Source organism: Acomys russatus, chromosome 27 (assembly GCF_903995435.1).
Source record: "Acomys russatus chromosome 27, mAcoRus1.1, whole genome shotgun sequence".
Taxonomy (NCBI): Eukaryota; Metazoa; Chordata; class Mammalia; order Rodentia; family Muridae; genus Acomys; species Acomys russatus.
In genome coordinates this window covers 47,141,677-47,213,765 of record NC_067163.1, presented here as the reverse complement: position 1 = coordinate 47,213,765, position 72,089 = coordinate 47,141,677, and the positions used below count along the sequence as shown (strand labels likewise).

The 72,089-nt window shown below is 44.4% G+C and overlaps 1 protein-coding gene across 1 annotated transcript; it reads right to left on the bottom strand.

The window, feature by feature from the left end:
- Positions 1-24,457: 24,457 nt before the first annotated feature.
- Positions 24,458-63,723, bottom strand: Mfap3l (microfibril associated protein 3 like). Its single transcript, XM_051169955.1, has 3 exons — positions 63,476-63,723; positions 39,871-40,298; positions 24,458-26,955 (listed from the first exon to the last, which is right to left on the bottom strand). The coding sequence occupies exons 2-3, from the start codon at positions 40,166-40,168 to the stop codon at positions 26,015-26,017; spliced, it is 1,239 nt and encodes a 412-aa protein (XP_051025912.1). The 5' UTR covers positions 40,169-40,298; positions 63,476-63,723; the 3' UTR covers positions 24,458-26,014.
- Between the last annotated feature and the right edge of the window lie 8,366 nt (positions 63,724-72,089).

Sequence of the window (72,089 nt, the reverse complement as noted above, 5' to 3'; positions counted from 1 at the left end):
TGAGTCAGTAAGCTAGAGATAAAGAATCTCTGAAGGGAGAGGTAGAGCATCCCCCAGTGAAGCTGAGACAAGGAGAAGGAAGGAGACTGCAGGTCTCTGACATCACAGGAACAGGAAGAACTGTTTCAAGAAGAGAGTAATCTGCTTAGATTAGTTGAACCTGTCGATCTTGCTGTGAGCCAGCGAAGCAAGTTGGAGAAGAAATATGAGAGGGACAAACCAGGAGGCAGTGAAGTGAAGGGGCACGCCTGGGGAATACCTCTATAGGAGAGTCTGGGGTTCATGCCAGCCAGAAGAGGTAGAACCTAGGAACATATATTCTGGGTGATCCAAGCCTGCAGAGATGCTCTTAGAGGTACTGGCTGTCCTGCAGCATGTGCTTTAATAAAGGTACCCGAATTGTATAGCTTGGCTGCCAAGTATTTGATGTAATGTACTTCTTCTCTTCAAGAGGTGGAGTCGGTGTCCTCACCTCTGGAATGTGTTGAGCTTGTGACCCCTCTGAATAACAGAATATGGGAGAGGTGATGCTCTGTGGCTTCCTAGCTGAGGTCTCATGCCCTAGGAGACCTGAATCGCCATGACTTTGGCCCACAGGTGTACTGAGGCATCTAACGGAGAGAGCTGTGACTACAGACTAAAGAGGTTCTGCTATCACCAAGTTCACAGTTCCAGATGTGAATGAAGCCCCCACCAGACTATTCTACTGCCCATATCACCCTCACCTGACAGTCTAGAATCCCACCCAAGAGGCCAGATACTATGGAACAATCGAAGCCTGCTATTATTGTGTCTTGCCTGAATTCCTGACTTGTAGAAACTGTAAGTATGTTAATAGAACTGTGCAGAGAAAGAAAATTGGGGCACTGGAAATGTTGTTCAGTTGGTAGAATGCTTGATAACATGCATTAAGTCCTGAGCTTGATCTGCAGTACCACATAACCCAGGCATGGAGTTTCATGCCTGTAAGCTCTTCATATGGGAGTGGGGTGGAAGCAGCAGGATCAGAAGTTCAAGGTCATCCTCTACTACACAGCAAGTTCAAGGCCAATCTGGGATACATGAGACATTGTCTTAAAGAAGAAAGAGAGAAGAAGAAGAAGGAGAAGAAGAAGAAGAAGAAGAAAAAGAAGAAGAAGCAAAGAGAGAGAGAGAGAGAGAGAGAGAGAGAGAGAGAGAGAGAGAATGAGAGAGAGAGAGAGAGAGAGAGAGAGAGAGAGAGAGAGAGAGAGAGAGAGAGAGAGAGAGAGAGTGTGCCTGGGTATAAGTCCCAGAACACATACCAATATTGCCACAGCTGACAATTTCCTCAGTGGCTCAGATTGGGGCACAGTCTTTGCCAGCTGCAGATAGTTTAATTCTAGGACCCAGAGAGAGGAAGAGGATGTTTCAACAAGATGTTTGGAAAACACTCTGAAAAAGGATGCTCACGGGGGGGGGGGGGGGGGGAGGGAAGGAAGAGGGAGAGAGAGAGGTGGGGGGAAGGAACACATTTTGAGGAGGAACACAGTTGAAGGAAGAAGAAGGTTGAACAAAGAAGAAGGCTGCTTGTCCATTTGCTGGTCAACTGGGCTGCTGGATATTCAGACTGAGATTGTTATTGCCCCAAAGAACCTAAAGACCCTAACTAGCCAGAAATAGCTAAAAAGAACTCTGCTCTGCATCCCCACTAACAATTCTCTCCTTACTATTGTTAGGAGGGGGACAGGTTAGAAAGTATTAGAAAGGATAATGGGAGGGGAAGGAAGAAAGGAAGAGGCATAAGAAACCAAAACAGAACTCCAGCAGGCCAGGCTCTAAGGTCAACAATTAATAAATGGGACCTCATGAGGCTGAGAAGCTTCTGTAAGGCAGGAGACACTGTCAACAGAACAAAGTGACAGCCTACAGATTGGGAAAATGTCTTCACCAACCCTACATCTGACAAAGGTCTAATATCCAAAATATATAAAGAGCTCAAGAAATTAAACACCACCAAACCAAATAACCCAATTAAGAAATGGGGCTCGAAACTAATCAGAGAATTCTGAACAGAGGAATATTGAATGGATGAGAAACACTTAAAGAAATGCTCTTCATCCTTAGTCATCAGAGAAATGCAAATCAAAATGACTCTGAGATTCTATCTTACACCCATCAGAATGGCTAAGACAAAAAACTCAAGTGACACCACATGCTGGTGAGGATGTGGAGAAAGGGGAACACTCCTTCATTGCTGGTGGGAATGCAAACTTGTACAACTACTTTGTAAATCAATCTGGCGCTTTCTCAGAAAACTAGGAATAGGGCTTCCTCAAGACCCAGCTATTCCACTCCTTGGAATATACCCAAAAGATGCTCCACCACACAGCAAGGACATATGCTCAACCATGTTCATAACAGCCTTATTTGTAATAGCCAGAAGGTGGAAACAACCTAGATGTCCCTCAGTTGAAGATTCTATAAAGAAACTGTGGTACATTTACACTATGCAATACAACTCAGCTATTAAAAACAAGGAAATCCTGAAATTTGCAGGCAAATGGATGGAAATAGAAATGATCATCCTGAGTGAGTTAACCCAGGCCCAGAAAGATACACATGGTATATACTCACTTATAATTGGACACTAGTCTGACAGACATATCCCCTGAAAGTCTTCACTTAGCAGGAGACTGGGATAGATACTTCCTATTGGGACTATAGGTGAGAGAGGTAAGGAAGAATGGGGAAATAGAAAGATCCACAGGGTCCTAGAAACCTGCAAGAAGACAATTAAGGCTGGAAGATCTGGACCCAGGCAGGTTAGCTCAAGCTACTGTACCAACCAAGGACAATGCATGCGGTAAACCTAGAACCCCTATCCAGATCTAGCCAATGTACAGCACATTCTCCACAATTGTGTCAAGAGCAGGGACTGACTTGGACATGAACTCTGGTGCCCTCTATTTGACCACTTCCCCGTGGTGGGGAGGCCTGGTGACACTCAGAGGAAAAGTAAGCAGGCTACCAGGAAGAGACCAGATAGGCTGTGATCTTATAGTGGGAGATGAGGCTCCCTTCTGTCACAGACCTAGGGGAGGGGAATAGGATAAAAGAGGGAGGGAGGGGGTAACTAGAAGATACAAGTGAAGGGATAACAATTGAGATGTAATCTGAATAAGTTACTTAAATAAAAATAAAAAACGAAACCAAAATAAAATAGATTTTAAAAAGGCGCTCACACTTTCCCACTTTACAGATCTCCTAGATCATGCGTCACAGATGACCAACACCTGCCCATGGTGTTCCATCTCACATCAGTGTAACAGTTTTTTATCAAGGTCCTATAACATCTGCCCCACCCCCACCCCTCCTGCCTTATCGCCAGATATTCTTTCAGCTGGCTCACTCTGGATTCTTGGTGTTCCCAGAAACCCCTTTTATCCTCCCTTCCAGTGTATTTGTGTATTTCTATTATGCAGGCCCCAGATGAAACAGAAATTGGCCTCACCTCCCTTCTTTTTCTCTTTATTCAGCACCCGTGTCTGCCATAGCACTTACCACATCCAATGTAAATATCTATCTTCTTGTCTGTTGTCTGGCAGTCCCTGTAGAATGTTATCTGCTTGAGAAAAGGAATTTTGTTTTGTCAGACACTTTATCTCTAGTTCCTGGAATCAAGCTCTTTTGGGACACAGCAGGTGTTCAGTAAACACTTGCTGAGTGCACAGAGGACTTGTTAGATTTGGTTCCTTTGTTTTGAAGCAACTTGTTATCATTATAAACCAAAGTCCCTGATGTGTTACAGCTCTGAGGGAAAGGTATCCTAAGAAGTCCAGAGCTAAGGAATATCACAAAGTCACACCATTAAGAACAAACAAACCACCACCACCACCACCACCATCACCACCACCATCCCCATCACCCCCACCACCATCACCACCACCATCACCACCACCACCATCACCACCACCACCACCACCATCACCACCATCACCTCACACAACCACCACCACCACCATCACCACCACCACCATCACCACCACCATCACCACCATCACCACCACCACCACCATCACCACCATCACCACCACCACCACCACCACCATCACCACCATCACCTCACACAACCACCACCACCACCATCACCACCACCATCACCACCATCACCACCATCACCACCACCACACCACCATCACCACCACCACCACCACCATCACCACCACCATCACCATCACCACCATCACCACCACCACCACCACCATCACCACCACCATCACCACCACCACCATCACACCACCACCACCATCACCACCACCATCACCATCACCACCATCACCACCACCATCACCACCATCACCACCACCACCACCACTACCACCATCACCACCACCACCACCACCACCATCACCACTATCACCCACCATCACCACCACCATCACCATCACCACCACCACCATCACCACCACCACCACCATCACCACCACCACCACCACCACCACCACCACCACCACCACCACCACCACCACCACCACCATCACCACCACCATCACCACCACCACCATCACCACCAACCACCACCACCACCATCACCACCACCATCACCACCATCACCACCACCACCACCACCATCACCACCACCATCACCATCACCACCACCACCACCATCACCATCACCACCACCACCATCACCACCACCACCACCACCACCACCACCACCATCACCATCACCACCACCACCATCACCACCACCATCACCATCACCACCACCACCATCACCACCACCACCACCATCACCACCACCACCATCACCATCACCATCACCACCACCACCATCACCACCACCATCACCACCATCACCACCACCACCACCACCATCACCACCACCATCACCACCACCACCACCACCACCACCACCACCACCACCACCACCACCACCACCACCACCACCATCACCACCACCACCATCACCACCACCACCACCATCACCTCCACCACCACCACCACCATCACCACCATCACCTCACACAACCACCACCTCACACAAGAGATTTATTAGGAGGTAAGAACCCAGGAGGGTGCTGCCTCTGCCTGAGAGAGAACCAGCAGAGAACTGGGCAGAAGATAGGGTTTATATAGTGTTTCTTTGGGGGAGTCAAGCAGAGCTTTCGAGAATGGGGATTGGTGGGCGTACAAGTTTAGAGCTTCGGGCAAGCTCAGGGATTGGTGGGATTTCAAGTCCTGAGCTCGAGCTTTTTTCTCCTTAGGGCCGGGACTGTTTCCAGGCACTAGGGCAGTTAAAGTGTTCTATGGGTAGTAGTTGGCCATTGGAGGTCTTCGGGGGTGGGGCCTGGCCACATGTGTGCCTCGAGGGGCTCACACCTGATCCAGAGGGGTTTTGGTGTGGATGTGTTCTCATCTACACCTTTCCTGAATTCCCCATTGGCCCTAACTTGCTATCTCCAGCCTATGGGCTGCAGAGCCATCCGGGTCCCACCCTACAAGAAAACAAAATCCCACCAATCCCTGAGTTCGCCCCAAAGATCAGACCACATAATCCCTCCAATCCCAGGGCATCCTGGAAATCCCAACTCCCCGACCTTAATAAACCTTATATAAACCATACGTTCTGCCCAGTTTCTTTGCTGCTACTTTCCAGAGCGATGTCAGCCACTCTCCTCAGTTTTCCCCCTCCCAATAGATCTCTTGTGTGAGGTTTGTTGTGCAGTGTGACCTTTCAGAGCTGTAACACGTTTGCTGGGGAAATCAGCCTGCCCCCCCCCCCCACTCCACCCAAGAAGAGCTTCTAACACTTGCAGGGGCGGGGGGAGTTCCTGGCAGCTGGAGCAGAACTTCTATAGGGAAAGCCGTTCCCCTCAGAGGGGCAACACTTACCATACGCCTTAACTTGACGATACCAGGATTTCAGCTGTGTGTGTATCTATTACAGACCTTAGATATGTTATCGTAATGCTTAGCTTGGAAAGATACGTCCTGGAGGCAAGACAAAAGTGAAAACCGGATCCATGAGCCTGTGCGAGTGGCACAGTAAAGAAATGAGTGAAATGCTTGTTCCACGCTTAGTTGGGAGGTTTTTTATTATAGATAAGAGAAAAAAACAACATTCAGAGGAACATCTGGAAGCATCCAGAACAAAGAGAAGAAGAACAGACTAGACATGGCTAGGGCTATCTGTGAGAGAAAGGAGAGTAGTGGAGATGGAAGGGAGGGGTAGGCAGGAAAAACCTTGAGGGAGAATCTACAACAGCCGGGGGTTAGCATAGAGCAGGGGGTGGGTGAAGGGAGAAAGGCTAGGAGGGTACTTGTGGGTGCTTTGAAATATATAATAGGTACTTGTGATTAGGCTCTGAGGGATCCTGGGGGACAGCGTGAGCTTTGATGTGTAATCATAGGTGCATGTCAGTCGGGAGCCATATGTCTCTTCTGCCAGAAGGGACAGGGACAATGCCTCTGTTTGGTGCATGGGGACTGGTTCATAAGTTCTTGGGGGATGCTGACTTTTATCTTACTGGAGAAATTCTTCCATAGTGCAGCTTAAGTCAAGGCAAGTCTGTCACTTCTGGGCATATGCACTGCCTGAGACCTACCAATGGATAAATACTTCATGCTTCTGAGATGGAAAGTTTTGAGCAAGTTGAAGACAGTCACCCTAATGGTTATTGGGAGGCAATGACTCATCTAGGGTTGGGCTTTTCACTTAGGTTAGACATGAGTTATGAGGGAAGTCGGCTAGATGTACTTATGAGAAAGATTCCCTTTCCTTAAAAGAAGACACATAACAAGAATAAGAAGAAATGGCTCTTCTGTGTTTCCAAATGGCAGTATGAAGAGATGACATAGAAAAGGTGTTTCTGCCATCTGGAGGTCGTGAGGAACCTGTTGAACCAGGGTCTTAATGGAACCACTGACTTCCGTAGAAAAACTTGGCACTTAGTTACACTGGCAATTTAACCAGTCTGGAAACTTTTATATCTCCCAAATTCTTATGCATGCTTAGAAACATTTAAGTTATATTGAGTCAGATTTTCTCCTATTGACCCCAGAGCTTCTTAATAAGCCATTTCTTCCCTACTCATTTGCTTGATTTATGACTCCATAATTTACCTCTTTATTGGCTAGGGACGTCTGAACAATCAGACTTTCTGGTAATTATTACATCATGATAAAAGACAGTAAGTGTTTCCAACAGAAGGCCAATTGTTAATTCTGTTTTTGTATTTTAATTTTAATATACAAAATGTTATTGAATGAGGCATTTAAGAACGGCATCCTGAGGAAAAGTACTTCATAATTTCGAATGTATCATGAGGGAAAATGCATTTCTGTCAAAGTCCATGCTCATATGCACAAAAATAACAGTTGCAAGGAGTGAGATGGATTTCTCAGGATCACACTAAGAACTTAAATTGACTCCAAATGTCTTCATTCTAATTTTGCTAACAGAGCTAATATTTGGTTAGCCATAGCAGCTTAAAAAATCTCCAATTGTATTTTGTTTCTTCCCCATTTTACTCTAGATGCTATTGGTTGTTGGGCCCCTGATGACGACACCGTCCAAGAAGTATTTCCTACATCCTTCCCTTACTCTCCACTCTCAGGGCCACAAATCTAGGTCAGGACCCTGTCAATAAACTGTCACTCTCATAGTCCTTCCAGCCACCAGAGAAAAACTTTCCCTGAACTGTTCTCTGGGCCTCGACTTTTCGTTTATCTTTCTCTAGCAGGTACCTGCCATGTTTGCCCTCCTGTAAGGGAGGCCGTGTTGCCCGAAAATAAAGGAAAAGTTCCTCACTGAATTCCAGGTCTCCTGAGCTGGCTCCAAAGGCTGCTGGGCTTCTGGCCTGGCTGATGACCGTGTGTTACATTTTAGCCTTCCAGAGACCTTTGCCTGGTCTCCTTATCTCCCAGAGACCTTTGCCTGGTCTCCTTATCTCCCTTTGTTGAGATCTTTTCAACCCTCTACCTTTATCTTATCCTTTTCTTCCCAAAGTTTTCCAAGTTTGTCCCAATTAAAGTTCAGTTTCCCCCTGGAATTTCATGAAGGTTTTTATCTCTTAATCATGGAGACATTTATTATTACGTATTGATTTTTCTATTGTCATCATTGCCTACCCTTCTTATAAATTCTACCAGAAGGTAGAGTCTCTGAGAACAACAGCCATTTTTTTTTGGTTGGTTTTTCTGTTCTCTTTGGTGTCTGTTAGGTCCGTGGCTGTTGCAGACACCCAGTAAATAAAGCTCAATTATTGAAGAGAAACAGGCTTTCTGCCAAAATTTCCACATACCCAAACCTTATCGCCATCTGATTGCAACTAAATGTACTCAAATATTGCTTTTCTTCTTTCTTTCTTTCTTTCTTTCTTTCTTTCTTTCTTTCTTTCTTTCTTTCTTTCTAAATGAATTCAAGACAAGGCTTTTCTGTGTAGCCCTGGCTGTCCTGGAACATATTCTCTAAACCAGGCTGGCCTTGAATTCAGACACATGCCTGCCTATGCCTCCTGAGTGCTGGAATTAAATGCATGTTCCACCATGTGCCTGGCTCAAATATTTCTTAAAAGGAAAATAACTTATTTATTGAGGAGGTGATGAACTCAGAGTCACATCAATTTCAACTGTGTATCCATATCTTAGTTTTCTGTTTTAGGGACATTCTGTATGAAAAAGAGCTTGAAAACCAGACAAATGCTTTGGGAATATACTATAAATTGATAGGTATTTTCAGACTCTCCATATAAACATTATTACTTGAGCTTTATAAAATACATGCAGACAGACCACTACTTCCTGATGAGCCAAAGTGCATCAGCATACAGGTGATGGATATTTATAAGAATGAGTGCTTGTTTCCCCGCTGGCAGACATTACTTATCAAGGTTAGTGCATGGCTGTTCATTGTAGGCTTTCTGGTGTGGATACCTAATTACGTTGTTACCAGCCAGATCCAGGAGAATCCTATTTAATCTCATGACCCCCAAATCAACCAAAAGCCAGTTGAACAAATACCCATGTATGAGGGATTCCAAGAAAGGCCTACAAATATGCTTCACATTTTATCGTTATGCTTTAGAGCTATTTTTATTACATTTAATTCAGAGTGCAAAACAGAAGCAGACCTACAGGCTATTAGATCAGAAAAGCTAAACAGTAAATACACTCTATTCATTTTCAGGAACATTTTTCTTTACTGAATAAGAAGATCAACTCTGTAGCAAAGGAGGATTTGTTCTGATTCAATTAGTCTAAGGGCAGATTACAAGATAAGCGCCTTTATAATTGGCAAAATTAAGTTCCTAAGTGTCTAGCAAGAACAAGTCATATTTTATTTGTATAATATTCATCTTCTGCCCATAACTTTATTTAACAGTTCCTTTGTCAAGTGGAGATCACAGAGGCCCACAGGTACTCTGAGACATGGCCAGGAGGAATGGATTGACAAAGAGTTTCTGTCATTTAGTTAAATAATACTAACAATCCAGTTCCTTGTGATTCTGCAAATGCTGGAAGAGAGGTTTTCAGGGAAGTTTGGCAGGCAAGAAGGCAGTTGCTGAGCCCCACCCCTCAAGTATCAGGTCATGGAGAACTCTGAGGCTCAAGGCCCTTCTCAGGGTAAGAACAGTGCTTATAGAGTTCAGCCTTTCAGGTCAGTGTGACAGAGGCCATAAACTTAAGCAAAAAGTTTAGAATCTGGCTCTACATCCCATCCTCACCCCTATCTGCAGAATTACTTGTACCTTTAAGATTGTAGTGCTAGAGTCAAAGTGTGCTGATTTGGATGCAATAGTGTTTGTTCAGTGTCCTGAACAATAGTGAGAGAGATAGTGGATTTCACTCTTGGCATTCTAAGACCTCTACGTGCCATATGATGGAATGATTCTGCCAGTATAGACTCATCACTCTTGACTTTTCCAGAGCTCCTATTTTTTTTTGAGAGTTATCAGAATGGATTGCAACCTTGGTGGGATGTGTTTTTTTCTTTCCAGTTGTCAGTAGTGTGCTGGAATGTGTTTAATATATGTATGTAAGAAGCATAGGATATGGGCTATGTAGATGTGCTCACAGTTTGCCATATGGGGAGACAGTTCAGGGTCAAATAGCTTGAGGCTTCTTGGATGAGTTCTTTCCATGTTTTGATGGTGGTGATAGGGCAGGGTGCATGCCTGTAGAGGGGAACCTCAGAAAGTGGGGAATAAGATGTACTCCCGAGATCTTTGGAACAGGACAGTAAGGAGGTGAGTAGAAATAAATCAGGCCCCACCCTTTTTGAGTTTGTGGAGGAGTTAGGAGGTATCCAGCTTTAAAAATTTTTGCCTGTGTATATGTTTGGCATTTGTATATATGCATGTTCTTATGTGTGTGGATCCGCTGGTGTGTGCACATGCATGTGGAGGCCTGAAGTTGATGGCAGATGTGTTTACCAATTCTTCTATACTTCACTTATTAAGTCGGGGTCTCTCTTTGAACCTGCAGCTTGCCAATTCTAGCTAGTCTAGCTGGCCAGCTTGCTCTTGGGATGCCAGCCTCTGTTGTGCTGGGAACACCAATAGCCATCAAGCCTGTGGGGTCTGAGGCCCCAAAGTCCTTCTGTTTGCGTTGCAAACACTCTACCCACTGAGCCATCTTTCCAGCCCATGGAAGATCCAACATTGACTTGCAAAGGCTTTTGTAAAATAAGCCGGAGGGAGATAGGTTTTAAAATAACATTTTGGACATTTTATGCATGTTAGTGGGTGCGCATGGTGACTAAGGATGTCAGGGGTTGATGAGAGGTATTTACTATGAGGGTCATTGCCAATTTGAGATGTCAACTTGACTTGATTGAGAGACACCTAAAATAAATGTGTAAAGCACAGTTGTAGGCGTGTCTGTGCGTGTGTTTCTAGAGACCATGAACTCTGAATATAGCCAATCCACTACCAATAGATTTGAACAGACAAAGAGCAACAGCAGTGGTGAACCTCCTGGGCGTGTGGGCTCCATTTCCTCAAGTGGATGCACTTTTCTTTTCTTTTTGCTTCTGCTGTCAGCTGGCACAGACATCACACTTCAGATTCTACAGCCTCTGAACTCAGACTTGCACCAGAGTCTGCAGGGGGCTTCGGGGCTTTAGTCTCACACTGTGCTTACATCACTGGTGTCTGTTCCGAGGCATCCAGATCCCTGGGCTGAGTGGCTAATAGATTACTGCCTTAGCTTGCAGTCAGCTGCCACAGTGAGACTTTCCAGCCTCTGACCACGTAAGTCAGCATTAGGAATCCCATCTTGTAATTATATTCATATCTATTAGGTCTCTTTAATTAGCTGCCCTAGAGAAACCTGTCTCATAAAATGGCAAAAGATGAGAATCAGGAAAGGTCAGTGTTTTTCCAGGTAAGAAGTTGCCTACATAAATCCAAATACTGGCCAACCTTACAAGTATTGGGCTAGCTCTCAGACAGGAAGAAAGTGGAGATGTTTATTTCCAGGAAGCCTGATAACTGGTCCCATAATAGACCAAGATGGAGGGGCACAGAAAGTGAAGGGGAGACCTGACATCTCTAAGAAGAGAACACAGTGACTTCTTGGTAAAAAAAGAAGTGGCAGCAAGCTGCAGACGTCCTCCCTCCCTTCATGGATGCTGTGAATGGTGTCCCTCCTCACTCATGGGCTTTGGCAGAATAAACGTGAACGCAAGGGACGAGCACCAGACTATCAAGCTCTACCATGCTCTCCCACATTGATTATGGACTCAATGTGCTTTCCAAGCTATTTGTTGTGTCTGTGTCCTTTCCCTCCTCAGTCTGGAATCATTTGCCTCAAGTCCTGAGCATGACTCAAGTTTTTCTTTTCTTTTTCTTCTCTTGTTACAAAGACACTTAATGGGTAGAGGCATAGAGACAAATCAGGGGAGATAAACACGCTTCTCAATGAGGAAAGAGATGTTTACACCCTTTGCTGTTGCCCGGTTCATCTTTTCGTGGGAAGATATTTACCTTGGTGATGATGGAGAAGGTAGAACAGGCTGCAGGGAGTGGGGTCTCCAATTTTGTTTCTCACCAGAACACTAGAATTTTGTTAGAAAAGAAACCTGAGATAAATCCAGGTATTTATAAACAGGTAAGTTTTTTAACCTATGGCTGGGCACCAATATACCTGGGTGCCCATATGGCTGGGTGCCCAAATAGCTGGGTTCACAAATGGCTGGATGCCCATATAGCTGGGTGCCCATTTAGCTGGGTGCCTATATGACTGGGTACCCATATAGCTGGGTGTACATATCACTGGGTATCCATGTAGCTATGTGCACATGTGACTGGGTACTTATATAGCTTCGAGATCATACTGCCCTTAGAATATTTGCTCTATGAAAAGTAGGTGATTTTGTTTTGCCTTGTTCTTGAGTGACTGTAAAGTACTGGCATGGGATATGACACACAATGACATGGTAATAAGTTCAATGTCACAATTTTACATGTCTTCAATTCAGCAGAAATTTCTAGTTGTAAAAACTTATTCTGACAGAAATGAGTGGACTTAGACTTTTTAAAAAAAATTAGGCTAAAGTAAAAGAAAAGAAAATGGAGAAAATTAAAAATCGTCATGTTTACTCATCTGAAATTTGATACAGGGCTTTTCATACTGTAACCCAGGCTGAGATGGAACTCACAGCAACCCTGTCATGCCTCTTGGGTCGCAGGATTGTGTCACCAGGCCTGGCTATTATTCTTGCAAAGAAGAAATATACTGAGAAAAAGCATTGTCTTAGTTTATTTGGATGCTGTAACAAGAAGACCATAGACTGGCTAATAATATAAACCTCAAAAAGTTACCACTCCACAGGTCTGGAGTCTAGGAAGCCTGGGGTGAGGTGACAGCTCTCTCTTAAGTGACACCTTCTTCATGGGACCCCTCTTGGTAGAAGGGGCAACTGATCTCGCTTGGGTGCCTTTGTAAGGCCTTGGCCCTGTTCTTGAATACTCCATTGTCATTAACTATTTACCTCATGGAGGCCTCATTTCCTAACACTACGACATGGTGAGTTAGGTTTTGACATGTAAACTTTAGGAGTGCAGAAACATCTAGATTGTAGAAACCATCTTGGGTACTGAAGTCTGTACAAGTAAAGTTTAAACTTGAAAGAGAGTCTTCAGAATGTACTTTTGGAGCCGGGCATGGTGGCGGATGCCTTTAATCCCAGCACTTGGGAGGCTGAGACAGGCAGATAGCTGTGAATTCAAGGCCAGCCTTGTCTACAAAGTGAGTCCAGGACAACCAAAATAACATAGAGAAACCGTGTCTTGAAAAAACACCACTACCACCACCACCACCACCACCAACAACAACAACAAAAAAACCTTAACAAAACAACGTGTACTTTTGAGGCTTAGGGGTACGGTACACCTCAGTTGTGGAGGGCTAATGCATGGGGCTCTGGACTTGACCCCTAATACTGTCCTTTATTTGGGCTATTGGTTTAATATGATTTTAATAAATCCTAATTAGATACTATTTTCATTTAATCCACATTTAGTAAATCCAGTAGTCTCTAGGATTTCTGGCAGGGTGGGTGGGTGTGGCGGGTAACATATGCAGATGTGGGTGTGTTATTCTTATCTTTGCAGAGTCCATATGCAAGTTGCTATAGTTTTATTTCTTGCGTGTGTGTGTGTGTGTGTGTGTGTGTGTGTGCATGCAATCATGTGCACACATATACATGTTTGTGTGTGAGAGTATACATGTACCTATGAAGGCCAGAGGTCAAGCTCAGTTGTTATTTCTCAGAATGGCTGTCCACTTTGCTTTTTTTTTGGGATAAAGCTCACTGGGTTCTGAGGTTCTCTGATTAGGCTAACTGGCCAGAGAGCCTCATGTATCTTTCTGCTCTGCCTCCCATGTCCACCATGGCTGGCCCTTTACATAGTGTTAGAGCTCAAAGTTAGGTCCTCTGCAGGCACTTTATGGGTTGAGCTAACTCCCAATCTCCGCAGTCATTTCTTTCTTACTGTGTATAAGACAGGGCAAAATGAGGATGCATATTGTCATGGACACAAACTAAAGAGAAGACTCACAGGTTTGCCTATCTGTAGCGAAATATTGTAATACCAAGAAAGTGATAGGAAATGTCAAATCTTGCCATTGAGAAGTTGAGTATAAACAAAAATTTAAAACTGTGAAATGTATCATGTGAAGAAGAAAAAACAGAGTACAACTTCGAATAATTTTGAACCTCATAGTTGGAGTATATATACAGATTTTTATTCTTAACCTCGCATTTGAGCAGAATCCACTGAATAGCGATGTTACTGACGAGGCAATTAGAAGGCACGTTTTTGAAGCTGATGAACCAAAGTATTCCAATGAATTCCTCACACTCTGAATAAATGAGCACTTGAAAGATGCCTTGGTGTTGTTACTTGAATCAAAGTCTGACGTCCACTATTGGTGGAGATAATTTCTTGAAAAAGAGCGGACAACTTGATTTTTTAAAAACAGTACATCAATTAACTTATTACCAAATGCTTTAAGCACGGAGATTATGCCTGTTAAAGAAATAACAATTGAAGAGATTTCCCGACTGAAAATTGGGTAGTGAATGTAATTTTTTATGATTTTACTGACCAATTTACATATGCTAATAAAGATATGATAGGCCTTGTGTTACAAATTGGTACCTAGCCATGGCTATCCATGGTTGACCGTATGAAGGAGCTGCTGTTTAATAGTCTCGGTCTTCTTAGGCAGCGCTGGTTTTCATTTTCCAAGAGGCTGAATTCAGGATGCTTCATTTTGCCGACGAACATCATCTCCACCAACCCTCTTGACGTCTCCCTGGACGTCCCTGCTCTTATCTCCTTTAACACGCTTGCCATTTCAGTGGGCCAGGTAGACGAGTGCCGCCTCCACACCGTCCCGCGCCCCCCGACTCGCCACGAGTACTTGTGAAATGGGAAGGCTGGGAAAGACTTAAATGTGAAATATTTCTCAACACCACATGTGTGAAGCTGCTTTAGGAGTTTTTAAAGGCCAACCGTGGTTCCGTCCCCAACCTTTTGCTTTTTAAACTGCCAAAATTACATACAGTCTTTTTCTCTGCTCCCGCTGCCACGGCCATAGGCCACTCCTATTGCTATGCCTTGCCTGCCACGGTGAACTGTGCTTCCAAACCATGAGTTAAGTCAACCCTTCCCGGCTTAGGTTGGCTCGTGTCGCACTTTAGTCATAGCAATGAGAAAAGTAACTTAGAGCTGGGTAACTGTACTCAGGCCAGTGGACGGGCAGTGGTACCATCTAACAAGGAATCCGCCATGAGAGAAATCAGCAACGGAGGCACTGGACACCACTTTCTTGAGTCAATTTGAGTCTACAGTTATACCAAAATAAAAACATCTTGATGTAATACGTGGGAATATTCAGAAAGATAGTATTCACCCACACAGCATACAAGCAAACACCCATGCAAACAACAGTAGTCAAAAAAAAAAAATTCTTTTTTTTTTTTTTTGCTACTAAATTCACATTTGGGTAACAGACTGACTCTAAAGTAAGTGTCATAAAGCATAGCTATTATACTCATGGTTTCTTTTAATGTGGAAAAACTGCTGAAATATTGCCATAAGAGTCCTTCAGTTAACAGGAAACGATAGAAATGTTTATCCTGTGATCAAATCTGAGTTCTTGAGAAACTGGACTCTATAAGGCGGTTGGTCTTCACAGTCCCTCCTAGGACTAGAGTTGCAAGAGATTGTTCAATCATTTCTCTCTACTGAAAGATTGAAAGCTAAGTACAGCCGTAAGGAACTTCTCTGTAGAGCTTCCTAGTACTCTCAAGTAACAATGCCAATGGGGACTTTTTACAGTCTTTCTTTTGCTTCGGTGTCCCCAGACCCTTGGTGTCTTTGTCCTGATGTCTACGTTTGTCAGTGGTCCATCCCAATGTTAAAGTGGCTTGTACTTCCTATCACCAGTGTTCATGTCACCTGTGCTGCATACCCCCTGGTCACTGTGCAGAGCTCGAGTCCCTCTTTTTAGCCTTGTAGATATATACCATAGTGTCTTGCTAAAGAATATAATGCCAACACCATCACATCCCTCACTCCTAGACCCTCTTCTAAAAGCAATCTCTTCCTGCTTCATGAATGGTACTGTTGTCTATCAACCAACTCAGGCTAAAACCAAGAATGGTATTCCTCCCAAGCTCTGGGATTGCAGGTGTGAACCACCAACATCTGGCCTGTATAAGGATGTGAAATGAAGCTCTGTTGGACAGTTCAATAAAACAGAATTGAGTACTCTAGTGTAGACATAGGTTTGAATGCATTCAGCTCTTGTAAAACTACTAACTAGCTGTTTTTGTAGTTTAGTGCCGTCTTCTGCAGTTAGAAAGGAGTGAGAAATTATTTGGTTTTTCTGAACGGGGCTTTGAGGAGCAGCAACATAAATCACAAGATTCCCAAAGCAAAGCAGTTAGGATCACACAACCGACTATAACTAGAGAAAAGTGGCAAGTGTGTCATGTTCAATAACAAACAAGAGTCACCAAATGACGTCATCTGTCCCTTCCCATTAGTCTCCTCTCCAATTCTCCGGCTGCTGCTAAATCTGAATGGTCAGACTTAGCTTGGTTGAAAACTGACCTTAGGAAGGAAACATGGGTCAAAGATGCTGGTTATAATTCCAAAAGGGGGACAAAAATTCAGAACATTTTAAATTAAAGACAAACAAACAAACAAAAGAAGCAAAAACTTAATTTTTGAAAAACTCCAAATAATCACATAACTTCCCTAATGGGAGCCTGATCCTCCCATTCAAACAGATCTCTTCTTTGCAGAAAGATGTTTAAGAGACTATCAGTGGCTCCTCAGTCTGTGATTACCTGGGGATTCAGATGAGATTTGTGTCACTTATCTCAGGACTTGCCATTGAAGCTGGTGAGTGATAGAGACAGGTGAATGACTCTCATTCCTTTGCCTTGCTTGGGGAAAGGGGGGAGGGTAGTTTGGTTTGTTTTCTTAGAGTGATAAAGACCATGACACAAAGCAACTTGGGGAGGAGAGGGTTTATTTGGCTTCCATGTCCCAAACACAGGCTATTGCCAAAGGAAGCCAAGGTAGGAACTCAAGGAAAGCAAGAGCCTGGAGGCAGGAACTTCAGCAGAGACCATGGAGGAACACTGATTACAGTTGCTCTTCACAGTTTGCTCAGTTGCTTCCTGAGGACCACTTGCCCGGGGATGGCAGCTCCCACATCAGTCATTAACAAGGATGACCACAGGCAACGTACTGGATGTAACCTCTCTTCTCAGATGACTTCAGCTTCTGCCAGCGTAGTGGGGAAGACCTTCTGGACAACGGGTTCCGCCTCCGGCTCCTCTAGTAGCAGAGAAATCAATTCCCAGAGTGGGACGGGACCCTGAACATGGCATCCTAGCTTGTCTGGCACAGCTCAAATATTTATGCTTGGGAGCTGGTTTGGGTTATGGGGGGGGGGTTGGGGAGGTAGAGAATGCAGACAAGGAAAAGGAAGCTGATTGGTTTCTGACACCAGAGCTCCCTGCCACCCCCATAGAAGATTTAAAGTCCAAGAGGGAGGGGCATAAGTCTTCCTCTTGGAGAGGGAGAAGCAACAGGAAGTTGGTTACGTTAAATGATAATCTACCTATAACCTTTTCCCCTGCCCCTATGTATCTGCCTGACTCCTAGTCTTTTGAGTATTCTGTAAAGTCTTTTTAAAATGCAGAAGGCAAAACCTAAGTCCATCCATAAAGGCTTGGAGGAAATGTGAGAAAATTCATGGTCTGTGTTTTCCATGGTATCTCTTTGTGAGGATGTGTTCTTCATGTGCTGTCTCAGGGCGCCTTCCCCTATTAGCTGCAGCTGCTCTGTTTTTATAGTCATACTGTAAATCCCTCATTGATTCAGTGTGTCTGGGTGTGGGATGTTTGATTAATGTGGTTTGGCGATTGAGAGCCTGTGTGCTTGTGTGAAACACAGCAATTAGCAATTTCAAAAGACTCGTAGAAGTAAAACATACTTAATTCCTTCAAATTCGGTAGGGAGTGAGAGAAGGTATCATAAAATACTCAACAGATTACAAAAATACACGTAATTTTCCATTTGCATTCTTTTCAGGAGCTGGCAGCATTCAGAGACATCACTAACGCATCTCAGTCACCGAGAAGACATAAATTGGGATGAGCTGATGACATGGAAAGCTGCACTTTGCACATTATAAAAATCCAGCCATCACAAAACCCTTCTTTTTTTTCCTACAAAATAATATAGAACACGAAATTATATTATCTGAGGCCTCAAAACTTTCAATTTTTTGCCTTAGATGACAACATCTGTACCAACACAAATCCATCTAATGAGGGCAGTGTGTAGAGCATTGACCCACTTCTTCAGACAGACTTTGTTTGGTTCATGTAAGAAGCTTGGTGGTTGGGATTCTGAAGCCTTTTGAGGCTCCAGGACTCTGTTCACTTGTCCACCTTAGAAGTCAGCAGTAGCACCAGGCAGTCCAGCCAGACTTAAATAGAAAGAGACTGACCACTTTAAATGTCCCCAGGGTGGAAGAGCTTTGGGTGAGTGACAATCCCAAGAGCATGCTTGTTTAGGGGAAGCTGACTCCATTTTTAAATTTTCCTAGTTAAACATAATGTTAACATTTGATTTCTTTCTATATTGGTCTTTAAGGTTTATTTTTTCCCTCTCTAATCCTGTCTTAGGAAATTATCTCAATTTTGGTGGTTTCACCTAACATTATAAAAGACAATCAGTGCTGGCCACTTATGAAGCATCTTGCTAGAACATATACTGCAAACGTTTTCAAGTAGATTCTAGTAAGTCCTTGAAAACAGTGCTCTAAATCTGTAGATCTGCCTCTCCCAAGCTGTTAAACAGATTTAAGAATAGCTTGAAACAGAGGTCTGAAGGCAATTTTATTAGAGAAAAACAACCAACCAAACAAACCCAACCAACCAATAAACCAACCATGTCATGTCAGGCAAGCTGCGGATCTCAATGGCTGACCAGAAAAGATGGATGAGGAGAGAAGGAAAAAAATGTCAAACCATCTAAGCCAACAAGGTGGCTAGGCATATGGCAGATAAGCAGCCACATGGCAGTGTTGGTGAGGGCTTTCATGGAAGATAAGGAAGCCAAAGTATCAGAAAAAAAAATATACTTAAGTTCTGGTCAACATCCAGAGAAGTGGAAAAGGAAAAGAAAAAAAAAAAAAAGGTGGGGGAGAGTTGTGCTATTCTGACTCAGCCCCAAGAAAGGCAGGTAGATCCAGCTGAACCTCCTGATGGCTTCACCAGGGGTGGGGAGGAAGGTGGGGGGGGGCGGAGAACTGGGAAGGAACAGTATCTCCTTAAAGGAAAATTACTCTGCCTAGCTCTAAAACGGTTTATGGGGAGTCCCCTTTCTTAGGGCTGGTCCCACAGCCAGGTGAGTGACTGGATCTAACTGGAATTTTAGGTCTCTACCCTGGTCTAAGATCTATACTCCTGACCAGCTGTTTTGATGGATTTTTATTGCTACTGACTCTATGGTTTGAATGTAGCTGTCTCCCCCAACATTAAAGGCTTCATCCTCAGTGTGGTGGCAGTAGGACTATAAAGAGATGGGGCACAGTGGGAGGTCCTTGGGTCACCAGGAAGTGTCTTCTCAGAAGAGAAGTGCCTCCTTGTCTTCCTGTCCTGAGATATGATCTTTCTTTCTACAGTCCCTGCCGTTGCTATCCACTGAGGGGGAACAGCCCAGGAGGGTTCTGCATAAACTGCTGTGCTCTCTCAGCAGCCAAGTTCGTGAGCTGCTAAACCTCTTCTTCACAGTCAGCGTCTATTATCATAGTATGAGAAATACTAATAATGTCCCTTTTGGCAAAATTTCCAAATATCCCTTCGGTCATATTCTGCTCATGGTACAGCCAATGTAATAGTACCAGAAGTCCCCAGTCTTGTTTATAATCTTGTGTCATGTGCATTAAATTTGGGTTGTGTTGGCAGTTCAGAAGACGGTTTTATCATGGAAGGACCAAGCCATGTTTCCCATTCAAAAGCAGACAAACTGAAGACAAACATTTAAAATTCTTCACTCAGCACCTAAAGAGTTCTCCCCTGTAATTCCAAGCAGCGATGAAGTACTTGTCAGCGACATCCTTCACACTTGCTTTCTAACTCTGCACCGGCACGCTCCTTTGAAAGTCACTCACAGACGCTGAACCTGGCCTATCTACCTAAGAACAGCACTTCAGAACTAGAAAAAAAATATTTTTGGTAGTGTTTTGGGCCTTTATGATACAAATCAGTTCAAATGTACCAGGGCAAACTTTTTTATTTCTTTCCTATCATGATGCGGCTGACGATACACACATTAATGCCAGCACCAATCTCTTAAACGTTTTTTGTTGTTCAAGCAAAAGCACATATGGATGCTATATCAGTGATGTCTTAGGTAACACGTTCAGCTCTTTTGTCCTGTGTACCCTATAGTAGTATTGGCCTACCTACAGCAGAAGGTATAGTTCTTTCCCACTTATTTTTTTACGTCTTCTTTCTTGCTCACCCCTCACATGCCATCCGAAAGGACTAGAGCTTTACAGTGTACATGAACATGAAGACCCTGCTCAGTGAGTTTTTGGATTCAGCCAGGGTCTGGTGTTATCCAGGTGACTCAAACAATTTCCACTACGGATGCATTCTTCTTGTGTGATGTTTGAGATGTGTGTTTCCTCATCCAAAATTAACTCCAAGAGCATTTTCTGCTTGACGTTATGGCTAAAAATCTATATGATGGTGATAAACGTCTCTATAAAGTTTGTCAGAATACAGCTAAGGGTTATGAACTAGAATAAAAATTAATTCATTTTCTACTTTTTTTTTCAAGAAATGCTGCAGATTCAAAAACAAAGAGAAAAAAAAAAAAAAAAAAACAAGCCTGGTGAAGTGAGTTGGGAGCAGAATTCATTTCACCTGTAAGGAGTGAACGAGGCCATCATTCGGGTGGGGTTTGACACACACTCCGCACACCTGTGTAAACCCTTTATTAAAGCAACAATCAGACTACAGGGTGAATCACACATCATGTTTTCTCTTTACTACAGAGATATCAACTTACATCTTAGTCATTTGCTTATATCCTTAAATTATTTCTTATTTCTTCTTGGTACATTTTCCATCTCATTTCCAGTTCAACAGAGAATGTTCAGAACTAGAAGCACAGTAACGCAAATGTAGATGTGAACATATTCTCTGAAACTGACTCAGTGTTCATGGTTTTTATAATTGGTTAAATAATAAAATTATTCTTTCCATAATGTTCTTAGAATGGTTCACTTTCTAGCTTTATTCTAGCTATCATTAATGATTGTAGTATTCTCAGTGTTAGCCCCTTCACATCTCCATTTCTAAGGAAAAAAAATTAACTTAAAGAGCATCCTTCTTACATGAGATTTTTTGTGTGTAATAGTCAAACACTTAGTCTTTTGGAAAACACAATAAACGATCCTGCTATATTTGATTATTTTGTACCCACCAATGATTTGTTTCATCCAAACCTACTAATCTCTGAAGAAATCATAAAAAGTCATTAAAAATTGAACTTTGTTATTGGTTTGAAGAATTATCAGTGAAATGTAAAATCAATATCTTACAGTTAACAGATGTTCAAAACTATGTGTGTGAATATATAATGGCATTTGGGTGATAGTTAAAGACTACCAGTAAGTGTTTAAGAAGCAACAAAAGAAATAGAGATTAGCTAGGCAGGGTGGCACATGCCTGTGATCCCAGCACTTGGGGAAACAGAGGCAGGCAGATCTCTGCAAGTTTGAGGCCAGCCTGGTCTACAAAGTGAGTCCAGGGCAGCCAAGGCTACACAGAGAAACCCTGTCTTGGAAAGAACAAACAAACAAATGAACGAATCAAAAAGAAAAAGAAATAGAGATTACTTAGGGGGCTGCCGGGAGGGTGTGTGAAGACGTGTGGAGAATAGCAGTTGAATGTGCTGAGAAGATAGTGTTTGAAATAGACTCTGATGGGCCATCTCTTATCAAATGAAAACACTGAACGAAATCCTCAGATAAGGTAACCATCAGGACTGCCATTTAAAAGTTCTAACACAGGAATAAACACACTACTTCAAACCATGTAAGAAAAGGTAATTGATTGTTTTTCTAAAACACTTCTTCCAGTGCCTGATGGGTTTTGCCATAGTCACCCATAGCGGCTGCACTAAATGTCCACTGTGCCTGTTCAAAACATGCAAGCATTCCTTCTTCATGCCCTACACGTTGTGTGCAATAGAGCTGAGCAGATGCCACATCGCCAGTGAATGACAACCCAAGCATGGGATGTAAAGCGTGTCCTCAGTTCTGTTAATGTGATACATAGCCACAATGAGACTCATTCCTGTTGCTGTCTGTCCCATCACCTCCCATTTGCCCTTCAGAAGGACATGTCCAGTTAAACAGGAAACAAACAAGATAAAGAAGGGAAAGAGATTCTGAGATCCATTGTGTGGGATATCGGGCCCTTCGGTCTTCCTTGTGAAAAAGTAATGTTCATGAGCACCCCAGGCGTTCTGGCTGTAATGACACGACACAACAATACTTGGCATGGATGAGAACATTTAGGTATTTCTAGAGCAGTTTATATACATTATGTACCACACAGATCACATTTGGTTCCTAGAGATTTTAGTCAAGTATTAGTATTTCTTTTTGCCAACTGTGATGTACAAAAAGATGAAAACAACAGATGTGCCCTAAAGATATGAAAATATAAATATATAAAACAAACCATTATAAATTACATAGATTTTTTTCCCCATATAAAATTTTGGGTATTTTTCCCATTTAGAATAAATACCATCCAAGTTTATAGATCATCTAAGAAAATTAAATATGCATATGTATGTGATTCATTTTCAGAATTTCAAGGAGGAAATTGCTAGAGATATGACCAGGATGACCCAGAAACTGGAAATTGTTGATTTTTAAAAAAGAATGACTATAGAAGATCCAAAGGTTGGGACTGAGTGTTGAACACTGGGATTGAGTGTTGAGTGTTGGGATTGAGTGAGTGTTGAGTGTTGGGACTGAGTGTTGAACCCTGGGATTGAGTGAGTGTTGAGTGTTGGGATTGAGTGAGTGTTGAGTGTTGGGATTGAGTGTTGAACACTGGGATTGAGTGTTGAGTGTTGGGACTGAGTGTTGAACTTTTAAAACTGCCCAAATGAGTCCATCATGCACATGCATGTGTGCATGTATGTTCAACGGGACTCCATGAATGACTCTAAGAACCTGAATGGGTCCCTGCTTGAGGAAACTATCAGCTGAGTGTTATGAGGTCTTCCACATTTCACATTCTAGTAAGAGGCTGTTCTCATTCTGGAAGACTCTGTGGAGGGGCAGCAAGAGCACAGGATTGCTGGATGGAGAAATTCCACAGGAAGCCAAGCTCCATTTAAGGTGGAAGAGTCTAAGAACATCTGATGCCTTCAAGGGGGTGGTTTGAAAATCATCCACCTCTACTGCAGTCAAAAGAAGCAAAGTCAATCTGGAAACATTCTTTGGTCATATATTTCAGCTCTTGTTTCATAGAAAATCTGCCTACTTTAGCTGATTATCCTAAATCAGCATCTACATGGAATGGATGCCTTGCCCTGCAGTTTCTATGGGGAATTCTGCACATGGGGTTGGATGGAACAAGAACTGAATAGAATAGATTTCACATAGCATCCACAAAACATTCACTGCTTAGTCTCTGGTGTTACCCTGGGCAGGTAAGCATTTGTCAGTCTTGATGAAAATAATAGAAGGTATATTCTAAGGGCTGGAAATAAAACTTTTCTTCAGTGTGACCATATAAAATCCCCATTCAGAGAGCCCCCCAAAGCAATCATGGCTTTGTATGGATGCAGGATGCAGAGTTCTTTAGGTGACCTATAAGACATTTCAATTAGGTACCAATAGGAAATTCCTCTTAAAGGGAAATATGATCAAACTCCACTTCGTCAGATTGTTTTCCACTTGGACTGTCAGTAAGCATGTTGCAGTCACTTCTTACAGACAATTCTACTACCCTCACTTACAGATACCCCCTGCTGCAAAGCACTTATCATACAAGCACCTGGCCTCATGTCCCCGCTTTTGCTCCCATTGACTTAAAAGGGTTATTACAATTTGAAGACTTTCATGGAATTCTAAGAGAGTGCCAAGGGGTCATCTAGATCACTGCATACATATTCTATTCCCACTTCAATGATAAAAGATAAAAACCCCAGTGAGAAAGAGGTTATCCAAGGTCACTTCCTCTGATGGTGATCAAGTACTTATTAAACACTCTGTTCTGATAAGCCATGCAACCTCTGACATCATAGCCCCATCACACTCACCACGCAATGTGGCCCCAACTCTGACACCTTTTTAAAGGTTTTAGTCTCCCTTGTTTGCTGAGTATGAAATAACTCATCATTCTTACCGAGATTAAATTTAAACTGTGGTAGAAGTGGGCCTCATAATTTTGGAGGGGAAAAATTCTAGATTTTGTTGAAAATGCTGTGGTAGTTTTCATTTGAGTGACACAGCATAAAGTTTCTTGTGAACCCAGATATGAAAGCAAAAATCCTCAAAAACAATCATGAAAAATTCAAAAATTTAAAATGTTGGGTTATTTCTCTGAATGTGATGCCATTGGGGACAAACGGTGCTCAGAGTTCAGTCCCTCTCTTACAGATTGGCCAAAAGCCTGACAGCTCGGTATTGGCACAGTCAAGTATTAAACCTCTGGGTGACTGGTTTGACTTTCTTCTCTGAGATCAAGCTGCCTTACACATACTATGTGTTAGTGGGACAAACAATTCAATCGTTTCAGGATAAAATCATCGATGTCATTGTCCTCATGTTTTATGCTCCTTTTCAATGACCAATGAGTGAAATATGCAGTCTCAGGGGGAACTGCTTATGCTCACCACAGAGACACTAGTTGCTGCCCTAAATCTACTGCTGAGCTGACCACACCCTATGGGCCCTGCAAGGCCTTCTGGGAAGCTGACATGTGGTACCTATAGGAATTCTCCAAACACCTCTGTTTTTGGAAGCAATAAATCTCCCAGATAAAGAATCCATCTTCATTTGGAGGGTGATGCCACTTGCATGTAAACCAGTTTCGTGAGTGCTGTAGGGACATCTAAGCATTTACAACCTTGCCCCACACCTCAGCAGAGCTCTCCTGAATGCTCTCAGAACTGGGCAGGTAAACGTTTATATTTGACTGTTAAAGTGCTATTTGGGGGCAAAGCTTTTTTTTTTCTCAGTTTCACAATAGCAGCTTCATTGGAAACAAAGGCATATGAAATAGATGTGAAGTTATTATATTTTTAAAGAGAAAATTAGGAAAAAGAAAAAGTGTAGTAACTAATTCGGAGTGTCACAAATGACAGATATCAGCCGTGTCAGTGACTGATACCCAAGACTCTGAGGTAAACATACTAAGGAAAAAAATAAGGACAAAGGGGACACAGAAGACTCTGGCAGAAAGAGCAATTAATATTAATAGAATAACATCTACTCCATTATAAAAGAAGTGTGAAGATAATGAGAACTGAGAAGAAAGTGCAACAAACCCGTGTATGAGCGTTTGCTACTGTAGCAGACCTATAATTTTCAAAAGGAAAAGCAATTCAGTATGCATTAGACAGGGCTCCTGAACTCAGAACATCTTACTTATTAATAATAGTGTCCTCCTGGCCAAAAGGGCATCACCAATTACGGGATTTGGCGGAGAATGGCCTCTGCAACTCAAGATCACACGGACAGACCTCTGCCCCATCTTATCAGTTCCGTCCCCCAGTACTTCTCACATCCTTTCCTACTGGGGTGATTCCAGTCACATGAACTCAGCGCAGGTGTCGTCCCTCTCACGGGGCATCACTCCTACCTAAAGGGATGAGCGTCTCCTGGTAAGGCTTAGCGGCAAGTGCATACTACATTTGTATTATAAGGAGCAGCCCCTGATTTTCTTGATATGCATAGCTTTTCGGAGTTAAGATTAGACATGGCTTTCGTAAATGATGCAGGTGTTTTTGTCACATGTCACTGCTGGCTCTGTTGTTTCTAGGTGTGCTGGTGGCAGTCCTCGCTCCGGAGCCTCTACAGGCGACGCCTCTTCCGACGACGTCAGCTCCGTGGTCGTTATGTCTGTAGAAGGCTCCGCAGTCTCTGGGGAATGTTCCTCTGACGGCTCCGTCTCCTCTTCTTCTTTGACCTCAAACTGTCCACCGCCCTCTTGGTCATCCACGTGATCCTTTTTGGACTGGGGGTGAACGGAGACCTTGATGGCAATCTGCTGAGGTGGCTGTTCATGCAATGACGAAGCGTCGGAGTCGCCGGTCGGGGAGTCGCTTCGCTTCAGAGAGTTGGGGATTGTGTATACCTCGTCCCTATCTGCGGCTTCTTGTCCTTCTGGGGTATGCCTCACAAAATTCTGCCCCTGCTCCTCCAGCCCGACCACTTCCATGATCTCCTCCATGATCGTCCTGCAGTTCATGATAAGCGGAGGCAGGGGCACGCTCCTGGCAAGCTCTTCTATGTACCGGGCAAACTCCATGGTTTTGAACTGAGTCACTTTGGCGAGCTCTAGAGTTTTGGCTGAGGTGATGATGGGGATGCGCTTAGCAATCTCAAACGCCTTTTGCAGCTTCTCGGCACCCTCTGTCCTAAAGAACTCATTGATGGCTTTCTCAGTCTTCTTCAGGTGGCTGCTCATCATACACAGGCGGGTAATGTTGAGGATCATGACAATGGTGAAGGCCACGAGGCACACGACCATATAGTACACACCCATGTCTCCAGAGGTAAAGATGACTCTCAGGGTCACCGTGTTGTTTACCGTGCCGTAGATATTAGACGCCACGCACGTGTATTTGCCTCGGTCTGAGAAAGACACCTTGGTGATGTTCAGGACGCCACCGTCCAGCATTTGCCACTTTCCTGTTGGGAAGGAAGGGAAGAGAATTCAACCAAGCGTTCGCGACTTCCATCGCCAAACAATCTTACACCCCGGTCTAAAACCATCCACGGCAACCGATGATAGCATCGAACGTGTGACAGCTGCGCTTGCTGTGTACTTGTGACAGTCTCTCACCCATTTCCTTTGGGGCATTGTAAAGAAGCACTAATGTGGGCTCCATGTTATGGGCGAGGAAACTGAGGTGCAGCTGAGCAGTTTCCCCACGATTACATACCTAAATGTAGTATGTATAACAAGAGTGTGGATTTGGACTTGGGAAGGCTGTATTTTTCCCCATCCACCAGCTTCTTTTTGTGGCGATAGGGTTCAAACCCAGGGCCTCACACGTGCTAGACAAATGCTATATCACTGAGTTGTACCTCCAAGTCTCTAGCACCCTGCTTTCCCCATATCCCTCCCTCTGAACTTCATGCCCTCTCTTTTGTTGTTGCTGCTATAATTAATTACCCCCCCCCTAGTCCAACTAGTGCTATTTGTGTACTTGTGGGTATTCGGACATTCCTGGAGTTTGGGCAGCCCACTAGAGGCAATGTTTCCAAAGGAGTGAGACTTCCTTAGTAGACAAGGTTGCATTGTTATAGTGTAGGACTCCAAATCCTTGTAGAAAATGAGATAATCTGGAAAAAGGGCAGCGTTTTAAAGAAAGAGTTCCTTAAAGCTTTTCTGGCTTGCCTGTGAGCAGACCTCCACTGAGCACACTTCGCTGGGGAGTCTGAGGCCTTTTGGGATGGAAAGCATTTTAGGTTCAGCATAAAATGTGGGGAGAATCAATTAAATTGTAACTGCTTGCTTGGGAGACTCTTATTTGGGATTGCTGTCATCCTTCTATGACTCCAGTTATTTAAACCTAATCCATGTCATTAATTTTGAGAATTCACAGTAAACTGTCTACACTGTTTGGAGTTTGTAAGCTGACAATGGGGTCACATATGAATTAATATCAATTAGTTTTAACCTTGAACATCAGTGAAGTCCCATCAGGATGATGATAAGCCTGGCAAGGGGGGAGAAGGCACTCGGATAAATATGACCTTATGCTAGGGTGGGAATGTGTGGGTCTAAATCCTGTGGGATGAATGAGATGAATTTGGAGCCTGTGCTCCTGGACCTCTCAAGATTTCTGTGAAGTTACACCTTAGGCTTGGTTTCCAGGTACTGGGTCACAGTCAGAAATTTAATACTGATACCCACTTCATATTGTCTCCTACAGAGCAAGGAAGCGTCAAGCTAAGACTCTTGGAAGTTTTGAGGAATGGGCAGCTAGTTCTTCATACAAGGCCTCTTGTCCTCTGAAGCAACCAGAGGAGGTAGGATAATTTAACACAGTTTTCAGTGTCTGTTATGGTCATGTGTCTGAATTTGCTTCCTGCCATCACAACAGTGATACAGTGATTTTTTTACTTGCCACTGAAAGTCTAATGAGGCTGGGACTGGCTCAACTCCTTCTCATGGCAGAGCCCTTGTCTCGCATTCACAAGTCCAAGGCCCAACACTGCTAACTTCTAGAACTTGGTGTCTTCTAAGGCAAAGGGCATGTTTAAAGAGGCTAGATTCAGCAATGCTGATAGTCCCCTGGGGTCACAACATTTCCCCGTTGCCCGCTGTAGTGACTCTGGCAGGAGACCACCACTCGGATGCTGTCAACTTTCTTTGCCTTTTGAAAGAACCTGTATGAAGAGTGGTTCCTGGGGTCCCAGAGGAACCCTAACAATCCAGCCGGTGTACTTTCCCTAAGAGCAGAAAGTGCTGGCTTAGAAAGTCCATTGACTTCAGTTTCTTGTGACTGTGCAGGACCACACAAACCCAGCATGGGGCCCATCTCATGTCCATTCCGGTGCAGCTCAGGCAAGCTTTCCTTCCCTGTCTATGAATTTGAATCCTCCTGCTGAAGATGAAGCTGCACACACAATGACTGGAGGCCAGGGAAACTGTTCTATCAACTTATTTTCTTATAATGCGCATGTTTTATGTAGACTACAGCAGGCAGTTGGGGTGGGGGATGGGAGGATGCCCTGACTGATGGACAGTTTATTCTACATGCAGGGTGCTGGGCTTCAGAGCCTAACCTAGAGCTTCCCTGGTGGAAGTTAACAGCTCTCCTCTCTCTCTCTCTCTCTCTCTCTCTCTCTCTCTCTCTCTCTCTCTCTCTCCTCTCTCTCCCCGCCCCCTCGTCCTTGAATAGATTTAGTGAAATTCTGTCCCTTTCACAGGAAACGAAAATGCAAAAATGCACAGTAGCTACAAGGAGGAGATGTTTTTCCTACTGAGTATTTATAAATGTTCTGAATTTGACCTTTATTCCAGATATGCTTTACATTTTCTATTGACTCCCAGTTATCTAACCTGGGGGCAAGCAGTTGGGTTCAGACATGCAGACTCTTTGAAAGTGTCTTACTGAGTTGTTAAAAGCAGCATAGTTCGATATCAAACACACCCTGATCTGTCCATATCTGCAGTTCATTTTGGGGAAACTGGACTTTTAGCAGATAAGTGATTACTTACAAATATATTATGGCTCATAGCTCAGAACTATGATTCCTTTAACATTTCCTGAATGCTTTATCCAAACCTTAAACATCTCACTTACTCTCTCTTTTTTTTTTTTTTTTAAGCTTTTTTATCTATGTGTAGGTATTTGAACCTGCATGAGTTTACACGCACCGTGTGCATCCAAAAGCCCACGAAAAACAGAAAATGGAGTCGGGTCATTGGAACTGGAGTTATACACAGTTGTGAGTCATCGTGTGGATGCTAAGAACGAAACCTGGCTTTTCTGCAAAAGGAGTAAGTGCCCTCAACTGCTAGGCCATCTCTCCAGACACCTGTTTGCTTTTAAAAATTGAAGCCGAAACACATATGTGTGAAGTGAGTATTATGACTTACCTGTAAGGCATAATAAATATAAATACATATATTATGATGCCCAAACAGTTTTTTTTTTTTTTTACCATTACTTAATTAAATAACAGTGATTTCCCTTCCAACCTAGGGGGACACTGACACATCATTATATTTCTTGAAGCCAACAGCATGTTTTTTTTTTTTTTTTAATGGATTCAGGTAATATCAATGCCACTTAGGGCCCTGCCGATGTGTCATATGGGAAAATGAACACGTGATCTAGATTAACATTCTGTCACCAGACCACATAATAAGTCGAAATACTGGAAGCCTACAGACAGACAGACAGGCAGGCAGACAACAGAGAGACAAACAGACACACATACACATGCACTCAAGCACACACACCTTCCAAAGCTTACGTCAGATGAACTAAAGTTCTGGTCCTCTGCTCTCAAAAGCTAGATACGTCTCTATCTGTTTCTTCGTCTTGACTGGTAAGTTTACTCTTTTTTTTTTGGACCCTAAGGTTCCACATTCTCCTTAACCTCAGCTTCCTGTCTGCCTCGTGAAAAATACATTTGCACATGGTCTACTAACACAAAGGGACTGGAAAACCAGAAAAATGCCATGAATTATGCTTTGTGGTTTTCCTCCCTCAGGTTGGACCAGGCTCAAGAAGCAGCTCCACAGGGCAGCTCCCCTGCCGGAAGGCTGGGGTACACTGTCTCTGGGTCGTAGTGTTCCATCCACCTCTGTCTGTGAGAATACCTTCCATGAGACCTGTACCGGAAAGGCCCCGACTTCGGTTGTGAAAGACATAACAACGCCCACAGCGGCTGTCACAGGAACGCTTCAGTGCCGTGACTAGGAGGCAGGCGCACACCAGGCTGCTGCCCGGTGGTTTGAACTGTAGCTGCTGGGACTGTCAGAGACATGCACTGAATTTTCATGAGGCTGGGCCACTTCAGTGCAAATCAAAACCTGAAGTGTTAGCAGCTGAAGCCAAGGCAGCCCCAGGAGCAACACTTTGGGAGGTAATAAAAGGGCAGGCTGTTGACGATTGTAAGTCTGAAAAGAAAACAGAAGACTGGAGGTCAAGGATCCTTCCCAGCATTCACTTGAGCCACTTGTCTTGTGCTCTTTCTGCTTCTGGCTAGGGTTGCTGCCCCTACCTCACATTCTAAGCTCCTCCTCTCTTCCCAGTGCTGCCTTGCAAAGTGACAACACCTCTGAGGCTTCAGGATAAAACACAGACATATTCGCTAGTGTATATTTGTGGTCAGTTAGCAATCTGTCACTGTCTTCCTCTAGGAACTCCGGGCACAGGAACACCTCTCACATGTGAATGAACGCGTTGTGACAACCTCTTCGACGAAGAGGAGAACTAAGAGATATGGAACTAAGAGATGTGTGGGGTTTGAGCTGTGCTGCTGGGGATGTGCTCGGCTTCACGACAAAGCTGACATTTTCAGGAGGGCAGCGATTTTTTTTTTTTTTTAAATCTTGCTCACTCATTCATCCAACAGACATCACTGAATAAGCTGTCTATGTACCAGGCTCTGCATTGGATGAGACGACAGAGACAAGTAAGACAGGACTCCTGACTACAGAAAGCGTCCTGTCCCTCAAGGGACTCCAATAGACAGCTCTAGTACTGTGTTCCAAGTGCAAGAGCATGCAGAAGAGGGAGGCCAGCAGGGGGTGAAAGTGGGCAGGGGACTGAGGGGGATGGTAGAAGAAGCAAGAGAGAATGCAGTGTGGGGCGCTGAGCTGACAAACCAGGCATAAAAAAAACCAGCCCCCCCCCAAAAAAAGCAGGGCTTGGAGGAAGACAGGCTTGAAAAGAGTACAGGGCCAGAGGACAGGGGGTTCATGACACCAAATGGAACAGGAGCACTGGGCCCCTTCAACCTCTGCATTTTATCTTTTTATTTATTTATGTATTTATTGGTATTTTTAAATTAATGCATTCATATTACATCTCAATAGTTAGCCCATCCCTTGTATTCTCCCATTCCTCCCTCCCTCCCGCTTTCCCCCTGCTCCCCTCCCCTATGACTGTGACTGAGGGGGACCTCCTTCCCCTGTATATGCTCATAGGGTATCAAACATTTTATCTTAACTGACTTTTCCAGACATGACACACACATTTCTTACATTAGGAAGGACCCCGGGATCTTCCTACCACTTCTTCTCTGTGTAGACGACTCTCCTCCTCACTCCTGAGTCCCCTGGCTGACTTCCCCTTTCTATCCCATCTCATGCCTTGGGCGGCCATCTCTGAGACCCTTATTAAGTCAAAGAAGAAAGTTCCAGATTAAAAGTAACTAGCAGCAGTTTTAAGAATGAGGAAGAAGACGTTCCAAATGAGTGGGGGAAGACCTTTGGGATAACCAGCCAGACACTGAAAAGACATGTAAACCTGTTTTATGTAATAAATAAAAGTCCAACCAAGCACTCTTAATATATAAAATTAAAACTATGAAATGAATAGAGGACATGAAACTTTGGTTACCCTGGGGGACGGAGGCCTTTTCTAGGCATTTAAATGAATTTCAGAAGCTATAAAGGAAAATTTGTCACAAAAAAAGTTGAAAGAAGTTAGAGATTTGGAGAAAATTCTAGAATATCTGACAAATGCTTAATGGCTATGAAACATAAAACAAAAGCAACCCAACAAAAACTCCAAACAAACAACAACAGCAGCAGCAGCAACAACAACAACAACAACAAATCCTTATGAATTAAGACAAAAATCTGAAATAACAGGGAAAACATATGAACAGGCAATTCATAAGAAACAAGGACCAAAAACTGTCAATGTTTTCTGCCCAGAATTTATTAGACAAACCATAATTATATTTAAAGGGACCAAAGTCCTGTTTTAAAACATTCACCTTTCATGTTGCCAAAATAAAGAGGAAAGCAACGGCTGCAAATTGCCTTGCTCATATTGAGGGGGAGGACACTGCCCACACTAGGGGCATGGTAAACTGGGGCATCTAGAACCTTCTTCTAGACCTCTTTTAATTTATCAAATCAAGCAAACTTCTTGACCGATGGGCAAACGGTAATGAATCAATGTAATGAAAAAAATTAAAAACAATTTTTTTTCATTTTCAAAATAATGTGTCTTGCTTAGATTACATCTCCTCCTGGAATTCTCCTCCTATGGGGATGGGGCATAGCTCTAGAACTTTCCTTTCCTGTCACTGGTCTCTAGGAGACACTGCAGTTTGGTTCCAAGGCAGGTGGGTAATAAGCCTGGCAGGATCATGATCCTGGCATGTTGGCTTGGGCACAAGTTACATCACAATGTCACACCACCGGGACAGTAGACTTTCTGGTAAGGAGCTCAACAGGACTATGTGGTTGGAGTTAAACTTGTAAGGAACAAGGAATCTTCCAACACAGGTGCCAACATGGCTCAGCGTGAAGCCAACCCACGGCACCACCGCAACTATCCAGCGCCTTTGCAAATGGCTTCTCATCAAATTACTGCAGTGTGAATGAAGAGCCCCAAGGAAAGCAAGGACAGAACCTACAACAATCCAGTGTGTGGTTACAGCCTGTCTCTTCAAAATCCAGCTGTGCATCTTCCCTGCTTTTCCCGAGGCCGACCATTAAAGAGAAGCTTGATGCTCTCAGAAAGTCCACATTGTCTTTTTGAAGGAGAGGGTTATCCCTTAGCAGCATTACCCTGAATATATGTATAAACCACTGGACATGTGCCTCCGCTATCTCCAGAGAGTAGGGCAAACAGATTAAAACTGTTCCCAATCTGTTTAGGGTACTTGGGCTCCTCAGCTTCACAGCCTTGCGAGAAGAGTGTACAATCTGACAAAATCAGTAGGCTATTTTTTTTAAACCAATATCCATAAAAATGATTTGGTGGTGAGTATTGCAATGCGCATTTATGTAAATATAAATTGACAGTCTCTCGAGTATCGTATTACATCAACGCTCTTCAAAAAAGCACAGGCTGCATGTGTTTGTGCCTATAGATGTGATGCATATTTTCAGCTGTGTGGAATGCAGGCTGCTGAGGAGAAAGGATCTCATGCCGCTCCACAAAATATAATTGAAAATAAATTCAGTACCGCATGGCTGCACCTGTTCCAAGGCTGCTGCTGGGGCAGATGACAGCCCCTTGAAGCCACTGCAAGACTCAGGTTACAAACACCGCAAGCAAGCCTCAAGCCTTCTGGTGCTCTAATCCCCACCCTCAATCCTCCTAAGAGTCCTCTTCAGAGAGAGAGAGCTGGGGCAGCACTAACAAGCCATTTCCTATGTCACATGGAGCAAAGGTGCTTGGAATAATAGCTCAGCTTTTAGTGCAGGAAGGTGTCCGGATGGAAGGATTTGCTGTTCAAGTCTGAAGCTCTGTTCTGCTTTGAAGAATTAATATCTGAAAAGAACCTGTTGCCTTTACATCCTGGCAAAGGAAAAACAAAAACTGATTCTCTTGCTAATTTGATATAATCTTAATTTTAAAAAAATGCCAAGCATGTCATTCTATGCTTGTTAGCTATGGACTTTTCTGAGAGTAACTATATTTGACCTTCCAAAACAGGACACAATGTACCTGCTTCATAAGTGACTCCCATCTGGGAAATCTGAGTTGTCATTCTTACATGGGATGGACCTCAAAGGGTCCTTTCATGCCTAAGACTGTATATGTCTGGTTTTACATCCCAAATTAAGCACAAGTCACCGGAGAAACACTCAAATGGCGGTTATTAGGCTAGGTTTTAATATGAGCCAATCTTGAAAACAAACTCAAATATCATTAAGTGACACCCTTTATGGGGAAATACATTAAGGGTTTAAAGACCCTGATTCAGAGCTGGGTGGTGTTGGCACATGCCTTTAATCCCAGAATTCTGGAGGCAGAGGCAGGTGGATCTCTGAGTTTGAGGCCAGCCTGGTCTACAGAGTGAGTTCCAGGACAGCCAAGGCCACACAGAAAAAAACCCTGTCTCAACAAACAAAACGAAACAAAAAGACTTGACTCAGAGATTTACTTCCGAAGGTTTTCTTAGCATAGGCCAGGGCTTCTCCTTGGAAAGTGTGGTGCTGGTGCATATGGTGCTGGGTGACTAATTCTGTGTTGTAGGACCTATTCTGTTTATGGTACACTTTTTAGCAGCTGACCGTGGAGCGTCCCTGTAGACCCCCCAGTTATGAGGGTTGAACTTGTCTCAGAATTGGCCACATGGACGCAGTGGTGGTAGGAACAGGTTCCAGCTGAATATCCATAAGCACAGAGTCAAAATGGAATGTTTACCCTGCACTGGACATACTGTGCAATTTCCATATATTTTGCCTTCAGGAGAAGAAGGGTCTCAGCTATCAAAAAGTCCTTTGTGCACCAAACCAGAAGGTTATTTTGAAATTTCAAATAGCATTTAAGGAGATACTCTTTTTGCACTTACTGGGAAAAATTGTATGATTATTATTAGTGTGTATCACAGTGCGCATGTGGAGGTTAGAAAGGACATCGGGGAGGTGTTTTTCTCCTTCCACTGTGGGTGCCCAGGGTTCAAACTCAGGTTGCCAGGCTTGTAGGGCAAGTGCTTTTACCTACTGAGCTGTGTTACCAGCCCAAAAATAAAATTTAAGAAAGTTCATTTATTTTGAATTATGGGTATGAGTGTTTTGCCTGCACATATGTATGTATGTATGTACATATGTACGTACATGTATGTACTTTGTGAATGCTTAGTACATGTATTGGCCAGCAGAGGGCATTGGGTTCTCTGAAAATAAGAGCTATGAGCTGCTATGTGGATGCTGGGAATTGAATCTAGTCTCTTGTATGAGGCAGCCAGCACTGAGCCATCTCTCCAGCCCCAGAAAAGTAGTTTTTTTGAGGTTGAAAAACGGACAAAAACGAGAAATTATCCAAAAAAAAAAAAAAAAAAAAAAAATCTGTATTACAAGAGACTCTGTATTAGGAAATGGGGATTTTAGCATTTGAAATACATTACGGGTGAGGACAGAGCAGAATATTAACAATAATATTAGCAGCTGTCATTTACCTGAGAAGTTCCAGGCACCATACCAGGCATTTAACAGACAAGTGTTTATTCAAGACTTGCAAGTCAGCTTGGTAGTTAAGAAAGGATTCTCTCTGGTTTACAGCAGAGAAAACCAGGGCTCACCATAGCTCGCCACTGCATAAACTGGTTTAATGCCTTTGGGTGAGTATTTTTAAATTCTCAAGTATTGGATGTACTAAGTGAGGAATTTGTACAGATTTTTTATTGGCTGATTTCCTACTTTATACTTAAGGGACAGGGTGGTTTATATTTAATGCTGTGAGAACTGATTCTCCTACATGTTGTGTGTCTGTGTGTCAGTGTGTGTGTGTGTGTGTGTTTGATAAAGCAGAGAGGAAAGAAATGACCCCCTTGAATCCAGTGTGACTTGCACTTTACAGAGCTGGTGAAAAGGCACTTACTAGACTATTAAAAGATTCTGCAAAACAGTGGAGCAATGTAAAGGCAGCTCAGGTCAGTTTTCTGTGCTGTTTTCAAGAAAATTCTTAGTTGTGCTTGGCAACAGAGTAGTATGCAAAACAAATACACACAAAAAGTAGACTTTTAAAAAAGGGGGGTTTAAAGGAAGAATTTGCCACTTCCAACAGCCAGGCATATTTCCAGGGTCTTGGACTCGTCAACTTTCTTGAGATACTTATTACTTCTATTATATACAGCTCTGATGGTGGTGCTAATGTGAATTTAGATGCTTTGATATCACAGTGAGAAAGCACAGTGAAATACATTAGAGAATTAGTGTGTTTTGGAATAATTGGGGATTTTTCTTAACACTTCCCAGACGAGTAGACATTTCTACTCATTTCTAGCAAAACGGAAAACTGAAAACAGAACATTTCTGGCATTTTGAGCTTGTGCATATTTTAATTCTGATTGTGCTCTACCACACGGCTGGTGGGCCATCTGAAACGTTCTCTTAGTGGACCTCCAAACCGTAACTCTTCTAGATGGAGCGCACATATTATGCTTTCCTGATACCCTGGAAATGAATTGAGGGGAACCAGAAAAGCCAAACAAACCAGCTGCTGCTGCTACTGTCAGGGCAGGAAATGGCTCCATTCTTTCTAGCACAGTATAGGAGCTATTAACTTTCTTGGCATAAATGAGATGTGAAATTGTTTCTTTCTCAGCTAGTCACAAAGTCAGTCATAATTGGGAAACTGACCAATGATTATGAACACATTTGTGTGTGCATCATACACACATACACACACACACACACACACACACACACACACACACACACACACACACACACTACAGCAAAGATCCTAACTCTAACTAGGTTGATAGTGGTTATGAGGTCTCTTCTCTGCAGGAATGTTCCCCACACTTTTGCTGTTAGATGCTCCACAATGTTTCTCACCAGTTTAAGGCTAAACATACTCGTCTGACAGATGGAAAATGAACTAGAAGTTTTACATATAACCGAGTACACAGTGCTCGTGCAAGAGTTGTTAATGAAGATTGTCTGTATTTGATTCATCTGGCTTAAATGGTGCCCCTGCACCCCTGTCGTATCTACATAAACTCCTAATAATGGGGTTTTAGCTTCCTGTAGTCACTCACCCTTTTGCTTAGTTGCAAATGAAATACAGCCCAATTTAAACTTCTAGTGTACTGGCTTGAGAACAGAACCCTGCATCTGTGTTATAAAATGGACATTTACTCTATCAGCAATGAGAAGTTAAAGACTACGGGCTCTCCCAGGCTGTCCCAGCACCACAGCAGTGCTAATGCCCTCCTGAGGAGCTCTCTCCTTTCTTCCATTTCCCATGCACTGCCCGCTTGCTAGGTGTGATGCTGGCTAGGTGTGACACTCACTAGAGTGTGATCGTTGCTGCATTTCCCCATGTGGCTCATGCTCTGAAATGATGATTATTTCGTGCTGTAATTACAAAAGCTGGGCTGGGACATCAAGTACTGGTATCATGAGCCCTTTCCTAAACACTGAACACACATCTTCTTCTATGAGATTTAAAGCAGCTAACTGCTTTGTCGGCAAGTCTACAGAGAAGGTGTGAGCGCGGGATTCTGGTGCTGCGATTCTCAAGATGCTGTGTGGGCAACTTGAGCTTCCACAAGCAAAACAAAATGAAAACAACTAGAACTACTGTCTAGCATAGCTCAGTCAGCTGTACAGACAGATGAAGAAGGCAAGCCAGGGGGTTTACTATCTGAGACTGACTCCATGGTTCCAAGGACCTTTTCAATGAAGACACTGTGTATTTCTTTAAGCAGTAGGGTACAACCGTGGAACAACGTTCACAATGATGTGACTGAAATGTAGGCACCAGCATTACAATATTACTTTGGTTTTTCTCCTCTCTAGGACTTGGCAGTTGAGTAGACAAACCCCTCTTTCAACACCCAGGAGTAACCTTTGCTTCGGGCGTCACGTGGTCTAGAGCTCCTGAGCCTCTAGGTTTTACCCTGATGTCCCTAGGAGTCCCTGAGCTTAAAAAACAAGCTGCTAAGGTTACTGAGGTCTGTATGTGCGTTACCATGGCTACTATCCTCCCTTCTCTCATGTGATGTCATCCTTTTGACTTGTGGTTGTGGAAGGAGGGGTGGTGTTTCTTGTCTCTCCACTGTCCGTAGTGAAGGTTCCATTTGATTGACAGCAGGACCTCGGGCAGATTTCATAGATGTCTACAATGTATGTAAAGTCTCCTACACCTTCAAATTCCTATGATAGCACCATTAGAGTTGGAGAATGGCTGTCCTTTGCCTAGGTTAAACATACGTATGATTTATAACATATAATATCTTGATCGAAGGGAAGCAGCTATATTACGCAGGATAGTCGTGAGTGGCTAAGCTGAACAATGTCAGCGGTAGCGTGGCAGCCAGGGGCACATCCCAGGCAGTTAAGACTTCTAGCAGCCTTCTCCACTGGGAACATTACTGTGAAACAGAAGTGTGCAATTGCCAGAACCTCCTAAGGAGATGCAAAGCATTTGGCTTTCTTCATTTGCAGAGCAATTAAGATAATACGAGGGGAAGAGATTAAATATGTAGGTTTTTTTTTTTTTCCTTTCTGGAGCAGAAACTCTTTGGGGGATTGTTCATTGGTTAGAGGGTTAAGGAGTGGGGAGGGCAAAGCAGAGGGAGGAGGGGGAGAGGGGCTGCTTCTGAACAATAGTCTTTGTATTCCCCCACCCCCCAGTGCCCTACTTCATCACAGTCAAAAGCCGAACTAGGCAGATTAACTCCTTCACGTCAATCACCGCGTGCTGGGATTTTCACACAATCACTCCTCACATCTTAAACAAGAAGGGTGATTCTGGATGCCTCAAAGCCTGTCTCTGGACACCACAGAGCCTGTCTTTGGATGCAGTGTCTGGTGAAGGAAGCTCAGGGTTTTGGGAGAGGATTCACAATTTTCAGTCAGAAACTTATTAAATATCAAGAGTCTTCTCTGCTGCCTCAGGTTCCCAGGCTCCTCCACACCATGGACCTCAGCCAGTGTCTCCAGAGCATGGAAAGCACTCTGCCTGTAGCTGGGCTGAGAGCGTGCACAGACAAGTCTTTAAGAAGTTGGTCCTTACATCCATCACGGATAAGCTAAACGGACATACAATGATAATCAACTGCTCCGTTGCTCATTTGAATCATTCCCAGGACAGGAAAGCAAATCTTATAAAGGGGAATAAACTCAAGGAACATCCTCCTCTAAGTATCTCTAATGTCTTAAGTGCATCACAACATACCATTCTAAGAGGTCTTTCTAAAGACATCACTGTTTGTCCTTTGTATTCCAAGTCAACGTGTGGAAAGAGTGAGTTAATTACATCTTTGGGTCCCTAAGAGTATAGAGTCTCCCTTATGCCTTTGCAGGAGACAAAAAAAAAAAAAAAAAAAAAAAAAAAATCTTTAGGTGACTTGCACGAGGACAAACAAGTAACATTAAGGGTATGGGATTTTAAGTCCCCATTTATAATTTATGATAGACGGAATTTGGAAGCCTACCTCCTCCTCTCTCCTTCTCGTCGTCGCTTTCTTTCAGCAGCTTGCCAACAGAGTTATACCACTTAAAGTCTAGGTCAGGAATGCCATAAACACTGCAATTAATCAAGGCACTGCTCCCCTCCTTGACTATGATATGGTCAGTTCTGGCAATGATGACGGGCACAGAGCCCAAGACCACATCAGTGCCATTTAAAGTGCTGTTGCTCACACTCTTAGCAGTCGCTAGAGTGGATGCTAGGATTAAAAAGGGCACAGAAGGTGGTAAGCACAGAGTCAGATGGCTCTTCAGCAGACCCATCTTCTTTGCTTGTTCCGTAAGGCCAAGGGATGGTTTGCCGATGGGATCTTCTATCAGACTGTACACTGTTCAGAGCAGGCCATGGGACAAACCAGTCCTGGATCCATGGGCTTGGTACTTGGTCAAGAATCTGTTAAAAAGAGAGAGAGAGAAAAAAAACCACATACATGCCAATATTAACATTGATACCTTAAATAAAACTTGTAAAGTAATAGCAATTCAGCTAAAGTATAAACTTCTATCAGTTTTAAGTAAATCACATACTCTGGTGCTCCAATATTAATTTCTATGACAGGGATCTTAATGGGATACATTTATATTTCTGTATTAAAAGAATAAGAACAAATGTATTTCTTATGCTAAATGGATGCCATCTTACTTTTTGTGGTTTTGTTTTGGTCTTTTTGGTTGTCATTGTAGAGATGGGATATCCTACAGTGAAGTTTGGCTGCAAATTTTCTATGTAGCCAAAGATAGCCATGACCTCCCAGCTCTCCTGCCTCTAATCTCCTAAGTGCCGGGAGTATGGACATGTGCCCCCATGGTGGAATATTCCATTACTTCTTAATTTACTTCTTAATTCTACATTACTTGTTGATGTACACTTTTTTCATTTAGTATTACAAGGTTCCTTCTACCCCACCCCCTGTCTTCATGAAAACCCAAGGATCCCTTTGTCCTTTTCAGTGCATTTCACCAGCCCCAGCTCTGACAGCTTTAGGAAGAACTCTCCCAGAATCTGCCTGGCAGAAGAGAGTATCAAGTCTCTTCTTGGTAGGCTGCTATCCTTCCTCTGAGTGCCACCAGGCCTCCCCATCAAGGGGACGTGGTAAAAAATGGGGCACCAGAGTTCATGTGAAAGTCAGTCCCCACTCTCCACTCAATGGTGGAGAATGTCCTGCCTATCAGCTAGATCTGGGTAGGGGTTCGAAGTTTACTGCCCCCTCAGTCACAGACATAGGTAGGGCAGGAGAGTAGGAGGAAAGCGGGAAGGAGGGAGGGATGGGAGGATACAAGGGATGAACTAACAATTGCGATGTAATATGAATAAATTAATAAAATATTTTTTAAAAGTCCTCATTAGAGCATCCATACCTCAGTTGGTTCCCATCCCTAGAGCCGTGTGTCCTCTCCCTCTCATTAGTGTTCCTGTTACCCACAGACTGACAGCCACTCACCGAATGCCCTGGATTTGACCTTCATCTGCCTCCCCGAGGCTGGGTACATCTTCAGGGTGTATAGAGTAACATGATGGGTTCTTCTAAGGTCTAACTTTCACCTTTTTCTTTGGCCCCCATCTCATCCACTACTCCTCCAGCCACACCCATGTGCCCAAATTCTAAATTCTGAAGTTCCAAGTCATTCCTGGGTTCTAAATAAACCACCTTTAGCAGCATTCTGCCATCTTTGTAGATCTCTTTCTCTTCTCTCTGAGCTTTTTTCTTCTTCAGTCTCTCTCCCCGTATTTGACTTCCATGTTTTATTTATGTTTCATTCAGACCCAACCTCCTAGACCACAGTCTACAATGTCTCCCCTCCTTGTCTTCATGACACATTTACTCAGCTGGTAGACGACCATGACCAAGCCAACTGTTTCTCATCCTCACTTCTATGCCCAGGAGGCAGAGCACTGCTGGGAAGAACTGCTCACGCATGTAATTACTATGATAATGAAGGAATGATCTCTGACTCCCTGCCAGGCGTTGCTGGCATCTGTCACTCTACCTGTACTCACTTGGTTCAGTATTGTCTTCCCATAATGCTTATGACATCATCAGCTTGAGAATCATGTGCCTTAACCCAGTGGTATTCTGATCTTAAAGCAGCAGAGACCATCTTTCTCCTACCAGTGCTTTGGGTCATAAATCCCCACTACCTACCATTCCATGTTTTGGAAAGCATCTTGTGCCTTATGCTCAGCTCCTTAGGTGCTATTTCCTCCCCCAAACTATCATGTTCTATATTTTATTTTCTCTTTAAGTTGTTCTTGTTAAGACCACTGATTGCTCCTTATTGACATCAAGGCAATTGGTATTACTAATCATTCTTTTTCAAAATTCTCCTTCCTTGATTTGCACACTTAGTTAAAAAATTCTGAGATGGAGCCTTGTTTTGCATCCTAGACTGGCTTTGAACTCCCAGCCCTCCTACTCTTGAACTACAGACAGGAGTCACCATGCCCAACACCTGCTCTCATGCTCCTCTTAATGTCTTAAATTTAGATAATTCCCAGGGTCCATCATTGGCTCCCTCTTCTTTTTCTTTAGTGCATCGCCATTTCTAAGGTTTCCTCTATTCCTTCTGTTCCCACCCATACTCTGTTGTTTCCAATGCCATTTCTTTAATCCCTTTTCCCAAGTCTCTGGTCAGTGTGGTTAACATCCCACTCAATGTCTTTGGCTGGATATTTTTTGTAGTCACTTCAAATTTAACGTAACAGAGGCCAACACATTTGTATACTCAAAATATGCTACATTTCTTGGCTCACCTCTTTGTTCAAGGGCCCATCACCTGTGAAGGTCTGAATGTGTATCTACTCTCATTTCCTAGAGCATCAGTATACTGTTGGTTTCACTTCAAGAACCACAATGACTAGCCCAGCAAGATATCCCCAATGGTGCAATAGTGGCATATGCATCTTAGAACTAACAAATAGCTATCTAATTTGAATTATGGACTACTCATTTTGATGGAGCCTAGACCTGGTACTGCGAACCTACAGATTAAACATGGTGCAACAGACACCAGTGGACAATCAACTACTCCCATTATCCTAAATCAATATACTTCTAACTTTTGGAAGCAGCTTCCATAGAGATCCACTAACTGGTCAAAATGCAAAGAATAAGCAACTGTGGGCTACCTATCCCCAATCAGTATATCTATACCACAAGTCCTACACCAAAGGCTCAGGGAACATAGCGGAAGAAAGGGTGGGAAGATTAAAGATTCAGAGGATCTTTAAGGATGCCTGATATGAGACAGTCTTCTAGACTTGCCTGGGTAGTGGTACCCATGAAATCCCAACACTGTGGTCACCTAAACAAGGCCTTCAAAGATGACCCCACAAGTAGACATGACAACAAAGATAAAGGAGATTTCATGAGGCCCCAGCCCTAGATGAACAGGGAGGGAGGGAGGGAGGGAGGGAGGGAGGGAGAGAGAGAGAGAGAGAGAGAGAGAGAGAGAGAGAGAGAGAGAGAGAGAGAGACAGAGAGAGAGAGAGACAGAGAGACAGAGAGACAGAGAGAGAGACAGAGAGAGAGACAGAGAGAGAGAGACAGAGAGAGAGAGAGAGAGAGAGAGAGAGAGAGAGAGAGGGGGAGGGAGGGAGGGAGAGAGAGAATGCAGTTGGGTGGGTAGGAAAGGCAGGTGCATCTGGGAGGAAGTGTGGGAGGGGGAGAGGAACATGATCAAAACAAATTCTTTGAAAATTTCACGGAACTTAGAATAACTGAATTAATTAAAGAACAAAGGTGCAATTAGAAAGTATTAATTGTATTATTTTTCATCCTTGCCACTGCCCTTTCTGAGAACTTGTGTGACTATCAATTCTGACTTCATAACCATCTTATCAGAAGTTGTGTAGCAGTCTTTTGCGTGACCTGTTCATCCTTTCTGTAGCTCCCCGTCCGGTTTCTATAGCCTTCCATAGCCCAAATCAGTCAGTGCTGTTCCTTTGAGTTTCTCCTCTTCCCAGTTTTAACCCTTCTTCTCAGTTTCTAATCCTTTCACACATTCAACAATATTTATTGAACATGTGCTATAGGCAGACTCCACTCTCAGTCTCGGAGATACAGAAGTAGACAACAAAGATTGTTACTGCTAAGTGGGGCTGACAGTCTCAAAGAAGCAGAAAATAGGTAAGCACATGTGAAAATGGGTGGCGCAGGTTTAGAAAAACACACGGTGATAGGGTTGGTGCTGCACTGGGCAGTTAGGGAGGACTTCACAGAAGAAGTGACACCTGAGCCAGGCCCTTCAGTGCTAAGAACTGGGGAAGAGAGCTCTGGGTAAAAGGCAACAGAAAGGACAGGGTCCTGGATAAGGAAGCACCACTGGAGTGGGTGTTACGCAATGAAGAGTGAGACGGGCCCTGACCAACGACTTCACAGGTCAGAATAAGGAGTGTTCACTTTAGCTAATGCTCACACACTGAGAACATTATGCAAGGGAATTGAAAACGTTCCAAACTCACTGTAGCATCACGTACATAGGGTAACCCTGACCCACTTTAAGTATGTACTTCATGTGCCTCTGCAACTGTCACGGTAAATAAGATTAAAGCAGTTCCTTATTATCCTCTTCCTTGTTTTAGCATCCTATGATCCAGTCTAGTGATATTTGAGCACAGGCCTACTGGGTTAAGGCTCATCTCCCCATATAGATACCCAGCGGTTTTAGCATCATTGTAGACAAGACTGTCCTCTCTCCAATGGATTACCTTGCCTTCCTGTCAAAGACTATCATATGTGGGTGGGTATATTTCTAAGCTTCTTATTCTGTTCCACTGATGTTGAGGTCTTCTCCTTATGCCAATACGGTACAGACCATACCTCCTCCCTCCTTCATCTGCAATGTCTGATGTGCCTCTGGCACAAAGGATGCTCAGCATGTTTGTCTGCTGAATGAGCAGATGTCTCTCCAAGGGAAGGACTTGACTCTAGTTTCAAATACAATTTACCTGAAGAGGTACCTACTAACGATAGCATCATCAGGCCACTATTTTTTTTTTCCAGAAGGAAGAAAAGCGTTTTCTCCACCATCTCCTGGGGATTCAAGTTTCTTCCTGTCTCAGTGTAGCCAGCCTTATGGCCAAGGCAGGTAGCGTAAGCTGTGAGCCACAATAGACCCTGATGTGACCCTGGAGATGGAGATGAGTGAACTTGTGGTTTCCTTGCACCTGGGTGGTTGCAAGTTGACATGTTCAATGCAGAAGAGGGGCTAGGAGTGGGACTCCAGGCTTCACATTGGAACCTGGCTCTGCTTCTATTGCTTGCGTATTTTTGGGGCAGCGGGGGTTGGGGGGGGAGGCAAGTACTTATTCAGCACAAGAAAGCTCTAGGTAAAGCAAGCACTGGCATATTCCCTGGCTTTACAGACAGGAATGCCTGGCTCCATATACAAAGCTGTCTTTCCTAGAGCTGGGCTTCTTAAGTCTCCTTTCTAAGTTACGCTATTTAGAAAATGTAGCTTGCGGGCCTAATGCCATATTGATTGTCACCCTGTCACCAGAAGCCATTGCAGTGGCTTCTAGTCTTGGATCCTTTGTAGGCACTCCAGGCTAAGAACGTGAAGCCTATCTCCGTGGCTTCACACTGAAGGGAACACACTGAGGGCAAAGGCTGGATTCTATTAGCTTGTTACTTCTGATGCCTAGGCCAGAGGAAATGCCCTTAGACTAAAGGCAAGATAAAGGTGGGAGAAGGAAGTAAAGAAATACTATGAGTAAGCAAACTGTAGCCCCCTTCACAATTAGGGAAAAGACAACAGTGATTCGTTAAAAAATGAGCGTGCAAGTCAAGAGCTGTTTTCAACCAGTGGCCAGCCTGGCTGGCCCTGCACTTTCAAATGCATTGTTTATGTTAGCAAGAAAGAAGCACACTATAGTGCTGTTTTAATCATCTCAGTGGGTACTTGGGCTAGATACATAGTGCCTTCTGCACCTGTCTTCCCAGTCTCTGAGATGGGCAGGCATAGTGACTTGCATTTTAAATCGGGAGTTTTAGTTAACAAGCTGCCATGCCTCTCTTCTTACTCCTAATCTATCTCTTTGTGAACTTACTAGTACAGTAATTTCAGGGCAGGTGATACAATTCAAAGACAAGGGGCTGCAGTGATGGCTCAGTGGTTAAGAGCACTGGTTGCTCTTCCAGAGGACCTAGGTTCAATTCCCAGCAACCACATGGCGGCTCACAGCTCTCTGTAACTCCAGTTCCAGGGGCTCTAACACCCCCCCACACAGACATATATGCAGGCAAAACACCAATACACATTAAAAAATAAATAAATAAATTCAAAGACCATACGGAAAGATTTGTGTGTGTGTGTGTGTGTGTGTGTGTGTGTGTGTGTGTGTGTTTAGTTTGGAAAAGAAAAAACACTACCTTGATGGACAGTAGCTAATTAGTAGTTATTCTAGGATCCCTATCTATTGCATGCCACACTCCTTCCCTTCCAGCTTTTACACAGCATTTTAACAGATGCTGAATGGTGAATATACTGCCGGGCACATAAGGGATGACCAGTGCTGTAAACTAAATAAATCATAGGCCATATCTGCTCATAGTCTACCTGCAGAGAGAGACACAGCTGCTCCTGGGTGACACGGGCTTATGACTGTGAGGGTTGAGAGTGGGCACTGGGCAGATGGAGAGATACACCTAGGTCATGTTTGTTAAAAGCGTCCACCTTGCACTTGTTGGGAGGGTCCAGGGCTTCCAGCATTCCCTTGGCACCCGCTGTGCATATGGAACTTCAGACACTCTCTCTACACCATCATCTTGCTCTTTTCTCTTTCCCGTCGAGGATTTCCTTAACAAAAAGCTCCAGGAATCCCATTTGCCCACTTGACTTATGAAGACCCGCTTCTGTGGAATCCAGTGGTAATTGTCAATGAGGAAAGTAGCATGCACTGGCCAGGGCACAGATGATATCACATGACTCGATGTTGGAAAAATAATCTCCAAGTGATTTATTAAAAAATAAGAGCCTATCACATTGGGATCTGACAGCAACACGAAAAGTTTAGTTAGTAACACCCTAACACCATGAAAGCCAAAACATTATGTGTAAGTACAATAACGCAGCAGCTTAAAACGCAGTTCTTCGAAATACAAGAAGAGCACAGGTTTCAAAGACAGGCTTCGACAAACGCTACAGTATGCAAATTGCTAGGCTTCCTGTGTTTGCTCATGGCCTGTGGGAAAATTTTCATCGGATACTTTATTTTCTATAAGTAAGAAAAAAAAAAAAAAAAAAAAAAAAAAGAAGAAGAAGAAGAAGAGAAAATATGTGGCAAACATCAAATGTTCTTTCTTTAGTTTGGCCCTTCCCTATTTCTCAACACTTGGATTTTATCTTCAAGTATTTAACAGGAAGCTCTATTGAGTCCTGCTTCTTTCTTCTCCGCCTACTGCCTGCAGGACTATAGTTAATGTATTTATGGAGTTGGAAGAAGAAAGGCCCCTTGTTATGAGTGTTTTCAACCACATGAATATACGTCATTGTTCTTTTTCTTAGCAGTATTGGTGCTGGCACCTTCCCATCGATGGGGACAAGCACTTTGTTTAATTACACTGTTTTCGCTGGTGCACAGGTGATGCCATGAGGCCAGGAGGTACCTTCTGGTTGAGGATAAATCCCTGACAAGCTTCCACGCCTGCACAGAGGAGGCGGTGGTGGCTGGAAAGGCAAGCTTGTCCAGATGGTGAGGGCGGTGGTGTGGAGTGCTGAAGACATGAGCACTCTTTCTGTTTACAAAGGTCACCGTGATCAGAACTCAGTGGCCGGTGATACAGAGGAGACCGCTACACTATCCAAAGAGAGAAGGGAGATTCAGGGTCTGAACAAAAAAGCCAAAGGGAGGGAAAGGAGTGGGCAAAGCAGAAAAAGGCACAAGGACTAGAATGTTTAAGACTAACTGGTAGTAAGTTCGGGTAATATCAGACCTCCTGATCTAAGAGACATCTCGCCAAGAATTAGTGTAGTGTTGTTGGAAGAACACACATGCAATACTCCTTTGGGCAGTGCAATCCTCTGTCTGCTAGAAATGGACCGAATGGTAGTTCTGACCTGCTTCTCTCATTTCCTCTAGCTCCACTGGTCTCTTGTCTCTGATGAATGTCTCAAGGACGAGCAACAGTGACCCTATCCAAAGTGTCATAAACCAGGAGGCATGGCAATCAGAAGGGTAGAGGCTGTGATTGACCCTACAGAGACAGAGACTAGGGGAGACCTCATGGCACTGTGAGTCCACTTTTGATTTACTGCGGGGTCAGGACTATTTCTAGCTACTTACAAGACAGAATAAAATGCATATCCCGACTCGCTGGACTGCTGCAGGCAACCGCTATAAACAATTGAGTGGAGACACTCCATAAATTGTCATTGCTACTCTATCCAACACGGCAGTGTAAAATCTCCCAAAGAATCTTTTGCTTTGTTAATTTTTTGACATAAAAGATATACATTTTTTAATGATCTGTTTTAAGTCATAGTTTTTCCAACTTAAAAATTAACTATAGGGTCTCATATGCCACACGTATACTGTAAATTTTGATGGTATACAATGCTAAGAAGCCATTCATGAATTTTTATCACAGCTTCCCTCCATAGTCTGTTGTTCTGGTTACAGATACATGTTACACGTATGTAGTGTGGCTCAGTTGGTAGAGCCTTTGCATGGCAGCATGACTTTCTAGGTTTGATCCTGAGTGGCAGATAACCTGAGCTCCGTGGTGCAGGCCTATAGTACTAGAACTCAGAAGATGTAGGCAGGAGGATCAGAAGTTCAAAGGTCACCCTTAGCCTCACAGTGAGTTTGAAACCAGCCTGGGCCATATGAGTCTTTGTCTCAAGAGATGGGCTAGGGCTTAAAAACATATTGAAATTGTCATGAAATAACTTAAAAAGTCCATTTGATGCACAGGGAAGAGGTTGTTGATAAAGTATTAAATCTAAGCTCCTAGAGATTGATCACTGGGAAGGATGTCTTCTAGGCATTTGTTACTGCAGTTTTTTAAAGAGAGAGAGAGAAAAAAAAAAAAAAACCAAAAAGCCATCTAGAGGAAGAAAAACATTATGAAAGGCCTTCCTCTGTAGATATAATTATTATACAAGTTGAAAATGGGTCAATCAATGTGTATCCACAGCATTAGACTACAACATTAGTCCTGGAAAACCTTAGACATTGTTCATAGAGGTCTTTTCTTCATGTAAGATAAGAAAGAACACAGGAGAAGGCAAGCCACTGCCAAAGATTAGTGGCTTAGGCCTGATATGAAGAGCCCATGGCTGCCCCTGCCTGGATGGGGCCTGTTAGAATGTCTTGTCACTAGAAAGGCAGTGCTGAGGTTGTTCCAGTACTTGGGACATGTGGTGAAGATGGTCATCATAGTGCGCCCTTCAGAGGAGCTGACTCTTCTTGTAGCACACATCTTTCTTCCTCTAGATCTCATGGGTGAAAACAGTTTGAGTCTCCATAAATGTAAGCCTTTAGCTGAACACACGAAACTTCCTTAAATGTGTGGTGGCAGGGGAGAGCCCTGGGAACACAATGCACACCGGAAAGGCGAACTGTTACAGTGCGTCCGTGCTGCCAGGTCAACGTCCCAAGCGGCTATGGCTGCAGACTTTTCAAGGGTTTTCCTGGAGCTGGCCAGGTGCGGTAGTGCACCCTTGTGATGCCAGCACTTTGGAGGCTGAGCAGAAGGATTGCTGTTACTTTGAAGTTAGCTTGGCTATGAGGTGAGACTGTCTCAAAAGAGTAAAATCAAAAAAAGGTGGAGAATTGTGGTAGGTAGGATGCTTACACTGGCATTTACCATTCATCTCATGTCATCCCAAGGCCAGGTCAGAAGTGCTTCTAGCTGTTTCCTGCCTTCTATGCTTCTAGCTTTGGAGTATATTTTCCCCAGCATTTTATTCTCTCAATAAAAACAAACACAAAAACCAGAATGTCTTCCCTGTTCATTAGGAGTACGCATATAGGAAGATTCAAATTGTCTAGGCCCAGTATTTTTCTATGTGCGTAGTGTCTGTCTGTGTGTACATATACTTGTGTGGATGTGCACACACATCTTGATTCTGTGGAGGCCAGAGCTTGACACTGGGTATCTCTGCCTTAACTTTCTCAGTGAATCCGGATCTCACCAGTTAACTAGAGCGGCTGACTCTCTGTCTCTCTGTCTCTGTTTCCCACTGCTGCGGTTACAGGCTCACACCAGCACACTCAGCTTTCTGCATGGGTTCTGTGGCTCAAAAGTCTGGTCTTCATGGGTGCACACTAAACACTTCATGCCTGAACTCTATTCCTAGCTCCTTCCAGTCATTTTTTTTTCAATGTGAACTTGATCATCTGCACTATGATTTCTGTGGATTTTGAACTCTTGTTTGTAACCTATCTCAAGCCCGTTTCCCAACAATTTCTTGGTGTACATTACTTAGAAGCTCAAGTCAGAGTAAAGCCATCAGGAACAGTCGGGATCTGTATACAATCATGGCCACATCAGTGGGTCAGAACTCCTCCTGGGGCCTAGGAAGAGTGCTCAGAGGATCCCACAGGACACGGAGGAGATTTATTGGGAGTGTTAGCTCCCAGCTGTCAACAAGTGGTGTGACTGGCACTGTGCCGGTGTCCCGTGCAACGTCTGAGGCCTATAAACCAGGGAGTGACAATGATATTCTTTTACAACAGGTTTTTATGTTATGCATATGTCCAAGCGTGTTCATGCATGTAAAGGTACCATGTACGTGCTGGTGTCCACGGAGCCAGAAGGGGGCCTCAGTTCCTGGAACTGAAGTTACAGACAGTTGTGGACCACCGGATGCTGCTGCTAGGAAACAAATCTGGTTACCCTGGTCCATCTGCAAGAGTAGCAAGTACTCTTAACTGTTGAGCCATCTCTTCAGTGACATTTAAAAAATTATTTGTGTGTGTGTGTGTGTGTGTGTGCGCGCGCGCGCGCGCGCGTGCGTACATGAGCACCATGTGTATGGAGGTAAGAGGTGCAGAGATCTGAACACAATGTTTCGGTGCTGGTTCTCTCTGTCGTAGGGCTACAGAGATCAAATTCAAGTTGGGGACCGAGCTCAGGTCGTCTGGTATGCTCAGCAAGTATTCTGACCTGTGTGGCATCTTGCTGGCCCAGGGAATCATATTCTCAGCACATTTTCTTAACAATAAAACAGGCCGGAACCAATTTTGAGTTCACATTTTCTTGCTGGTTCTGGATACTCTGTAAAGTCTCATGGCCGGCTCGGTGAATGAGTCTTTGTGCATCCGCGGCTTCCCAACTGGCCAAACGCAATTAACTCGCTGCTCTGGAGGCGAGAGAGCAGTTTTCCCATGCACTCTTACAAAGGGCGGCTGGTTATTTTGCAAGGGCGCAGCCTGTAATAAAACTATCAAACTCATTACGAGCCTCAGGATATTAGTAGCCCTCAATAAAGAAAAAGAATAGCCTCTGAGAAGGGCATGCACTGTATTTCAGGCTACAGCCAGGATTAAGAGCAGGCTGAGGCTCTTCCTGTAGCCCAGGAGCTGGGATCATAGGGGGACAGAGGGCAGGCATGGCTCCTGGGGCGAGGGAGTGGGGGCGGGGGTAGGGGGGTGGAGACATAGGGTGGGTTCTGGAGTTAAGGTCGAGAAAAGAAACCCTAGGGAGAGATGTGAAGAGAAAACGACTTTGGAATTTTAGGATAAAGGTCCACAAACTAGGATGAAGATAGCGGCTCACTTCCTTGCTTGTACAATTCTCTAAGTGCCACAACCAGCACTGGGTCTGGCCAGGGGGAGAAGTGGTGAGGAGTTGGGAGCCGAGAGAATTGTTAGCACACAGATTTAAAAAAAAATTCCTACCCCAGGGTAAATCTTCCTGTCAGCTTGATTTGCTTTGGGATCATCATAGAAACACATATCTGGTAGCCAGGTGCAGTGGCGCACGCCTGTAACGCCAGCACTCCAGAGGCCGAGGCAAGAGGATTTCTGTGAGTTGGAGGCCAGCCTGGTCTATAAAGAGAGTCCAGATAGCCAAGGCTACACAGAGAGACCCTGTCTCAAAAAACAAAACAAAAAAGAAACACATATCCAGATGTTAACATGGTGATTCTAGAAAAGTTTAATAAAGAAAGGAAGATCTGCTTTGAACGTGGGTTGTGCCATCCCACGGGCTAGGAGTTTGGGCTGACTGCAAACGTTCCCTCACACTCCCACCACTATGTTTTTCCTGCCACTACAGGCTGTCCCCTCAACCTGAGAGCCCAAAGAAACCACCCTTCCTTAAAAAGGAAAAAAAATCTCATCACAGTCCTGACAGGTCAAACTGTGACCACAAGCCATCTGAGGCTTGAAGGGATGGCTCATGGGAACTATTGGTGTACCACAAGGCATGTGATAACATAAGGCATGTACCACGTGATAACTTTCCTCCGCGGGGGACACAACTGCACAGAGAACAAGAACTCCCATTCTCAAGGCATGAGGATCAGCCACTCATAAGCTCTTTGGGAATCAAGACTGATCCTACTGGGGACAGACACAAGGTTGGTGGGGACCATCCTCCTGGGTACAGCATACACCTTCAGTCTGTCTTCTCAAACAGTTAAGAGTAAGAACTGAGGCTCACTGACTATCAGAGTTCTTTTCAAGGCCTCAAATACATCATATTCTTCATCTGTGCACCCAAATATCAAGCACCCTTCACTCCATGTGCCTCTGAGGATTTGATTAAAGCCGGTCAAATCCACAGCCAAGGACACCGGCCAACTAAGGTTTTGTTTTCTCATTGGTTTACGATTTTATCCACTTGAAAAAAAAATGCATATAATAACCGGAGATGGTAGTTGAACAGCTTTTCCTCTTTCCTGGTTTACAGGGTCATTATCACAAAGTGGGGTTGCATAACCGACATTCCTCATGTGAAGTGGTTCAGCCACTCATGTGAGCAACTAGACCTCTGCAGATCAGAAGGCTTTCTGTCAGTCAAACTCCACGAGACATAATTCTTACTAAGAGTGTGACAATGACTTCCTTTATAATTGACAAAATTCACACTTAGATGTTATGCCCTCGAAAGCTCCATATGCTCTGGGGTGGGTGCAGGCCTGTGTGAGTCTGCCTGTGTGACCCTGGACGATGCAATGCCAAGGTGAAAGCTTTAGCCCAGGCAGTCTCTTGCTGCCCTTACTCCGTCAGATTCCCAATCCAGGGCTCCTGCAACCTGTACACAGTGATCAGTGTGGTCACACCTCAGCTTAGGTATGCTGTCCAAATGCCCAACACACTTAAACTTTAATACATTTGCATATACTTCTAAGTAATCATTATTTCAAAGATCTGGGGCAAAAGACTAACACTTTTCAGAAGTTGGGGTAGATCTGAAATGTCTGCTAGCTGGCTTTATTATGTAGACTAAGACCTTTTCCCCCAGACATGCCTTTCAATGTGACAATGCAATGCAGCAAGTTGTTAGAAACAAACTAAATCAATTCCCAGTTGAGATAGCTCAGTGGTTAAGTGCACTGGCTGCTCTTCTAAAAGACCTGGGTTTGATTCCCAGCACCCAAATGGCAGCTCATAGTCATCTGTAACTCTGTTTACAGAGGATCTGATGCCCTGTTTTGGCCTTTTTGGGCACCAGGCACACAAGTAGACACGTAGACAAACATGTAGGCAAAAAACCAACCAACCAACCAAACAAACAAAAACAAAACAAAAAACCCACCAATATATATAAAATAAAGTCAATGATTTTAAAAAATACATACAGTTAAAAATAGGAACTCCCTGGTTTCCAGAATGTCTCCAAACTATGATAGGAAAGGCTCTGCTAGGTCCAGAACCAGCTCCAGGCACTCTCAGTCATGTCTTTCCTGGGCAGGCAGGTCTAGCTAAACAAACCAAGAGCTGATCTACCCACTAATCAGAGAAAGTATTATAAGGTTATTAGTGTCAGTTTAATACTAATTGCTCTCGGGAGTAGAAAATGTTCAAGATCAGGTTTTTACCTTTCAGGAACTTAGCATAGAGAGCACTACATGGCACAGAAACTCACAGAAGGCAAACTGGAAAAGTCATAGACTAGTCAGTCCCTGGGCTTGGCCAAGACCTGCAGGGTGAAGAAAGTAGATAGCATAGTTTTCTCAGCAGGAATAATGGCTTCACTGTGGAAAACAAGGATAGAAGTAAATTGTCATGATAATAAATACAAGCCTGTGTTGTGGTATGTTTTCACAAAGCTCTTCTACTGCATCTGCCATGAGTGCCATCTTGAGAAATCTGGGATGTTGGGGTACACTCCAAAAAATTCAGTTTAATAAAAGGGATACTAGAGTTTCTGGACTACAGAATCTATAGAAAGATGAAAAAGAGGACTTTGGGATAGATGGTCCATTACTTAGGAAGCCAACTCTTACATATCTGTGAAAGAAAGGGAGGTGACTACCACAGCCTCGGAACAGGAACGAGATGTCCATCAAAGGCAAGAGGGAACGAGAAGTCTAACGCAGCACAGTGTACAAACATCCATGGGGAAATGCTGGGCCCCCGTGAAGGCAAAATATGGGCATAAGGCCAATGCTTTCTGGTAATGAATCTCAAGCTTCTAGAAAGTATACTGAAATAGAGAAAAATCGGTTACTATTGAGAAATCTAACAAATCCAACTCAGAGATGAGGTCATCTAGGACTGTCTAAAACTTGAAGTTTTAACTAACAAAAAGGGAAGAAAAATTAAGGCACGCACGCATGCACATGCGCGTGCACGCACACACACACACACACACACACAGAGAGAGAGAGAGAGAGAGAGAGACAGAGACAGAGACAGAGAGACAGAGACAGAGACAGAGACAGACAGAGACAGAGATACAGAGAGAAAGAGAGCACAAAAGCAACAAAGCCTTCTTTCCAAATTGGGCTACTAGCAGAAATAGCAGGAAGAAGACAGGCAGAATGAGGGCAAGAGCCACCCTGGCCTGTGGCAGGATGGGCCATTCCAGTGCCTGCACTTATAACAACACAGCATTATACAGCGTGAGACGAGTCACAACAAGCAGGAAACGGAATGGTTTCTGGAAATTTAAGTTGTGCACAGCCATCCCATATGCATGCTACAGTGAAGCCAGGAGCTAGTCAAGTACCTTCCTCTGCTAAGGTGGCTGTGTGTGCATCTGTCCCCATGACAGTCAGTGGCTGTGTATGCATGTCCCCCCTGCCATGTGTGGCTGTGTATGCATCTATCCTCATGGTGGCTGTGTATCTACCTTTCTGCTTGCAGAGGAACTGGACCTTTGGGGAAGAGGCATGAGCCAGACTCAGTGAAGTACTCACAGCTACAAGTAATGTCGATGCTAGGTCAAGCCAGTGCAGGGGTGTGTGTGTGTGTGTGTGTGTGTGTGTGTGTGTGTGTGTGTGTGTGTGTGTGTGTGTATTCTTGCATGTCTAGGAGAGACACCCCTTTAGTGAGCCCATGAGGAGTATCTGAAGTAGGCCAGTCTCCACACTCTGACCCTGTGTGAACTGGGAAAGCCACACCAGTGAGTGGATAATTCTGGAACCTGTTGCTCTGGTCCATTTATTTCTTCAAGAAACAAACCCTTCCCTTTGGCTTTCCCTCTCATTCCCAGCAATCTCCAGTCCTCAGTGGAGGGAAAGGGTGAGGATTACACTTGAGTATCTGTTCAGGGAGTATCCTTCTCTTGGCTAATCACAGAGCCCACCATAGCAGCCCATCCTGTAAAGATGCCCTCCTTAGTGCGGCCTCATCAACGGGCCTCCCCTCCTCCCATCCAGAGGTGGTGAAGTACCAGGGAATAAATTCCTTTCATTCATATCTCTCTTACAGAGCCTGTGCTCTGCGATGGTAAATCAAGTTCATATATGTGGTACTGCATTTGGGCATTACCTCCCCTTCCTGCTTTAAGTATATACAATAGAAATTAGTCTCTTTGGGCCCTCCAAGAACTTGCCTGGGATAAAGCCTGGGAGAGTTGCGCAAGCAGGTGTGCCTCCATATACATGCAATAGCTGACAATCTAATTGCATGGGAGTTGTTTTAAATGTCTCCCTTCGTTTCCTGCCCAGATGTACAAACCGATCACCGAGTCCTAGCAAGTCTTGCTCCTAGGCATCTGGCCCCCACCCTGCTTCTGCCCTCATGATCATTGCCTTTGTCAGGCACCGCCCTAAGAGATTCCTTCCTTCTTGATTTTGCTTCCAGTCCCATGTGACTTCAGCCCCTGTGCATTCTTGCTGTAATCAGCTGACTCTACAAAAATCCTATTGAAAACATAGTCCAGAGGCTGAGGATACAGTTTGGCTCATCGAGTGTTTGCCTAGTATGCCACTGGGCCTGGGTTCAAATCCCCAATACTGCAAACAAGACAAAACAAACACAGGAAGCATCACTTTGGACAGAGTGAATCTGAACACATAAGCAGAACACACGTGGCTTTTCATGTTGATCTCATTCTGAGCCTCAACTTTACGGTCACCCCAGAGTTTCCCCTCCCCCCTCTGTCCTCTCACTGACTTCTTTCAGTTCTCATAGAACCACTGTGACTTCTTCCAATGTTTCCTTCCTTCCTCTGCCCATATGGAAAGACCCTACTTCTCTGGGAAGTCTTGGCTAAGAAGTAGCAGACAATCTCACCAACTTCACCCCCAAACTCCATAGTTCCATGCGGCTTGTCTTTTGTGCATGCCCCTCCCTCAGCGGATGATGAAATCTCAGGCTGTCAAATTTTGTGGAAACTGATCCATGAATTAATGCAGAGAGAGAAGATATACTTGAGAGATGTTGGTTTGAAGTCCAGACATGAAACCACTGGGGTATGATGACTGACTGATATAGCCACAGGCAAACCTGAGTACCCAGAAAGAAGACAGTAGCTTACAAATTAGAAGAATGAGGCCGGGATCCTAAGAAAGTGCTGGACAATCCTGAGAAAGAGCAGAAATAAAAGGAAGGTATCGGGAGCGGAGAGATGACTGAGTGGTTAAGGGCACTTGCTATGGAGAAGCGGGGTTAGGTTCCCAGCACCCACATGGTAGCTAATAACCACATCTACCTCCAGGTTCAGAGGACCTGAAGCTCTCTTCTGGTCTCCTTAAGCAGAGCCATGCATGTGATACGGACGTGCAGGAAAGCAAAAACACTCACAAGCATAAAATAAAAATAATCTTAGAAGAAGAAAGGCATAACTAAGGGCATACTATTCCAAAGACTAACTGATGCAGAAAAGCTTCTGGAAAGAGGGCATGGCCTGGCAAAGAAACAGAAAGTTCCTCAGAATCAAAAATGCAGTTGCTTGGTCAACCCTAATAAAATAACACAGCCAGGAAGTCATAAAGGTCAAGTTCTAAATGCATGATTATCAAAGAACTACCATCACAAAATCTTCTAAAATTGTACACGAAGTTCTTCTACGAGCACATTTACGCAGCAACTCCACAGAACCTCAGACCGAAGCCCTTCATGTCAGTAATAACGTGATCACGGACTATGGTTTCCGAATACCCAGTGCAATCCTTCTCACCGGGGGTTTTAACCCTCCTCTTGCGTCATCGCTGCTTCATCATTGACTCTGCTACACATAGTCCCAATGAAACTCTCTGTCGGTCCCAAATAAATATCACTTCTTTTTTTTTTTCTTGTAGAATCTCTCCCTGAAATATTTTTCTTTTGATTGACAAGTTTATTCTGAGCTGGTAATACCACAGTGGAAAGGAGAAGTACCGCATCATTGTGAAAGGACACTCGGGTAAAAAAAACAACAAAGCGATGGCATGGAACAACTAAACGGAACCTGTACAATATACATGCATACATACAATTCTTTTTTATTAAGGTACATTTAATAAAGTCTCCCTGTTGTTGTTTTTAATAACAGACATGGATAGCGAAGGGAATCCTTTGCTATACTGTCTGGAAAAAGAAAAGTTTTTCTCTTACTAATGTTTCCTGAAATACGGTTTCTTTTCAGTTCTGAGTCATCCTTTAAGAGTAAGGTAGCTTTTTCCAGTTTAGACTTTTCTAGGCACAGGTACCAACTCAAACAAGACTGTAGGTTTTTAAGGGCAAGGATTGAGGCCTTGCCCAGAAAAGAGACTAGCTGCGTTTGGAAAGCAGAGCTGACTTCCTTACAGCTAAGCGTGAGGTTTTCTGATCTTCTATTAGGAAGTCCACAGCCAACATGGATGACCGAAGATGGAAGTCTCCCAGATGAGTCAGCCAGAGCCCATGCTGCCCTAAGCAGCCACCAACTGGGCAGGGCTAGGCTCATGCAAAAATTTCATCGTTCCCAGCCTAATGATCCCAAATCTGTGTTTTCACATCTCACTGCTCAAATGTGCGTGCTGTGGAGAGAGCAGAATAGTGGCGGTGGCTACGACGGCACTAAGCAGGAATAAAGTACAGATGGCTCTGCTTTGACAACGAGGCTGCGTCCCCATGAGTCACTATAAAATCAGAATGCATTAAGGTGAGCCATCCTGAACCAGTGGTTGTGTTTGAATACTTGTTTCCCAGCTGCTGATGCTATTCTGGGCCGTTGTGGAACTTTTAAGAAGTCTAGCTGGAGGAAGTGGGTCACTTGTGGGGAGGGAAGACAGGTACTGGAGGCTAAAGCCAGGCCCTCCCTTTGAGCCAACCTACTCTGCTTGCTACTTTTCTGAACTCTGAGCATCATCATGACCCTGTTACCATGCCTTATGGGCTATAGCTTCTCACACCATGAGCCAGAGGAAATACTTTTTTCACTAGGCTGGTTCTTTCAGATGTTTGGTTTCAAAGCAGTGAGAAGTGTAATCAACACTGGAGCCATCTCTAAGCTATACTTAACGTGTGACTGGGTCTGTCTGCTTTCATTGTTATGACCATCTATGATGAATGGTGAATAAAAGTTTTCTTAAGCTTTTATTGCACAAATACATATGCATGGTGTTATTTCAGAGATCTCTACTGGTCACTGACCATCTCTGGGTAGAGTCCCTTATCAAACTGACCTGTGCAGTTGGGGGTTTAGCTATTGTGGAGGCTTGAGCCACAGGCTCGGGTACTTGAACACTTGGTCTCCAGCTGGTGTTGTTGTTTGAGAAGGTTGAAGAACCTTTAGGAGGCAGAGGCTTGCTGGAGGATGTACATCAGTGGAGGATGGCTTTGAGAATTTGTAGCCCTGTCCCATTTACAGTTCACTCTGTGCTTCCCGTGTGTGGATAAAGATGTGAACGGTGGCCTCCATGCTCCAGCTGCCTGCTGCCACCCCACCTCTGTCATTACAGATTCTCACTCTGGAAGCATAACCCGATATAAACTCTTTCTTCTATAAGTCACTTTTGGTTGTGGTGTTTTATCCTGGCAAGGAAAGTTGACTACTACAGTTACCCCCTTGCTTTTTAAGGAAAATAAGCCTGGAAGAAGTATTTCTGCTTTAGTTTCATTTCTGTTGCTGTGACAGATAACCCAGACCAAAAAAAAAATGGCATAGTAGAGGAATGAACTTATTCAGCTTACAATCTCAAAGTCCAAGCCGTCGTTTCTGGGAAGTCAAGGCTGGATCTCAAGCAGCTCATCCCATCAGGCCCAGAATCAAGAGCAAAGACATTAATGCTTGCTCCCTTCTTATACTGTTCAGAATGTCCCACCTGGGGAATGGTGCCACCCACAGTGGGTTGTATCTTCCTACATCGATGAATAAGCTAGACGATTCCCCGCAGACATGCGCGGAGACTCCCATGATCTAGATGATTTCATGAACACTCTTCCCCGGGTTAATCCAGGATGTGCCACGCTGGCACTTAAAACCAGCCAACAAGCTGCTCCTTCCGTATTGTTATTTTAAAGCCCTAGGCTCATTTCTCATTGTTTACCCATAATGGGATAGAATCCAAACTCCTTTGTGTGTAGTTTAATTCATCACCGTGAAGGGAATACTTCATGCCCCTTCTGTTGCCTCTGCCTGTTATCTCATTACACCAAAGCTTCCTTTGTATATAGCTTCATGAGCTCTCTATGGCTTCTACAACAGACCACCACAGTTTCAGCGACTTTATACCACACTCCTTCCCTTATTGCTCTGTGGTTTGGAAATTTCCCCATGTGTTCTAGGCTGCTTTCTGTTGTAAAAATAGTCTGACCAGAAGCAACGGGGAGGAAGAGGTTTATTTGGCTTTGACTTGTAGGTTATGGTCTGTCATCTCAGGGCAGGAACTCAATCAGAAGCTTGAAGCAGAAACCTTAGGGGACTATGTTTACCAGCTGGATTGCTGGCTTATTCTCTGACCACAGCTACCTTTTTATACAGCTTAGGCCTTCGTGGCTGGGGAATAGCATCTCCCACAGTGGAATGGACCCTCCTATACCAATTAGTAATCAAGAAAATGTCCATATTAACCAGACCCAAAGTCTGTATAGTCAGAACTGGCATTTGGAACAGAGACTATGAAGCCTTCCATTAAACATTACACTTAGGGTATAGAATATATTTCAAGTACTGATGGTTAATTTGGGTGTGATGTTTTTATTTATTTGCAATATTTTCTTAATAAAAAAGTACATAATTTTTTTTTAAAGGACAGTGCCCCATAGACATGTCCACAAGGCCAGTCTGGTCTGGAGAATTCTTCAATCATGTTTCCTTCTTAGGATATGTAGGCTGACAATAAATACTAAGCAACACACATGTGTCTTAGTGGGCTAAATTCAGGCGCTGGTAAAGGCAGAGTCTGCTTCTTTGCTTTTGCAGCTGCCTACATTGTCCTATGAGACCCTTTCATCTTTAAGGCCAGCCAACAGCCAGAGGAGTGTTTCTTGAGACACCACCGATTTCTTCCTTAGCCTCCAAGAGCCCTATGATGACACAGGGCCCGCATGGATGATTCAGAATTGCCTTCCCATCTCAAGGTTCTTTCTTCTTCACATCCAGAAAGTCTCACATGATCATGCAAGGACACATTTTCCTGCCCACCATAGTAGGTTCCTTCTGTATGGAGGACCCACTTTTCTGCTTAAAGACTCTGAAGCTGTTCTCACTATTCCCTGAGAGTTTGTAAGAAGTCACTACTTCATGAGGCCCCTTTCCTCCTCTAAACCCAAGGAGGCCATTTTTCTCTGCCTCCTCGGGACCACACGCATGCACACTGGCGGCGACACTTATTCTGTGCTCTAGTAGATTTGTCTTGAGGCGCGTCACTCCAACTAGATGGTGAGTCATGGTGTCTTACTCATCCTTGCAGCTTCAGAAGCCTCACCATAAAAATTTGTGGGGAAGAAAATTTAATGTGGTGTTTGAATGCATGAGGAGACCTCAGGTGGAGCCCTGAGGAAAGACTAATAAATTTACAGAAACAGCCTCTGTTTGGATCCTAACTGTTCAATGACTCTGACAGCCTTTCATTAGTTATGACCACATAACCAACCAACCCCTATTCTCTCAACCACTCCAGGGTGGTATCACAGCAAAGTTATAACCAACCATTTGCACCCTAACACAGTTGAGTGTCCGTGGAAACTGTCAAAACTGTAAGTGTTCCCCTGTGTTTGGCTAGAAATGACAAGCTATACCCCCAGTGCGAGGGTGGACCCTAAGTTAGGCAAGCGCTACTTACTATCTACAGGTTTTCTGAATTCACACTAACTCACTCACTTGTTTAACAAAGCTAACTGAATTGGTCAGAGACTGAAAGCAATTTGGTTACTACAGTAGTCACTTGGTATTTAAGCATCTGGAGGCTCTTGGGGCGGGGGGGGGGGGGGGAGTTGGAAGTTCAAATTAAACAATAGCTGTATTGCTTAAACAGTCCGAAAATTTTCAATTACAATTCAAAGGGGGGGGGGGTTGAATAAATTAAGGTCACATGAGTGTGGGGTGATCTATTTTTAAAGTAAATGGTCTGTTGTGTATATATCTAGTGTCCCTAGCAAAACCACGGGGCACAGAAACACAAACGCGGGAAACACTCCTAAAACCTATGAGCTCTGAAGTTGAGTTTCAAGGGCCCCATTGAAGCAGGGAGAGAGATGGTCGCCTGCTTTGTCACTTGAATACTTTGTTGTTTGTTTCCACTAGTAATAGTAAAACCCTCTCCGCCCTAGCTGATTTTGTTAATGTAAGGCCTTGAAAACACAGGGTTTGTGAAGTCACGGGCACAGGGGTGGGGGTGGGGGGGTGGGTTGGGGAGGTGGGGGGAGGGGCCTTTGGCTACATTTCATTGCATTTCCTAGGACTGAGAATACTTGGTCATTTTAGAACCAGGTGGAGGCCCCCATTAGCCTATAGGAGGCCCCACAGTCACATAAGGTAAACAGAGGCTCAGCTCCCTGCTGTGGATCAGAAAGACAAGGCTAGGGGAGAGAGTCCACTTATTCCCCTCCAAACAGCACGAGGAGGGGGGGGGGCAGCTACATGGAGTAATCGTGGCAGATTTTAAACGTGCATGTGCTGGGTTTTCCTCAAACTTGTAAATATTTTAATAGATGTATATGGGTAGCTGTAGGGGAAACCGGCGAAGCTGCAGTGGAAGGTACAGATCGCGTGTCTTGTACACTGGCTCAGTGTCTGCAAAGTACCTTGCTCTAATTTAGTCTCTCTGGGAAAGTAATTCTTTTTCCATCTTGCATAGTTCACCCTGAACATTTTACTATGTCGAGTATAGTAGCAACTAAAAAAAAGTGTTTAGTCTAGAAAAAAAAAAAAGTGAGAAAACTTAAAAAACCACTGCGTTTCTACAGTGCTGTTTCCAAGTTTTTAATATAAAGCTAGAGCAAAATAAAGATTGCTGCAGTAACCAAACTTTGAGCAAGTGTCTTTCAAAACAATGACAACTGAGCCACATTTCTACAGTGCGAGCAGCGAATGCACCTGCAAACATTTTTCTTTTCTTTTTTTTTTTTCTTTTTTACCAGTTTGCTTTATAAACCTTGGAATTTGCTATCCTAGGCCATTTTTAATGAGGGAGACAAGCAACGCCCGGGTTTAAAAAGGATTTACTCTTTTAGCCAGAGAAGCCCTTTTCCCCATACCATGAGGCAATTTCATGTCAACTTGCTATGGTGTCAAATGCGATAAACTCCAAGAGCTCCAGTGACAAGGAGGCAGCTCTCAGCACCCTCTGCTTCCCACACTTGCAGCATCAGGACGCGGCGCCCTAGAGGCTCCCCACGCCGCCTTCCGGGCAAAGGCCAGTACACCCCTTTTTCTGTCTCGGGAAACTGAGGCACCGAGACGAAAACGATCTACAGCCCAGAGAAGAGCCCCGTCTCTGCGTGGCGTCCTCCTTCTCCCGGGAGATTCGGGAGGCAAAGGGCCAGCGCGCTGTAGACAGCGCGCTCTTAGCCCTCAGAAGGTTGTGGCACGAGCCTGGGACACAGCTGTCCCCAGACCGGCAGTCCCCGCCCTGCATATATTTCCAGCATCCTGCGACCAGCCACGAGCTGGGACTGCAGGGCACCTCCTGGCGCATAGCCTCCGCCAGCCCAGGCGTCCGAAAGTTCCGCAGCTCTGGCGGCCGCTGACCACAAGCCCGGCGCGGAGCTCCCTCCTACTGTACCCTCCCGCCTAGGCTCGCCCGCCGGGTGCTCGCACTGACCTGACACCGCTGCGCCACTCCGGTGGTCGCCGTGCGCTGCTCGCCATGGCCACCCGGAGAGCTCTGCAGCACCCAGCGCGTAGCAACCTCCTCCGCCCGCGCCTCTTCGCTGCCTCTTCTCGATGCCGGCTGCTAACCCTGCCGCCGAGAGCCGGCGCTTCCCACCTACGGGCGACCGTGCCGGCGAGAGCCGAGCATGCCCAGTGCGGCTCCCGGCGGCGCCGAGGCAGGGTGCGCTCTGTAGAACCGGGTTTTTGCGGCAGCAGCGGGTGGAGGCGGGTCGCTGCGGGCGGTGGGCTCCTCCCAGCCGGGGCGGGCCGCACAGTCGGCTGGCCTAAACTACGCGCAGCAAGCGCCGCCTCTGGGCGGAACCGGGTGGCCACCGGGAGGTGCTCCGGAACGCCGCGGTGACTTGCTCTTCCACCAGCACCTTGAGCTGCCGGGTTGGCTTGACTGGTTACTCTCGGGGGCAGGGCGCTGCAGGCGCTGTCGCCGCAACTTTCCTGAGCGTCGCGTCGCAGCGGCGTTCAAGGACACGCAAGAAAAGGCGTCTTCGAGTGTCATCCTGGATGCCACGGGCAACCAGCCTACCCACATATTAACCGACCTGGTCTCTAAGGCTGTCTGTCACACCACCTCGCTAGCAGAAGCATCTGGGGCCTTCCAGGTGGCCGCGCTGTCACAGCTAAAGGCCAGCGGGCGCCTGGAAGCGACAGGGATAAGAAAGAGCTGGGTGTTTGCGGGTGACCTCTGAGTAGTGGGGTTCCGAGAGGATTTATAAAACTGCCCCTTAAAATTATTTGCAGTTTCGACGTTCTCTCTAACGAGCAGTTAAGTTGTTTTGGTGGGGAAAAATAAGTACTCGAAAAATATTTTTAACACCTACATAAGTTTTCTGTACACAATCCTGCTATGTTGTGGTGGATTCCTCTCCCCCACCCCCTCTTTTTTCTTTTGGAGAGAGCCTGTCAGTTTCTGGGACAGTGACTAGGCTCCTCCTCCCGGGATCTTCCTTGCTGCTCCCCCTCAGGCCACGCCTCACACTCGGCTTTTTTTTTTTTTTAAACTCACTCAGCAACCTCCCCCCCCGCCCCCCCCCCCCCCCGCTCCCTACCCCGCCAACCCCCCCCCCACCAATGTTGGCCATTGGCTGCTAGGAAAACACGGAGAAGTGGATTTTTGCAAATTAAAGCTACTAAAGTGGCTCCAGCTGTCAGAACCTGAGTATTCCACTCTGAGTCAGGGACAGCTGTCAAGAAAACAGGAGGCTATTTAAGCGATCTCAGTCCACCTCCTTCTCTGTGACTGGCAAACCCGGAGACAGAGTATTGCCTGTGACCTCAAGCCCCGAGCCCGGACCTGCAGAAGTGGCTCAGGACTCAACTGAGCATGCTCCAGACAGTGCCAGACTGCCGCACGTGGCTGCCTTTGGCATCTGGGTGCCCAAGGTTGAGGAGCATCAAGACATCAGGGCTCAAGAAACCCGAGGGAGCTGGGCTTAAGCGAGCAATAGCATGGACACGTGGGAAGAACGCTGGAGCGGGGAGGGTCTTGTGTGCCACTGGATGCGTGGGCTCTGGTTTCTAAGTATATCAAAACCCAGTCGTTCCCTAAAAGCTCGAAAATAGAAATCATACTTGAACATTAGTTTCCATAGCGCCTTAGCTCAAAAGAACCTCTCTTGTCTCTTTCAAAAAGCCTAATCTTTTCAAGTTATTCAATAAGCATTCTTTACGATTGCAGTGGAGCACTACACGGGATCTGTCTCCCTTTGTTCAAGTAAGTCATAGTATGTTCTTGTAAAGTATTTTTGTATTCACTTCTGCTCTACTTGTTTTTCTCCCCACTCCTTTTTTAAGGTCAGAGAACCTGCAGAATTACTCCCGTTCTGTCTTAGAGACACTTGCTGCACTGTGCTTGTGTGTGAGAGGGCATTTGCTTTAAGCCCTTAGTGACGGAAGACTGAAGTGGGAAAAGGCTACAGGGAAAACCATACCGATTTAAGATGAATAAACTCGGGGAGAAGGAGGAAGAGGAATAAAGGGAGGGGGAGAAAGGAAGGAGGGAGAGAGGAAGGGAGAGAGGGTGACGGCCTCCTACTGAGTTAAAAAAAAATTCAAAGGCCTGACAAGGTTTGTTAAGATTCTAGGAAATAGCCCAAGTGAGAGTAACCCTTCCTGTCAGCCTCTTGGCCTGAACCAATGCCAGTTCAGAGTCAGTGTGGTTGGGGTCACCATGTCTAGTGGGCGTTTATTTCCGGGAAGAATGCTAATGTGCTTCCGATTTGGATCCTAACTTACTAGGGCCATTTTAATTCACCACCCCCCTCCTGCGTTTCTAGAATCTGATGTTGCTGAGGTCCAGAACGCTGCTCTGGATCTTGCCCACATCTCCACAGATGTGAGTACCACAAATAGTGAAGCCTGGGAAAGAAAAGGTGGGCAGGATGTCTCTTGGGCAGCTACCTTGGAACTTAGGTCTGAAGCTATCTCCTCCTCAGTCTGCCTTGTGGGACTTGCGCTTAGCTCTCAAACCACTGTGACCTTTCCTCCGCTTTTGCTTCTTCATGTCCTCTTCTTTGCCTCAACTTATTTTAGGTGTTCTCTCTCCTGCTGTCCTGTGATCTTTCATCCTTCCAAAGTTGGCCAATACCAACCGGGGTTAGTCAGCCACACCTAACCTTTCACGTAGCTCAAGCACCTGTTCCAATTGGTCAATGTCTGGTGTTTGTCCATGTATGTCAGTCTTTTCTACCATCTTTGTCTCTAATTCTATTCTTTCTCTGTATCTCCCTAAGTTCAGACCTTTATATGGAATCTAGCAGCTCGTCTGCCATAGCTTCAGCATTATGTGCTGAACACAGTCCATGGGCCGTGATTGCTTTTTTGCCAGTATTTCTAGCAGGGTCACTGGTACCTCCACTCAGCCAGAGATCACAAATCTGGAATTGTCTTGATCTAGTCACGTGGCTTTCTTCTGTCATCCTGCCAGTCACAGACATTGCCCACCTGCCTGTAGGTATCTGAAGAGCTCTTATCCTTTGTGTTCCCACCTTCACTGCCCTCTTTAGTCCTCATCATCACTATTTGGTCATCATTAACCATGGCGACATGATGGTTTAATATAGCTAAAAGAGCCCCTCTTGTGTTCTTCAACCCACCCACCTCTGTGCCTCCTTAGATTTTCCTTTTTCAGCAAGTTATATTACAGTGTGTGCCCCACCCCTGAGGAAAGTTTCCAGCCAGTGTTCCCCAACACCCAGTGTCCTAGCCAAGCCAAGTGACCTGCTATGCAAACAGACACCTCCACACACTCATCACTTCTTTGTTCCTCTGTCATCTTAATTTACCTGCCAAATATTAAGCACTCAAGGGTGAGTTCAGACTGGGCACAATCTGGCTTTCCTGGAGTAACTTCCACTTGGATACTTCCTTATGTGCCTTGTGTCTTGTCTCCATTTTGCCATCTAACCTTGAAGAAAATTTTTTTTTCTTTAGTTGTCTTCTCTACACTGTAGGGAACTTGATCGCAATGGAGGTACCTCAGCCATCTTTGTTTTCAGCATCAACACAAGGTTATCTGATGGATGAGTGATAGGCATATGTATTGATACAATACTGAAAGTTTGTTCCTTAAAAAAAAAAAAATTCTTCTTGAAGCGTTTACATAGGTTGCAAAGAACTTGATGCCAGAACAAAGTTACGCCCAGTGCAACATGAGGGACATAAGAGAGATTTCAAGTTTGGCCTCCTTACACCCAGTGAGTTTTCTTCACCTTCAGAAGTCAGGAATGTTTTGGGAGCCATTTGGCGTACTTGCTTCATTGGCATGAAGTAACACAGCATTACTAATTAATCCACGAATCCCGTTTCTCTGTTGCCCTGCTTTCTTCTGGCAGCGTCCGGACAAGCCTCCAATTGTCTGAAGGTCATTATTTTACTCCACAGAATAGATTCCCCCCCCCCCCTCTTTAAAGTGTGGTGTCTCAGAAAGGCAAACTAACCATTTGGGAATTGATGTGATTTTAATACTTCTCTCAATTTTTACTGTCCACTGACAGCCAGAACTAAACCCCAGGTGTGTGAGGAGGTGGGGCAAGTCATCTGCTGAGTCATCACCTGAGGATGATAACTATGCTGGTGGCTAGGTTTTGTCAACTTGACAGAGGCGAGGATCACCTGGGAAGAGGGAACTGTCTGCATCTTCAGATGAACAATGGCTTCCTCCATCAGACTGGCCTGTAGGTGCATCTTTGGGGGCATTTTCTTGATGAGTGATTGGTGTGCGATGGCCTGGCCCATTGTAGCCAGTGCTACCCCTATGATGGTGGCCCTGGGTTGCACAAGAAAGCAAGCTGATTAAACCATGGAAAAGCAAGCCAGGAGACACGTTCCTCTGCGGTCTCTGCTTCAGTAACTGCCTTCATATTTCTGCCTTGAGCTCTCCTGCTTTGGGTTCTCTCAATGATACATGGTAGACTATAAGCCAACCAACCTTTCCCTCCCCAATGGACCCCAGATTAGGCACAGACCACCCCAAAACACCAATTTCCAAATGCAAACCAAATTTGAAAAGATTCTTTATTGAGCAAGGCAACTAGACAAGGTCCCTGAATTTGAATTGGGCAGACACAGCAACAGCTAGCTTTGCAAGTGTCAATTTTAAGAGGGAAAAGGGGAGGCTGGGGGTGGTGGCACAAACCTTTAATCTCAGTACTTGGGAGGCAGATGGATCTCTGTGAGTTCGAGGCCAGCTTGGTCTACAAAGTGAGTCCAGGACAGCCAAAAGAACACAGAGAAACCCTGTCCTGAAATAAAAATAAATAAATAAAAATGTAAAAAAGGAGGGAAAGGAGTAAGTCTGTATTGGAATGAGCTAGGATGTGTTGGTAAGCTCTGATAGAGTATTTTGGGTAGGGTAGTCAAAATAATGATTTTTGATTGCTGGAGTTTGGGGTATTGATAAGTTGAACCTCAGTGATCAGTCTCAGGAATGAGGCTGTGGCCAAATAAGGGAATAGACCTTGAGGGCTACCTTTAGGAATGTAATCCAAGGACTGAGCAAGGGAAAGAAGGCTAAAGGGCAAAACCTGCCGGTGCCATTTTTTCATGCTGAGGCCTGCTAGAGCCCTTTGCTTCTAAGTTAATTTTGCAACAGTGACCCTCCGGGAAAGAGCACTCACAAAGGAAGCAGCTGAATGATTCCTCTAGGAGATTCTGCACAGTTGTCACCCACGTAGATAAAATGAGACAGTAACAGGCATGTGGTAAATAAACTTTTTTTTTTTTGGTAACATAAAAAGGTAAAAAGAAAAGACGGGGGGAAAAGACAACAAAACAAAATAAAAAGCCATTATTACAACAGGTTAAGCGGCTCCTACTTGAGTTTTCCTTGTAGTTTCATATGGATAATAAGACACAAAGCTAATGTTAAGAACTGCGATGCATGTTTGTATTCATTCAATAGCCTAAGTTCTATCAGAGAGTCTGGAGAATGAAGAAGAGCAACCTAGGTGGGAAGCTAGCTTGGTTTTTGTCCTGGTTGACCCATACGGGATTTTGCTTGGTGACAGATGAAGGACAGATGTTATTCTCCAACGTGTCCTTCCTAAGCTCTGCCTCCTTGGAGAGTGGCTAGGCCAGTGGACGGTTTGACTTCACATGCTTCCTGGAAGGGAGCAGAAAGAGGCTACACTTCTCCATCAGGCTTTTCTTTGTTCCTGGGAGTTTGAAACAGTCTCCTCGGGACAGTGGGATGTGTGGAGGGAGCGAGAGGAAGCAAGGGCTTCTCTCTGAAGTCTTGGTGGTGGAGGCTAGCGAAGCTACTTCAAAAGTCCAAGAGTCGGTATTAGGAAAAATATTCTCTTCCTCTTACCCGTTGAGCTTGCGTGCTGAGGTTGCGCCCGAGGAGGTGTTTGAGCATGTGTGTGGTCTAACCAGTTACCCAGCTGGAAAAATCCAGCTATCAGATGGCATGCTTGAAACTCACAGGAGGCAGAGGGCCCAGCTGAAGCCACACCCTCTGGACCTCCTTCCACACTACACCAGAGCCTCTCCTTCCAGGAAGACTTGCCAGCCTATGATATAACAGCCTTTACAACCGATGGTTCCTTATTTAGCTCTTCCAAGGCTTTGTTTACTTAGGGCCAAATTATTTGCAGAAAGAAAGAATGCAGTTGGGATTCTGCCTCCTATATAGGGCCGTGTGAATGTTTGCATGTAGCAGTTACAGTCACTAGGGAGATGACTGAGTATTCCATGGTACTCCTTGGTAAAGATTTTGACTTCATAGGTGCTTTTTGCTTGAATTCTTGTTTATAGGCGGGAGTTCAGTACTTCTGGTGTGTGATTTCTTCTGGAAGGAGGGAAAGGCAGGCAACTCTACACAGGGAAATGGAAACTGAAGTTGTGTTACCCACATAGTCAAACCAAAAGGCACAAAGCAGACAATATATCATCCTCCAGAAGGGTGGCCCACGAGGTGAGTCATTTGTCCTCAGACCTGACAGGGAGGCCACATTGTTTACTTCAGGATACTGGTCAGAACAGAGAGGGGGCTCTCATCCCCAGAGGTCTGGCCTCCTTATGGGAACCTCTGCAGGAGCAACTATGACTTTGTGCCTCCCTGAGAAGCAACCCAAGAGGAAACTTGGCAATTCACAGCATTCTTTTCTTTCTGGGGAGGATTTTCATCCCTTTACTCATTGTTGAGTCATTTACTAAACCCAAGAGGAAAGAAAAGAGATTTTTCTATTTTACCTTTTGAGTAGACATGACACCAAATTCTCGGTGCGGGCACAGGGCTCCCATGGGGAGAAAGATAAGGAGCCCTGAGCTGTGGCAGGGACAGAAGAAGCAGTGGGTGGGTGGATGGGTGGGGTGTGAGGTCCTTTGGGAGATCCCGGGGACTTGCAGAGGGAAGGGCGGGGAGATGTGCAAAGAGCTACAGAGATCTAGGTCTCATTGGATGGCATGTGAAGAGCACAGGATGCTAAGTGGATGTGTGGCTTCTTTTCCGAGGGCTGACTCTCTGGCTAGGTGAGGTATGGACAGATCTGGAAGACAGCTGGCCAAAGCCTATATCCTACCTTAGGACCTCCGTATGGGGGAGTTCTAAGGCCCAGGGCATCCACTAGTTGTCAGAATGGAAAAGAGGATTTGACACTTAACTTTACTTGGGACAATGTCACTATTCTAATTTTTATCCATCCCTCAAAACGACATTTCAAAACAAATGGAAATCTCGGTTCTTTCTCATAGCAAAAGGCATTGTCCAAGTGTGGCAAACTTCAGGATGGGACCCAGTTTCTCTTACTTGTAGTTACAGGATTGGTTGGCTTGATTGGTTTTTTTTTTCTGTTGAAGATGTTTTCCTATGAATAGCAGCCTTATTTTTTAATAATATAAATCTAGGGACCATGTAGGGATCGTATAATAACTGCAATTATTGGGCTGCAGACCACAGGTGATTTTTTCAGAAAGTTTCTCTTTAGGTCTCTTTGTGGTCTAACCTCATACAGTTTCTGACACAACGTAGATTGCAGGGAGCTCTGTTGAATTGGAAATCTGTTGAGGTTTGTTGATTGAAGTTCTCAGGAAAAAGCTGAGCCTGTGTTACCTATTCTGCGAGTCTGGTTGGCAGATTAGAAGGCCAATGATTTTATGATTTTATGGATTGGAAATATTGCAGATTTAGGGGCAAATTATCTTGAGTTATCTTAGCCCCTTAGACAGTCATTTATTACCTACTTCAGTGTATGATGTGACATCCTCGTGACTGCTAGGTACACCCTTCTGAAAAGCATGAGCAGACACCAACCCTAAAGACAGTAATGCGCCATCAGATAGCATCTGAGGCCATAGCAAAGGGTTCCTTCCTTCGTTATAACATGCCTTCATATTATGTTTCCACTACTGCATTTGAAAAGTGTCTTGGCTTATGACTTCTTTTGTTTTGTTACCATAAAATCTTAATTGTTTCACTGTGGGCACATAGTACTTGGGGTAAAGGTAAAGCTGAGTGCTTGGGCCATGGTCGATCTTATTTGGTTCCAGAACCAAATTCAAAACGATTCCTTTTGAACGAGAACTGTGATTTTGTGTGGCTACCCACATTTTGAGGGTATCTGAGAGGAAGGGGACCCCCTACTCACTTGGTGGGTCTGAATGCCATTCAGACTTTAGTCTCACCACCTCTGAGATACCGATTCTGAGTTTCTATTTGCTGAGAGTGTTTCAGGCCTGTGATGCCTACGTTTCTCCTTGGCCTGGGTCAGTAGCTAGTAATCTAGACTACTCACAAGCTGAGGATGAGTGTGTAAACAGATGCATGAATAATAGCTAACCCAGCCAAGGACTACTTAGTGCATTGTCTTTAAGTACCATAATTCATAGGCTTCTTCTTGTAATAGGTTAGCATTTCTGTTGTGATGGCAGTGCCAGGACTTGAACTCAGGATGTTATGCATGCTAAGCAAGTGCCGTACCTCTGAGCTATGTCACCAGCCTCAGTTATTAATTTTAATGAGCCTTCCTAATTGCTTTCATTTTAAAGACATTTTAAAATTAACCACTTCCAAAACTTGAGGAACGTTGTGATTGTGTTTAATGAAGGAA

Bases quoted from the DNA above. Each gene is read 5' to 3' on its own strand.
- Mfap3l (XM_051169955.1), bottom strand. From the start codon at position 40,168: ATGGGTCTGCTGAAGAGCCATCTGACTCTGTGCTTACCACCTTCTGTG. The intron at 26,956-39,870 runs GTAGGCTTCCAA...CCTTCCCAACAG, and splicing joins CGAGAAGGAGAGAGGAGGAG to GAAAGTGGCAAATGCTGGAC.